General features: G+C 46.7%; 1 long non-coding RNA gene across 2 annotated transcripts; it reads left to right on the top strand.

The window, feature by feature from the left end:
• The first annotated feature begins 19673 nt into the window (after positions 1–19673).
• LOC125942269 (uncharacterized) lies at positions 19674–31400 on the top strand. 2 transcript variants are annotated; one of them, XR_007464947.1, is made up of 4 exons: positions 19674–20032; positions 21170–21279; positions 24741–24863; positions 31295–31400. It is a non-coding gene; the product is annotated as an uncharacterized LOC125942269 (long non-coding RNA). The 2 variants fall into 2 exon arrangements; XR_007464948.1 differs by having other exon boundaries at positions 24741–24876.
• The last annotated feature ends 40689 nt before the right edge of the window (positions 31401–72089 follow it).

Raw genomic sequence — 72089 nt, 5'->3', positions numbered from 1 at the left:
GAAACTAAGTCGACCACGCCAGCACTGAAACAACCACCAGACCATCAGCAACTACAGTCGAACGTACATCTGGCATATTACACAACGCATTTGCCCAAGCTAGTATGGCGGTGGAACAAACCTACTCGTAGATGCAGCCACTGCCTGCGATTAATGGTGGCCCATATGTAAAAGAACCATCAATCGCTGTCGCGCTTTGTTGCCGACTCGTTAACCTCTTCTTTAGGTATGAAACGTGCGGGCTCCATGATAGGTCGCGGTCGATAATTACCCCTAAAAAGCGGTGTTTCCGCGCGTTTGCAATTGTTTGCCCATTGACACTTACAGAGTAAGGCCTCATTGCTTTCCGAGTGAATGTAACAAGGCAGCATTTCTCTGAAGGCAGCTTTAAGTTCTGTTTTCGTAAATACAGTGATGTTAAAGTAGCTGCCTTTTGTAGCCTTGCTCGTACCTGCAGTCGTGTTACAGCAGACGCCCAGATGCAGATATCGTCAGCATAGATTGATACTCCAATTGTGTTGGGCAAGCATCTGACAAGGCCAACGAGCACTAAGTTTAATAGTGTCGGGCTCAACACCCCACCTTGTGGTACTCCACGGAATGTTTGGTGGTGGGTCGTGGCGCAATCCTCGGTCATCACGAAGAAATGTCTGTCGGTCAGATAGCTGCATAGCCACTGAAAAGGACGGCCACCAATTACGGCTTCAATCAGAGCCTCTATAACGGCATAATGTGCTACGTTATCATAGGCGCCTTTTATGTCACGGAACAATGCCGCAGTGAGTCGTTTCAGACGTTTTTGATGTTGAAAAAATGTGGCCAAATCGATGACATTATCTATGGATGAGCGCCCACGTCGGAAGCCAGCCATAGCATCTGGGTACACATTGCAATTCTCCAGGTACCATTCCAGGCGCGTCAAAACCATTCTTTCCATTATTTTTCCGATGCAGCTGGCCAGAGCAATGGGGCGGCACGATGACAAATCTAACAGTGATTTACCTGGTTTGAGAAGTGGTACCAAGCGGCTGCATTTCCATTCAAGTGGAACCACACCGTTGCTCCAAGACTCGTTGTAATGGTTTAGCAGCATGAGTTGCGGCTTCTGGCCAAGATTGCCGAGCGCCGTATAGGTAACGCCGTCTGGCCCAGGTGACGAAGAGCACCTGCAAGTCGCCAGGGCCGCTTCAAGCTCCTCAATCCAAAACATGACATCCATCCGGGAGTGCCGAGGCGCAGGAGTAACGCATGGTGTAAGTGCACATTGGGGCTGCAAGCCAGCCAGTCTTGAACAAAATTCTTCAGCAATCTCAATCTCTCTGCAACCTTGGTGTAAAGCGAGAGATTTGAAAGGAACAGGCTGCTGCGGTGATACGCGAAGTCCACGCACGGTCCTTCATATCTGAGATAAGCGCTGACGTGGATCCAATGACTCACAGAATCGTTTCTATTTTTGAGAAAGGAGCGCATCGATGCGCCGCTGAATCTTCTTTTCCATTCGCCTTGCCTCTCTGAGATCGTGGATGGATTTAGTTTTTCTGTATCTTCTTTCAGCCCGCCGGGGAATCGCTCGTAATCGCTGCAATTCGGCTTCAAATTCTTCATATTTCGGGAAAGGCTGAAACCCGCGCGTAGTCTCTTTCATGGCTTTTGGAATTTCGTGTTCCAGACAAGAATGTTTTTCTTCCGGACATACTTCCTCCATGTGTGACCGAAACGCTGACCAGTCAATTTGTTGGAGGGTCGTGGAGGAGTATTTAAATAGTCCCTTGATCTTCAGATACGTGGGAATATGGTCGCCACCCCGCAGGGGCGTCTGCGTAAGCAGGCGTTTGGTGTGTTGCGACACCACGTACCCGAGCACATGAGGGTCGGACCCTCCCGCGTCTAACCGTGCGCGGCTTAGCCGTGTCCGGGGAAAAGGGGATCCTGGGAGTTGAGCCGAAGCCGGGTGTTTGGACCTTTATGGCCCCTCGGCAGAGGCAACACACTCCTTTGGCCTCTGCTTCACGTAGACGGCACCCCCGGACTGACCCACCCGGGGGAAATCGGTGGTCGCCTTTTCCTATCCCCCTCTCTGCCCTTTTTCTTTCCTATCTCCTTTCTTTACTGTCCTGTCTCCTATTCTCTTCTGTTACTTCCACGTTTTCATAGGCGGCTCGGGTTAACCTTGTGTATGTGCCCTCTCTTGGGTATCTTATATTGGGTTATAGCAGCAATGCACGGCTGGCGTCTGCAGCCTTACACCTTAAGTGCTGCAGCGTCCCCTAGTTGGGCTCCGTGGTGGGTGGCCGCCATTGCCGCCGAAATAAACCGAACTAATATGGGAACACCTGCATTTCCCCGTCTACTTGATCGTAACCCTCACAAGAGGGGGCGCACCGATGAAATATTAAACCTATTCAGACCGAAAGAAATTTTTCCCCGATACCAAGTTGTGCACAGTGAGAAAACTGAAAAACCAGCTCGAACCGTATCCCCTTTTCTTGTTGCGAAAGGCTTGACTGACGCCCTTGGCCCAGGTTACAAGGTCACCAAAATGGCGAGCGGGGACCTCCTGCTTGAGATCCGTGACAAAGCGCAGCACAATAAATTGAACAACCTTGTGGCATTTGGAGACATACCTGTTACCGTCTCACCTCATCGGTCTATGAACACAGCACGTGGAGTAGTGTCTGATGCAGATCTAATCGACTTGTCCGAAACCGAACTATTGGAAGGCTGGAAAGAACAAAACGTAACAAACGTACAGCGCATCATTATCAGAAGAGAAAATAAGGAAATTCCCACTAAACACCTGATCCTGACTTTTGCCACTTGCGATCTGCCAGAAACCATAGAAACCGGATACACAAAGTTAGCTGTCAGGCCATACATCCCCAATCCCAGAAGATGCTTCCAATGTCAAAGATTTGGCCACGGCTCGCAGAGCTGCCGTGGTAGACTAACATGTGCGAAATGTGGAACGCAAGGTCATTCCTCAGACAACTGTGAAGCGGCACCTCACTGTGTAAACTGTGATGGTGAGCATCCAGCTTACTCCCGGTCTTGTCCGAATTGGAAAAAAGAAAAAGAAATTATCACTCTCAAAGTTCGTGAGAACATCTCCTTCAAGGAAGCACGTAAAAGGTGCTTGCCATTCCACAGCACAACATATGCCGAGGCGACGCGTCAGGGGGCAACGTCGCACCGGCTTCCGCCACCTGCCCGGCCCGCGCGCAGCGAGCCGCCGGCTGTGGCAGCCGCCCCTATGGTGGGAGCAGCCAAGGCTGCCTTGCCATCACCGAACTTGGCCACACCAGTGGCCCCTGCTAGCTCTGGCAGCAGCCAGGATAGCACGGAGGCTAAGGAGGTACCGTCAACCTCCGCACTGGTGGGGACAAAGGCTTCGTCTTCCGAGGCGAAGCCAAACCGACGCACACATCGCTCGTTAGAGCGAGTGTCCAACGCCTCGCAAGAGGCAATGGACACAACTTCTCAGACGGCACATGGAGTGCCTAGGGAGCGGCGACTCTCCCAAGAACGCTCCAAAAAAGACAAGACACCAGTTACAGCGCCTGTAAAAGGCTCTGTAAAATAGGCTGTACACACCCCTTGAAACACACAGCACCTTTTATTTTCCTCCAACATGAATAAAATAATGCAGTGGAATGTTAGGGGATTAATCCACAACCTAGACGATATCCAAGAATTTCTCAGTAAATTTAATCCAAAGGTGCTGTGTGTTCAAGAAACACATCTAAACTCCAGAAACACCAACTTCCTACGTCAGAATATTGTTTTCCGAAAAGATCGCGAGGATTATGCCGCATCATCTGGTGGTGTGGCCATCATACTCGACAGAAGTGTAGCCTGTCAGCAACTTCCACTTAATACGGCACTTGAGGCGGTAGCCGTTCGTGCTGTACTTCTGGGTAAACTCGTTACTATTTGCTCGCTCTACATACCCCCACATTAACCTTTACACAAACATGAATTTCAGTCACTAATAGATGAATTACCAGAACCTTACCTAGTTCTTGGCGATTTCAATGCACACAGCAGCTTGTGGGGCGACACGCGTATCGATGCGCGAGGACGCCTAATCGAACAATTTCTTTTCTCCTCTGGTGCGTGTCTCCTGAATAAGAAGGAACCCACCTACTACAATCTCGCAAACAAAACGTTTTCTTCCATTGATCTCAGTGTAGCTTCCCCGTCTATATTTGCTGAACTTAAATGGGAAGTTATAAAAAATCCTTACGGGAGTGACCACTTCCCGATACTGCTGAGATCACCACTACAAAACGAACCTCCACCACAGGCACCCCGCTGGAAGTTGGATATGGCAGATTGGGAGAAATTCCAAAGTCTTACAAGTAGTATCTCGTGGTCTGAAATATCTTCGCTGGGAATTGATGCTGCTGTCGAGTATTTTACATGTTTTATCATTGATGCCGCTTCTGAATGTATACCTGAAATAAGTGGTGAGACATGCAAACGCCGTCTCCCATGGTGGAACGAGGAATGTCGGAACGCTCGTAGGAAACAGAACAAAGCGTGGGGGTTGCTACGCGACTCCCCAACTGCGGAGAATCTTGTCAATTTTAAGAAGATAAAATCGCAGGGGAGAAGAACACGTCGACAGGCCAGGAGAGAGAGTTGGGAGAAGTTTTTATCAGGCATCAACTCGTATACAGACGAGGGCAGAGTCTGGAAGAAAGTTAATAAGATAAAAGGGCTACAAACTTATTCACTCCCGTTGGTAAACACACAAGGCGACAGTCTGGAAGACCAAGCTAACTGCCTGGGAGCACATTTTGAACATGTGGCAAGCTCATCCCATTATTCGCCAACATTTAAAAGACACAAGGCTACCATAGAAAAACAGAAAATAGAAAGAAAATGCACCGGAGACGAGGCATACAACCAGCCATTCTGCATCGCTGAGCTCTATGCGTCGCTTAGTTGTTGCAACAAGTCTGCCCCAGGCACTGATCGCATAGTTTATGAAATGCTAAAACACCTTCCCCATGAAACAAAGAAAACTCTCCTCTGCCTTTACAATGCTATATGGTCCTCCGGCAAGATCCCCGCCGCCTGGAAAGAGGCCATTGTCGTCCCTATACTGAAGCAGGGCAAGGACCCATCGTCTGTTTCGAGTTACCGGCCTATAGCACTAACAAGCTGTCTCTGCAAACTGTTCGAAAAATTGATAAACCGCCGACTAATACATTTCCTCGAATCAAACAAACTGCTTGACCCGTACCAATGCGGGTTTCGAGAGGGTCGATCCACCGCCGACCACTTGATACGTATTGAAACGCAAATTCGTGAAGCTTTTGTCCATAAGCAGTTCTTTCTGTCTGTATTCCTTGATATGGAAAAAGCCTACGACACCACGTGGCGGTTTGGAATACTAAGAGACCTCTCACACGTTGGTATACGTGGTAACATGTTAAATGTCATAGAAAGTTATTTATCTAATCGCACATTCCGTGTTCGTGTGGGAAATGCTGTATCAAGACCATTTGTGCAGGAAACTGGAGTGCCACAGGGCGGGGTGTTGAGTTGCACTCTCTTTATCGTAAAAATGAGTTCTTTGCGTCTGTATATCCCAAGAAACATGTTTTACTCTGCATACGTGGATGATGTACAGTTAGGTTTCGCCTCGTGCAATCTTGCAGTCTGTGAGCGGCAGATTCAGCTTGGTCTGAACAAAGTGTCTAAGTGGGCAGACGAGAATGGATTTAGCCTTAACCCACAAAAGACCACCTGCGTCCTGTTCTCCAGGAAGAGGGGTCTGCACCCCGATCCTGACATTGAGTTGCAGGGACAACGTGTGGCCGTAAAAACAGAACACAAATTTTTAGGTGTGATTCTAGATACGAAACTTACATTTGTGGCACACATACAGTATATAAGGAACAAGTGCATGAAAACAATGAATATTCTAAAAGTGTTGTCACGCACCGTTTGGGGTAGTGACACAAAGTGCCTTTTAAATCTGTATAAGAGCCTCATACTCACACGACTAGATTATGGCGCCATAGTGTACCATTCCGCTACGCCAAGCGCCCTAAAGATGCTGGATCCTGTACACCATCTAGGCATCCGCCTAGCCACTGGTGCCTTCAGGACAAGTCCTGTGTCAAGCTTGTACGTAGAAGCGGACGTGTGGTCGCTTGACATGCAACGTTCATACTTAAGCCTTACCTATTTCCTGGAAGTAAATTCGAACTCGGAACATCCGTCCTTCTCAATCATAAATGATATGACCAGTGCCACACTCTTTAATAACCGGCCGACAGTAAGAGAACCCTTCTCACTACGTATAAGAAAAATTAGCGCAGAAATGGATATCCCACTACTTGAAAATAATTTGATGGCCCCAGCAAATCCAGTGCCACCGTGGCAGTGGCAACTCATAGAGTGTGATACTTCGTTTGTAGAGGTCACAAAAGACGCTCCAGAGGTACATATCCAGATGCATTTTCTAGAAATCCAGTTCAAGTACTCGTCCTGCACTCAGTTTTACACTGACGCTTCCAAGTCACATGCAGGAGTTTCTTATGCAGTAGTCGGCCCATCGTTCTCCGAGTCCGATGTACTGCACCCGGAAACAAGCATTTTTACGGCTGAAGCCTATGCACTTTTATCAGCCGTGAAGAATATAGGCAAGTCAAAACTCAAACGATCAATAATATTTACAGACTCCCTAAGCGTTGTGAAAGCTATCATGACTCTACATAGACACAAAAACCCTGTACTCATTGAACTGTATTCTGCTCTGTGCAAAGCATACATGTCTAACCAGCATATTATTTTGTGCTGGGTGCCTGGCCATAGAGGCATCGAGGGCAATGTTCTGGCTGATCAAATGGCCTCATCAACTACATCGCGAGCCCTTAACCCTACCGCTTCTATCCCTTCCGCAGACCTCAAGCCCTACTTGAGAAAGAAACTTCGAAGCCATTGGCAGCGCTTGTGGGATGCCGAAACCAACAATAAGCTCCACTTAGTTAAGCCACAGATAGGTCCCTGGCATCCCGTTACGAAAATACGAAGAACTAATGTCCTATTCTCTCGTTTGAGAATAGGACATACATACGGCACCCACAATTTTCTTTTAACTGGAAATGACCCACCAACCTGTGGTAGATGTGGAGAGAGGCTTACCGTGCTTCACGCCCTCGTGGAGTGCAGAGAAGCCGAAATAGAGAGAAAAAGGCACTTTCCTCTAGCGTACCGGTACTGTCTCCCTCTCCATCCCGCTATGTTTCTGGGTGACAAACCCCTCTTTAACACCAAAGCTGTCCTGGGCTTTCTTAGCGATGTTATATTGCATGTTATTTGCCCAATAGTTTCATAGCGCATCCTCTCTCCAGAGGATGCCGCTGCGATAGTAGTTTTGTATAGCACGAGTCTCCAGGCCCTTGCATTTCAAAGGGCCTGTCAAGGCAGTAGTGCTGTTTGAAAAGACTTATCAGTGATAAATTCTCATTTATCATGATTATCTTGCAAATTGTTCTTTCGTCTCATAGTGCACCTCATTAGCCATTGCCATAATTTTATTACATATATATTTTACGCATTTTACAGCGATTGTTTTTAGGCCCTTTTACAGCCACGACACATCTATCTTTCGCAATTCATTGCTCCATTGTCAACCTATTAACACTGGCCTGGCGCTCTTTGGCCATACCTGGCCCTTGCGCCATTAAACACCATTCATCATCATCATCATATGGTCGCTGCCATGTGATTCGATGTCTGAGAACCATTGCACTTTTCTTTCAAGACGCCGAGAGATCAGGGTCAAGTCTAGCCAGCTGCTGTATGTAATCCCTCTTAAATATGTTGGACTACCATCGTTGAGGCAATAGAGGTCGTGCTGTGTTGCAATAGATACAAGCCTCTTTCCCCTAGAGTCTATCTTCAAACTCCCCCAAAGCGGATGGTGAGCATTAAAATCTCCGGTGAGGATCGTAGGGCCGGGTGTCGTGGATAACACGTCGTGCAGTCGTTTAGAGTCGAAGCGACTTGAAGGAGCAATGCAGGATGCAGGCAGCGACGAGATTGAACGTAAGCTCCTTTTTCTTTATGATTAAACGAACGTACTGGTATCGTGAGGTGGGATTGGGTGCAACACTTATGTCAGTTCACATCTAATATATACAATGACCTTGCCCACACCACCACAGGTAGAGGACATGAATGCTTCATATCCAGAAATGTAGATGACATTTTGTACGTTCGGTTCACAAATTACGAAGATGGGAAAACGGTTTTCGAAAACAAAGTGTCTAAAATCTGAAATTCTTGATTTCAGGCCCCGGGCATTCCACTGCAATAGAGAGGCTTTCTTGACTTCCTTGTGGAATGGCAGCGAGGAGCAGGCCATAGTGCTATACGAAGCTTTCAAGCACTGGAGTCAACGTGTCCAGTACTTGCAGAGTGCTGCGAGCAGCCGGAGTATCCATGCTTGTCAGTGGTAGACGCATGACATTCGTGAGCGACTTCAGCATAGCAATCACTTGCGAATCCTTGTCTCGCATGTGGTCAACTGCCGCGACGTTGGATTGCAAGTGGCGAGTCATGTGCTGTGGCTCTGGTGTTTGGCATGTATTCGGCAGCGCTAGCCACTCCTCACTGGAAGAGGTATCAACAGCATGGCTGCTTTTTCCGCTGACATTCGTGCTCTTATTGGAGACAGATGGAGCAGGAAGCGGCCCTGCAGGACGAGTCATCTCCCTCGAACCTGAAGAGGATTTCGTGGACTTTCCTTTTCGGGAGCGATGTCGCCTTATTGCAGCAGAAGCATCTCTGTGAGATGATCCGTCTGTGGCCATTTTCCTCAAAATTTTCTGCTCTTTCTTTAGGCGTGGGCAGTCTTTTGAGGATGCAGCGTGCGATCCTTGACAATTTGTGTACTTGAGCTCCGTTGCACGGCAGGTGTCAGCGTCGTGTTGTTCGGAACATCGTGGGCATACCGTTGAATTTCGGCAGACAGCAGTCACGTGTCCAAGTCTTTGACATCTTCTGCATTGAAGTGGTTTTGGTACGAAAGTGCCCGACCTTTACGTGTGATGGTAGGCAGTCACCTTTAAAGTCGAGCTTTACAGAGCTCGAGTTGCCAAGGCGCCGAGCTTGCAGTAAGGTAATACCATCTGTCGCAGGTTTCATTAAAATTGGCAGGTCGCTGTCGCTAATCGATGTATCAATATCGTAAACCACACCAGCCGTGGTTTCGTAGTCCTGCGGAACGACGTAGTGGACATTAATGTTGCCCAGGAGCTTTACGGCCATCAAAGCATTGATTGCGCTTCGGTTGCGAACATCAAGAGCCAGGACATTATTTCGATTATTAATACTGATATCTTTAATCTCTCCTGGGACAAGAGCCTCCAGAGAAACGGAAACCACTTGTCGATTAAGGCGGTTGAGGTTGTCCACTGGCCTGTCAGACATAAAGAGAAGTGTGTGCGCCGATGGCCTTCGCTGTGGAAGGACAGTTGACTTACTTGAAGATTGTTCGCCGATGTTTCTTCTCTTGGCCTTCCGGTGTACCACTCTCTCGAAGCCTTCATCATCTGAGGCTTCATCGCTTGAGCAGGAGTACAACACAGTGTCCTCACTGCCAGCTTGACTTGGAGGGCAGTTTCTCTTCCTCGGGCCAGTTCCTGCCGTGGCAGTCACGTCCCGTCGGCGTTCTGTTGACTCCACTTCCATTGCCGTAGCAATGGGAGCGGCGTCTCCCGTTAAACCGCGGGTAATAACCGAAAATACTGCGGCGCGAAGGAACATTGATCTGTACAAGAATCACTTCCAGAGTGAATTGAAAAACTCTGACACTACCTGATGGCGCGGCGCGAAAAGCTAACCATAAAAGTTTTCGTGTATATGGCCCATCAAATGCAAGCCCGAAGCATCTGAGCAGCAATCGTTGGAGCATTTGAGTCTGTCAGTGGTATGGTTATCGCGTATTTCAAATCGGCGAAGCGGTGCCTGTTTACGTTGAGCTGCCTGTATAGGGCCGATGACGAAGTTAAACACAGCGATCACTGCGGCTGGTAAGCCGCCATGACGATACCAGGAATCTGGGACATCGCCGAACAGCGCCTCTAGGGGCCGCCTCTGAAAACAGGCGCATTTTCTATGGGAGAGCGTCGTTTTTCCCAAATAACTAATCATAGAAGACCTATTTCAAAATATTACCGTGGAAATAGGCTGTAGGAGCTTAGCCCGACATCTCATGGAAGCGGTACCATTAGTTACGACGGAAAACCCGTTCCAAATTGCGGGCGAAGTTCGAAGTATGGGAGTCTATGGAAAAGGCCAAATTTTGGAGGGTTTTTTGGCCAGTAAAAAGCAATTTGCGATGAGCCTATTGCATCGATCGACATATTACCGGGGGTTTATCAACTTCAATGACTCAGCTTGCAGGTAGTTGCAGCAGCAGCTCTTGAAATGGCAAAAAAGTCGTTCCAAAATCGCAGTTCTCATAACAAGATCGCAGAATTTATTTTGGTACGTATATAAACCTAGTTTTTGCCTCCGGTAGCACGTCGAACCGATAGCCGAGCGTTCTGCGTGACCACAGATTAGGATCGCTGATACCACGATTGTGAGTTCGCAGGTTCGAAGCCAGCGGCGCCGCTATTATTTTATCACTTTGTCGCTGCTTAGTTTGACGGTTTCCCGCCAGATGACATATTCCCAAATGCAGGTCATTTAGTTACTGTTCTTGTTTCGTTTCTTTCTACTGTACCAACATCTTCCTAAAAAAATTGCTGGCTGGTTTCTTGAACATGCGAACGTGCTTCCAAATTTCTTTTGCACTTTAGGTGTAATGTATTTGAGACAATAAACCCAGGTTACGTGTTTTGAAAGTTCATTTCTTTCTTAAGGCAAACATTTATGAAGACATTACTAAGAAATATTTTTGCGTCTTCAGTTATGTCATGGAAACAGCGTGTTTGTGCGATTCTTGTGCAGCTTGAAACGTACCACAAACATAAACAGTGTCCAGTGTGTGCAATTAAAAGACACAGAAGTAGAAAACTTGGCTGCAGCCCCAGACGTAGTATTCTTACAAATGAATACAGAAGCTATTTGACTCAGTATATTTGCGTTATATCAAAGCAGAATTTTTGCGTGCCGGATCTTCAGTACAAATGAAGGCTGTCCGAATTATTTCACAAGCTTTTTTGCTTAGTACAAACCGACACCTCGAAACATAAACAATCTATCCTCAATGTGCAGCGCACGTGTCTTTTCATTTGAGCCATTCCCATATGCCTCTACGAAATTCCAGAAATACTAAAGGTCATTTTACCACGACGTACGCAGAGGAGTATTGGAAATTATGCGAAAAGACACCGGGACGTGTTAATGTAGTTTGTCGTGTAAAAATAGAGAACGATTCCAATCACAGACCACACCCTTTTTGAGTTATGCCCACAAAGTGTTGCAAGAAGACATTGTTTTCGGCTAGAATCACCAAAGTTGCTATGGCATTCTGCTGTTCTGTTCTTAACTAACGCTATTGCTGCATCAGATCGCAGCACCATGATATAATTACTGGTACAATTCTTCAGTAATTCTGTAAGAATATTCTCCTACCCTAAATTTCACGTGTTTGAACAATTGAAGAAACATGAGAAAGGACCGTGAGGGTTTGCAGAAATGTTCCCTTATTAGAATCGTTTACGAGCCATATCGGTTCGGTGGTATTGTCCTGATCACGCCAGCATCCACTGACACTGTTTATCACTTTACTGCCTGTAAATAAAATACCAAAGTGTCGTTTCTTGTTCGTGAGTAGCACAATCGCAGCTGATCCTTTCATATGGGCCCACTAAGCCACACATTCCCCTTTCTGCCATGGTGCCACAAGAGATGTCAATTTCACCCTTGAATTTCTCCCTTTCAGTTTCATAGAAAGTATAGGGACGTACACAAGAAGAACATGCGAAGTTTTGAAGTAGTCTTGAGATTTTCGTAAAATTTCATAGGCAATGTTATTATCCTTTGTATGTTTACATATTTATTACACCTCATTGGTGATAATAATGACGTACTACATAATAGTTCAGCTCTTCTACTTAATAAGTCATGTCTGTGATGGCTGTCCTGAAAATTAACCAGGTGTAAGCACTGCATGACGTTGGCTGGAAGGCCATTCATTAAAAAAATTGTGTGCAGAATAAATAAAATGCAGGTGTTGAATCGCACAGTCGCCGCCAAAAGTTTACGCGGCCGAGGTTCTGCGAATAAGTTCATTGTCAACGCAGCTACGCCCGCAGCAAGTAAAACTATGCAAAACTTTTGTTTTGTTTACTCTAGACCAGTATACGCTGTAAATCCGAATACTACGATGCGTGACTAAGGCGTAGAAATAAAAATATTTTTTCACCTTCCGGGGTACGAAAGCTTTTGACGCTGACTACACGTTCTGAAGGCGCGGTTGCTTTTTAGTTTATTCGTGATGACAAGCGCGAACTCTTGATGATGGAATATTGGAGCGTAGAATTGTAGAACTTGTGCAAGCTCAGGCGACTTCACGATGCCAACATAGCGATGAGGGGACGTCGCGACTTGCCTCGCCGCCGCCTCACGGGCGTGCTGGGTCGCCCAGGTTTGGTCGTCGAGGGCGGAGCTCCGCAGAGCCTCACGCAACCTCGACGAGAGGGTCGTGGTGTGAATGTGAGTGTACTGTGCTGGGCACTCCCACAGCATACGCGGAAGCGTAGCCGGGTGAGTGCCACAGCACCGGCAGTTGGGGGTGTAAACTTCAGGGAATATAAGGTAAAGGCGGACGGGTGAAGCGTACGTATTTCTTTGTAGCAGACGCAGTGTGGTAGCCTGCGCCCAACTGAATTTGGGATGAGGTGGAGGGAAAGAGCGGCACAGCATGCGTTTTGTTTATTAACACTGATGTTAAATGAATAGTCAAAGTAAATGAATGTTACTGTCCGATTCTGGACAGACTCGAGTGTAACGTATACGTTCTATATCCCAGTAGGCTCCATACTAATTCCATACTACGTATTCCTATTCGAATTTTGGCCAGATTTAAGCTCACCGAGTTTCAAGTAATCAAAATAGGTAAGCAATTGCTTCTTGGGAGGTAGCCGAGGCCATGGTAGATGTGATTAGTAGTGCGGTATATGTTAGTAGGCTGACTGGGATTATTACATGAAGTGCGCCAACGTACCTAGATAAAGTCACGGTGGAAATTACAGAGCCCTTTATTGTTTATATATTGAAGTCATTAGAGAGTGTCTGCTAAAAAGTAATAAGTTTAATAATATCAGGACTGATTAGCCTTCTGTTAAGCTGTTAGGAAAAATACCATGTACGAAGTTCTATTGTGGTTTAAATTGCAACGTTATCAGCGCTTCCAAAAGAAAGTGACTGTACAAGTCCATCTTTCTCGGGCGTTCATGTCACCTAGGTACAAGGGTAATCTCTCCCTTCGCATGATGCTTGCGACCTTTCTGGTTCCGGACAAGCGCGTTGTTTGTGTATATTTCAGGCGCGCTTGTCATGGAAAGGCTTAAAGCTGTAAACAGCGAAAGGCTGTACAGTACCTTCGGTAGCTATACGGAAAGCGCGGACAACCAGTTCACTTTCAGCAAACGCGCTCTCAACCAAGACATAATTGTGAGAAAGGGGCTCCTATATTACCCATAGCGAGAAATGTATCCAGAAATTACACCTCATTATCCCGATGTGTTTATGAGCCGCACTCTGCGGCCTCTATTCCGTATTATGACAAAAAATATAGTTTCTGCAGTGTCAGTATAGCCTAAACATAAAACAGTAAATTGAAGTCATCACATCAACTATTATATATCATAAACTGAAAGAAATAAAACTGAAACTGTACTTCATAATACTCGCACTGCAAAATTTGATGCATGTGATTCATTTCAATTTCCTATCTGTTCCAGGGTAGAATTATGCTGTTCAGTTGGTAAACACAGATTATTTTGCAAAATTTGATAAGAATTTTTGCCTCCAACATAAGTTCCTATTGGTCATGCACAATTCTCTCTATCGAATATATGGTCGAAACATCACAAAGTCGAATTGTGAATCATTTAAAAGTTTAACTGGCTTCTCTACATAGGGGAAATGCCGTAGGAATTTGAAAATGTAGTAATACACAATCATTTGGTTGCATAAACTTCCTGGCTATAGGCATGTAATTAAAAGCTCAAATGTATTACACGGCTTTGTCTTTTCGCGGCAATTTCATCCACTGCATTCATAAAGCAATGTACGTTTTTTTTTTATTTTAGCGCGAGTCCAAAAACACATAGCGACTTATATACCAAAGCGATATGAGTTTCAAGAGCTCGTTAATTAGGTTGTCATTTGAGCAAATAAAACGAGATACTTTCATGCACAGACAAAATAAGCGGCTAGGAGGAAAATCTGACTAGTCATTTCAGAAGAATAACTGAGTTTGGCTATGTAGTGCTAAACTATGGAGCTTTACATAATGCACATATTTTATACATCGCTGGATAGGGGTCAATGGAGATCGCTGGGCGAGGCCTTCGTCCTGCCATGGACATAAGTATAGTCTGATGATGATGATGAAACATTGCCGGAGGTGACCACCCCTCATCCAATAAATATTTTTTACAGTTTAATAATATATTTATTTGCGCCGTCAGCACTCGAAGGCATTACGGAAAGAAGTGGGTTGAGCAGGCTAAACAAATAATGCAATGATTAAAAAGTAACTTTCTAATCCTATAATTTTAGCTGGTGGTACGTGGAAAAACTTCAGTGCGCACGACGAAGGCAGCTTTACAATTATACCATATTACCTGACCTTACAAAGAATTTAAAAGGAACATAGTAAGTAATTAACAAATTCAGATTACACAACGTACGCTAGTTGATGTTGCATGAAACTTGCGTTTATTAGTACTCTTTAGGATTTCTTTGGGGAGGCGATACTATTCAAGGGCTGTTCGAGGCCAGAAAGAGCTGAAGGAAGTTAATGTGACTACATCTGATACGTATTTTGTACAGCTGATCAATACAATGCCTTATATGTGGTGACGGAGATACAGTCGTCCGCGGATATATCAAGCCAACTTATAACGAATTATTCTGTACATCGAACAGCTGTAAAATACCCTTGAAAATTTCATGCAAATGCATCGGGCTGGTGCACGCGTATAAAGAACGCTCGTTCACCAACACATTCGATATATCGAACGCGGTGCGACGCAGAAGACCTCATAGTGCATTTATTTGTACACTTTGAGGTATTCTGGCACTTGGAGGTGGAGAAGAGATAGTGCAGTCAGTTGAGCCCTGCCAGCCTGTTCGGCTAGCCCTCGTGCAACCTCGGACGTCAACATTCCTTCTATACGATTTTCGAGGCGTCGTCGTGTGGGTTGAGTGCCTATTCACGAGTTTATTTTCGGCAAGCGATGGCCCCTACAAGTGTAAAGAAACGAATCAGCTTGAACTTTTCAATGAAGTTGAAAGTGAACCAGCTATTTTTTTTGCGGGTAAATAAAGTGTGCTTGCGTTTTTCCCCGAGTTGCGTGCAGTAAGTTAGCGGCTCTCGGATGCACTAAGCGGTAAGCCGCCGTTTACCTGAGGGCCTATTATTTTATATATATAACGAACTTTTTGTGATCCCCTTCAGATTCGATATATCCGGGTTCGAGTGTATCAGTTTACGGGTTACAAATTCAAGTTTAGTTTTATTTGGGGTTAGCTAGTACCTTTTCGATCATAAGTTTATGGAAGTTGATGGCATATACAATGGAATTTCACACATTGGATGTATACTCAAATTTTGTCTTATTAGTGTTTTCTATAGTAGTAACATGAGAGAAGATGGTGGCATTATAAGTGTACAGGAGCCAATAACCCAACGTTCGATCCGCATTGTTACTAATCTGTAACATCTGTAACATGTAAGATTAGCCGTACTATGAACACGTGAATACTTTTATAAATATACAGGCTGCTGTAACTGCGTGTAAGCACGTCGAAGAGCTGTTTTGAATGGGAGTTGCTCAGATGATGTTGCTGCTACGTCTGGTGTGCTGCAAGGTGACGTGTGGGGGCCGATTCCTTTTCATTTTTTTTAATGCGAAAGCATTATATGCCCCATTACGCGAAAACCCGTAGTTGTAGTCGGCGACGCTACCAAAAATGGCCGACGGCAAAGAGTAAAAACGCGTAAAAAATGCTCGAATTGATGACAAATTTAGCAGGCAGGTTCATGTAAACAAAGTAAACTAATCCCTTTGAAATAAAAAATAGATAAATTTTGATCTGGGCGGGAATCGAAACCGGGCCTCCGGGACACGGAGGAGACCCGACTTTGTCCCCTACGACCGGATAAACTCATCCTAGCTCGACTCGCAACTCCCGCCCCACCACCGCTCCGAATTTCGCAGCTGCCGAGAAATGTATGCAGCCATCTACGCCTCAAGCTCTGGCGAGGCACCAGCACTGGCCGCCCCAACTCTCTGCCCTACGCCACCCCAAGCTACCCATCGACGATCATAAAATTATCCTCCGTCCCCGTGGCGGCCTCAACCTTCGGACCGTGTACAGCGTTGCGCTTCGCGATGCCATTCTGCAAGCAGCCCGCCTCGGACACCAAGAGGCCAAACCAAACACCGTAATCATCAACACCCTCCAACACGTCGTCCTCATCAACACTCCCGACCCGCAACGCCGACACCACTACCTCGCCATCAAGTCCGTACTCATCAAAGACACTGCCTACGACTACTCCTACCAAGCGGCCCCGTAAGACTTCGCCCGTGGTGGGGTTCACGGGGTCCCTCTCGCCCACTCTTACGAAGACATTCAGGATCGTCTCAATCGCGAGCAGAACCCTCCCATCCTCGACTTTATACGCATAGGCTCCACGGAGTCCATCATCATCCTTTTCGAACAAGACTGGGTGCCCAAGCACATCTACCTCTCCTCCGTACGCTATAGGTGCTCTCTCCTCAAAAAGAATATCGAGCACTGCCCTCACTGCGGCGCACTCGGCCACCACGCGGATGTGTGCCCGGCTTCCAAGCAACGCCGCTGCTCCGGCTGTGAACAAGTAGACCCCCTACCTCACATTAGTAGTAGACCCCTACCTCACACGTAGTAGACCCCCTACTTCACACAGTAGACGCCCTACCTGACATTTACCCACCGCCTACCTCAAGCAGGTGGTGTAACACCCGGGAGAATCTGGGTAGTGATCACTACATTATTGAGATTCTCCTACAAGCAGGCCCAGCACGCAGACCCGCTCGTGGTGCTGCCATCACGAAGTGGGACTCGTTACGTACTTTCCGAGCAGCCCGCACTCTACACACTATCTCAGACATAGCTACTTGGTCCGACCAGCTCTAGTGCGACGTCCGCGCCGTGACTCGCCTCCTCCCAGAGGACTGCCCTGCGGACGCGATGGATTCCCATCTCCTGCAGTCCTGGAAAGCTAAGGCGGGACTCGAGCGGAGGTGGCAGCGCCAGCGCTAGAATACAACATTCAGACGCCGGCTGACCCAGCTCAACAAGGAGACTGAGACGCATGCTGCGACTCTCTCTCGCCAAAAGTGGGGATCCCTCTGTAACAGACTGGAGCACAACATGAGCCTGCCCCAGACATGGAACCTATTCCGCCATCTCATTGATTCGACTCAGTCCAAGACACACCAGAAACAGATCATGACGAAGCTCATAGACTCATCCGAAGCCTCCCCACAGGAACTCCTCCAGACGCTTCGTGGTCTACACTTCCCCGCATATCCCCCCGGAGACCACCCACTATACAGGCTCCCCCAACGACCTCCTCGACAAAACCATCAGAGAGGCAAAAGTTAGGGCAGAACTTCAGCGTCTGAATACGTCCTCAGCTCCCGGTCCCGACGGAGTGCACAACAAGGCACTACGCAACCTCGATTCCCCCTCCATCACAGCCCTAACCGACTACTTCAATGAATGCTGGGCGCGCCGCCCTCCCAACCCCAAGTAAAGGACACTAAGGTAGTTTTCATTGCCAAATCAGGCAAACCACTTCGACTCGATAATCTCCGTCCCATATCCCTTACGTCCTGTGTGGGCAAGTTTATGGAGCACGTTCTCCAGACCCGGCTGAGCCGGTATCTGATAGATGCCAAAAGCTCCGTCTCCATGTACGTGAAAAAAATGACTATCTCTATCATCTCCTCATGTTAGCTGCGGTAAAAACTGCATTTCATTGTTTAAACGCTGAGATGAAGATGTAACTACGGGTGCAGTACATTGCCATATTGCTGCCGCGTCCGGTATTTTCATGAAATCTCGGTGACTTCGAAATACGCCTCGACGTGTTTCGGCCGTGTGGGACGACACAGAGATCTAGACCAATTTATTGTCAAATTTCTCGAAAGCGGATGACAAGAATATGAGTAAACCACTTCTTCACAGTAGTTACACATGCATCGTACTTCAAACCCAGAGTGAATATTTTGCGTAATCACTTCCGAGTGAATTTCGAAAAAAAGTGGAAGGCAATGTGCAATGTATTGTACAAGGGGTCTCAGGGGGATATACTTAAATGTTTGCACAAGAAACCGCATCGAAAGGCACAACACTTAGGCATTTAATTAATGCTGATTCAATATTGCAGTATGAGTAGAAAAAGAAATGTCCAGAATACATATTCTCAATTTAGTAAAGACCCTTGTTTGAGCTCGGCAAGACTTACATATCGATGTTACCCTACTAAAAAATCCTATTTAAATTCAAACAGGGTTATACAGGTTTAAACAGGTTTTAACGGGGTCCTGTTTGGCAACATACAGGTGTAAACAGGACCCGTTTACACACAAACGGGTCTGAACGGGGTCCTGTTTGGCTTGCAAATAGGTTTAAACGGGACCCTCCCACACAGAAATAGGTCTAAACAGGGGCCCGGTTTAGCGAACAAACTGGATCATACTGGGCACTGGCACCAAACAGGGGCCTATTTGGCCCGCAGGCAGGTTTTAACAGGAATCTCCGATACAGAAATGGGTCTAATCAGGGGACCCGTTTGGTAGTTAAACCAGTTAAACTGGCTCATACTGGTCCCACTGGCACCAAAAAGGTCTACATGTAGCTGTCATGCTCGATGAAGTCATACCATGCAATTTAATACTTGAACAGATTTACGGTAAAATTCGATTTGAAATTGGTACACACGAGCGAGCGCTCCGCAACACCCCAACGACAGCCGCTTCGCGTCGGCGCCGGGGCACAATCGACGGCGCTGCCAAACACAGACGAAAAAAAAAGAAACAAAGATATATAAATAAAAAGAGAGAGAAAAAAAAAGAAATCGCCAAAGCGGTATTTGAACCCGCGTACTGCAGATCCCAAAGCAAGCGTCGTAACCACTCGGCCACACAGCCACTCGGTCGCGCGGCCCCGCAGTTTTATAAATTGCTGTCCTTACTGTTGAAAGGAACGTGGCTGCAACCCGCCGTATAGGACGCATAATATCGAAATACTACCACAGAACACCCATACCAACTACCACATACTACGCCGTCACGATACATGCGGTCACCAAAGGGCCGAAAGTGGGCAAAAGCACGAAAGCATGGTCGCTTTCGGTGCCCCCAGGAGGCGCTGCCACTGCCCCATGGGCATGACCGTGCTGTCGCTCTCTGTTGCTGTGCGTGCGCGCTGCATTAAATGTGGATGTTTAATCGTCTGTACGCTGTGCCGAGAGAAAATGTCGTGCCCCTTGTGTGCTTTGATGATCACCTAACCCCTGGGACCGCGTAACGTAGCTCGCAGTACCTTTCGCGTGGTTCGCCGATGTCGATTATCGTAGTTATGGCCCGCTTGCGCTTTCTTTGTTCCCGGCCTCTGATAATATCGCATCGGATCACAGTGCACGGAAGAATTTGTTGAGCTATTACGTGCTGTAGTTCATCCGCAATTCAACAGTGTTTACGTCGGAAGGATCGTCGTGCAGTCGACGCCGCGACCTGACATGAAGGAGCGTTTGCCGACTACGCCTAGAAAGGTAAGTCCGGCGCTTGCGCGCAGTTTTGTAGTCAATGGTTCGTGAAGTGTGAATTGTTATACGGATCACGAGATGATTAGTAAAGCGACCACAATGATAAATGTGTTTTTCGAATGTTCGTTCATGTCGCAGTGCACATTTAGCGAACAGTCTCACAAAAAATGTCCTGAAACGTATTGGACGTTGCCAGGAGCTTTATCATGTATTTGCTTTCTGCTATAACGTATGCTAACGGTGATTGTTTGACCTGAATGGTAAAGAAAAAAAATCAAGCAGGGAAAGTTACTGCTTGTGTACGTAATTTCTGTATAGGTATTTCTAGAAGTACAGCCTTCCGCATTTGTAACTATATTGCGCGAGCGTCGATCATGGGCCATTTTAGCGCCTTCAACGGCGATACTTAGCGAGACCGACAAAACTAAGCAGAGGCGCATAAAGCACTCTCCTGCGCAAGCGTCATCTGCTAAGCTGCTATTTTCAGGACAACGCACACCCATTTCATAGTATGCTGGTGCGATATAGTTAAAAATGCGGGAGGCTGTATGTCAGCTAACGGCTGCGCGAGATGGTACTAGATTGTTGGGTCTGACGCATGGCCAGATTTTAGCTTGTATGCGAATTCTACTACATATAGTGTCGCCAGACAGGCTGTATTTCTTGTGTTGGGTGTCCTGTGTGTTTTCGTGTGCTTTTAAATGTTTATTTCAGAGAAGCCGAGATTACAACAGCCGTGTTTCTTTTTCATCGAATTTTTTTTTCTGCTGAAAAATAGGGCATTTGTTCTTGTAATTTCCAGTGCATCGTCCTTCGAGACAATGCTTTGTTCCACCGCATAAAGAAATTCGATTTGGAACACTTTTCATGTGCTAAGGAATTTTCTTCGTAGTACAATTCACATTTCACTTCCTACAGATGTGCGTTTGTGTGAAGCTTTTGATAGTAGATTTATGTTTGCTGCAGTTTCATTTCATGTTAAATAACCGCTTGTGATGTAACAATGAGATGTTTGCACAACCAGATGCAGCTTCGGGTAGTTTGGTTGTATGAGACTTTTCAGAATGTAACATGATCTTGTTAACTTGCAAGCTTGCAGTTTCAGCAGGGATTACAGTAAATTGAACATTTCTTATTGTTTAGGGATGTCAAGATTTCATGAACCAGAGGCATCTCTACACCGCATAGGAACCTAAGACATTTCTGCAGCCGGAACAGCACGGCAAAGCATCTGATCTGCATGCTGCGACAAGGTGTGTACAAAATGGTCCCTGCCACTTACACAAGCTGTAGGTTTTGTTGGTATAATTCATACCTGTCAACTCTCCTGAATTTTTCGTATTTTTCGTGAAGATCTCTAACGAGCATACCAGAGGGGGCACTTGCTTTAGGCCAGTTTGTTCAGATATATTTCTTAAACAGGCTAAATCAGCAGCAGCAAGAACACTGCAAATGTGCTCTGGTGATATAAAACAGTGTTGTCAGTTCTGGTGTTTCAGTTTGCTGCTGCTTTGTGTGCTGTTAAATAGTGGTTAATTATGTGTGTATCAATGCAACAGTGTGGGTGCTGAGAGAAAGCTTTAAAAAATGTGTGCTATCTCGCCAATAAAAATTTTTGTCTGCAGAATTTTTACAAAATATAAAGTTCACAGGTTGGCATGTATGACATAATGTACTATCAGCGTCAAATGAAAGCCGAACAGCGGAGCGCGTGCCACAAGCATCAGAAACAGGATAGTGCGCGCCGTCCAGTCATCAGCGCAGACAGGCCCACACATCCGGTTTGCTAGCACAGCGCCACCCCACTGAAGTGCAATTTCTTTTTTGTCTGTGTTCCCACTCGGATTTTTGAAAGGAAGAAAAAAAAAGAAAACAGAAGCGAAAATTCTGCAACATTCAGAAGCGCAGGTTTCGCTTCTGTTTTCTTTTCTTTATGTTGCAGAATTTTCGCTTCTGCTTTCTTTTTTTTTCTTCCTTTCAAAAATCAGAGTGGGAACACAGGCAAAAAAAATCGCACTTCAGTGGGGTGGCGCTGTGCTACCAAACCGGATGTGTGGGCCTGTCTGCGCAGATGACTGGACGGTGCGCACTATGCTGCTTCTAATGCTTGTGGCACGCGCTCCGCAGTTCGGCTTTCATTTGACGCTGATAGTACAGCACTGTTGCTATGAATATGCTATATTCATAACTTGCAGTTTCGGTCTACTTGAATTGCATATTTTGAATCTGGCCTACCTTCAGTTTAATCAATTGATTTAAGTAGCCTCCTCTGAGTTAAATGTAATTGGAGGCTATTGTAGAAATGCATGATGTGCTCCCTACTGACTGCATTGTGGCAAATTTTTTAGGGACCATCTTGTGAGGCATGCATATCCTTTCATGTCTTGCTATGATTTGCCCAACAAAAGCAGCAGGGGTTTGGTTACCTTTGTTATTACGCATTCTTGTAGACTTCCGTTTCTCTCTCTTCTAACATATGTGCATGCGCAAATTCTGTGTTCTTAATTATATTTCTGTAAGTTGACCTAATTGTGTATTACATTTTTAAAAAATTTGGGGGGGAGCGGGGTTATTGAGTCCCATAATACTAGAGAGAACGGGACCTCAGACCTTAAAGGCCACAAAAGGTGGCTTAAAGTGTTCCAAGCTCAGAATTTAACATTCTGTCTCCTAAAGCACTACCAGTATGAAACTGTTTCTAATTGCTTTGTTTTTATAAGCTAGCTGCCCGATTTGCAGCCACATTGTGAGAGAGTATGTTTTTTTCTTCTTTTGTTTGAGTTCTTTTGTTGAATGTTCTCCTTTTTAGTTCAGAAATTTTTTCCTACCACCTCACGCAATACTCCAACTGGAGCCTATGAGGTATGTTTATAAATAAATAAGCAAATTCCTGAGGCATGCAACAAACCATGCAAATCAGTCCCTAAAAAGCCATAAAGAGGATCTATTATTTTCAGCAGCTGCCTCAGTCGTACTGTGCTCACTGGCGCACTGACAAAAACCATTGCAGCAGCAAAGCACTACTCTAAACATTTCCCTTTCAACATTTTTAACTCTCATATGCTGTCTTCTCCAAATCGTGTTGAGTGCATCTGGAATGTTTCGGCAATTGTTTTTACCTCAACCATTATGCAAAGCAATCATGCAAAGGTTCAGCTTGTTGACTGTTGCTTATTTATACCTAGCCTGATCTGTGGAGTTGACTGTATGCTTTCTTTTTTTTTTGCATACCTGCCATGGTTGCTTAGTGGCTATGGTGTTGAGCTTCTAAGCACGAGGTCTCGAGATGAAATCGTGACCATGGCGGTTGCCTTTCCAAGGGGGTGAAATGCGAAAACACCTGTGTACTTGGATTTAGGCGCACGTTAAAGAACCCCAGGTGGTCCAAATTATTCCGGAGTCCCTCACTACGGCGTGCTTCATGATCAGACTGTGGTTCTGGCATGTAAAACCCCATAATGTAATTTAATTTTTTTACACAAGAACTAAGGTGGCTTTTAATGATGCCACCTTTTCACATTACTGCATAACCACAAGTTTGTCAAAATAATTGAACAAATGTCATCAGTCTTCTGTAAAAGCAAACTTGTCTCATACAGCAGCTCGAATAAGCCATTTTCAGTGCAATAGCAGGCTTAGGATGTTGCCAGAAAATTGTGTTGCATAAGGATGTGCTGCATCAGAAGGCACGTTTCTTGTTCATTGTATTCATTCTAGCATTATCTCATCTCTATGTTCCTTTCAATGGTATTCACTGTGCACACATACTTAAGAGATAAGGAACATCCACAGTGCACGCATACCAAGGAAGTCACAGTCATACAGAGAGCGATAGAGCACAGCACGCTTTCACTCTCTGTCTGTCGCTTATTTCCCTCACATGTGTTCATTGTGAGCACCACCAAAATGAAGTTACCGACTTGCCCAAGCTTCAACTCTTGTGCTTGGTGTTTTTTGTCTACAAAATGCCCATAAGCAAGTCATAGTGGTGGTGATTTTCGCATGTATGGAAAAGGCTTATTCAATTCCAGAACAGCTTCATTTGTTCTAGGCATAGTAAAGAACTTGCCAGTGTTTATTTTAAAGGCTGAATTGGTAGAAAACTATTGTGGTATTCCTAATGGCACCCTTTTGCATTAAGTTTGTGCAGATGCGTGAAGCTTATTATATGTTGATGAAAATAGAGTTGAAGCTATAGAAGCATATTTGTCAAAATGTAGTGAATGCTTCCCAGTAGAAATCCGGAGTTATGCTTCTTGGGACACCTATTGGTTAGCCTTATCGGGTAATGCGATTAGCCTTATCGATGCTGTAATGTTGCAGGGTCTGCAGGATGGCCAGCGTTACAAAAAAATTAACATCATTGTAAGAATACATGTTCTGCAATAATATTAGGATTGCCCCCCCCCCAAGTGACAACGCTTGCTTACACTATATCTGGGATAAACCAGGTTTACTCAGCCAGACAGCCATCCGTGCATGAGGGGAAGGGGGGGCGACAAAAAGGGGCTTTCGGGTGATCTTCAAGTAGATGGCTCATACATCAGATCTTTCTTACTGTGCATGCTATGTTGCTCAAAGTCAAGTTAGTTATGGGTACAATGTCTGCATTTTATTACTGTTTATGCCTAATGAAGGTTGCTTTGTTCACAGTGTCACTTTCTATATTGTTTCTCTTATGGCACTCAGCTCACTTGTTTTAATGCTGCTATAGGTATGGCTGGGCCTGGTGATGAAGTGTAAGCAGAACATGCTATGCTGCGAATTGGTGCGAATCTTCACATCCGAGTTGTTCCCACGACAGTCAAGCACCAGTGTGATTTGCTTCATTGGCAAGGTAATATACTATGGTGAGCTTGCACCTCAATATTGGTATTGAAAAATATGTCAAGTAAAAGACACAAGAGTTGGCCTTTATGACATATACACTCATGTTTTTTTTAAAGAGCTCTTTTAGCACTGTTCTTTATGGGCATGTTTTCAGAGGATGCTTATACTCCTTTATTACAAACTGCCATAGAGCTAGTTTGTGTGTTAAACTAACACTCTTTCACTAAGAAAAAGTCCAGTTTTTACTCGCACAGCGATATGGTGCCAAGGACGAAAGGGGTGGAATGGATCAATCTGAATGCATGTTGCTCACACAAATACAAAAAGGGCGCATGGCATGGCTAGCACGATTTGTTTTACAGTGATGATAAGCAGTCTCAATGTCTAATAATTCTATTGATAGGGAGCTAACACACTGGTTCCCCGTCATTCGAATAAGGAAAGATTCACATATCTCTGAAGCACTCTGGTCCTTATATTTTGCCACAATCAAGTGGTTTGTAAATATGGGTGCACATTGCACTGAGAGCAGTGCAATACTAATGCCAACTGACCCACACATCAAGTTTGCGTGGTCACGCAGCCTGTCATTTATACATTTGGCTTGTTTAGCCAATGTAGCATCTACTGCACAATAATGGTATGTGATAGACACTGCACCTGTGTACTCTATGCTTTTTTTTGCATTCTATTTTTTTCACCGGTAGTGATGCATGCCTTTTCATTATTTATGTGCCTACACAACAAGCCAAGCTTGTTCTTGTCCGAGAAAGAATTCTAGGAAAAGCCTACGTGCTGCAACTTTTCTCGGAACGAAACTAGCTTGGCTCGTTGGGTTGGGTTAAATGGTTCGATGGGTTTTGGAGCCCATACGGGTTCCTTGCTCACACTAAGACACATAAGCTTGTAGGCTGTGCTTCTGTAATTTGTACAGCTCACTGACAGTGCAGGTGCGGGCCTCATCTTCTCAAAGAAGCTGACTGACTGCACCTTCCACAGAGCAGGTGACTCGGGTTGAGTGAGGCACCAGTGTTGGTGTTTGTTCCCTTGTGCAAAACAGCAGCTTTAGGTTCATTGTAGTTGTAGGAAGACAAGTTACACATAACTTCCATGGTTTGAGTGGCCGCATTTCTCGTGGGGCATCAAGCTTTTTTTTTCCGACTGTCTGCATGGGTGCTTCAGTAGCATTGGTGTGAAGTTGGCATAGAGTTGTGCATTCAAGAACTTCTGAACAATGACCTGCTGTAGTTAGCGCTGTGAAGATTGCATCGTCTACCAAGCCTTTGGTTTTCTGTTGGTGTACTTGTAATCGTGCTGTCAGTAATTTCTCGGCTTGCCGAATTATCTTGAGGCCCCACACTGACGCTATCTATGTGTTCAAGTGCAGACTTTTTAGGATAAGGTTCTTCGCTTTGCAAATGTGGTTGTAGGAAAGGTGGCACTTACAGGTGCCTATTCTAGACATTATTGAAACAAGCCAGCGAATCTTGGTTACGTCTTGTCCATAGTGTATAGCAGTTAGTCAAGGGTTGAGAAAATTGCTCTCAGTGGTAGCATGCTGGCAGTAACTTGGTCATTGACCACATCCTCATCATCATGTTACCTGATTAGATGAATTTTCGTTGAAGCTTTGACAAAATTTCCTACAGAAGTTATGGATAACACATTTTAGCCAAGGCACATTGGTTTGTCTTACTCGTGTCCAGATTAGAAATCTTTAAGTGCCACCTTTCCTTCAACCAGACTTACAAAGCTAAGAACCTTGTCCTGAAAAGTCGGCACTTTAAGACATCAGTAGCGTCAGTGTGGAGCCTCCGGATAATTCGGCCAGCCGGGCAGAAATTACTAATAGCAAGAGTTCAAGAATGCTGACAGAAAATCAAGGGCTTGAAAACTGACACATTTGCAAGATGCCAACTAGAGCAGCTCTATGTCCACTTCATAGCGACGCTAAGGGACCACCTGTGCAAACTGTCGCAAGAAAGCTTGACATATTAAAACAAAAAAAGCCTGTTTAAACCAAGAAGTTACCTTCAGCTTGTCTTCCTGCAAGCCCACTAAACCTGAAACTGCCATTTTATGCAAAGGACTGAACTTCAACACTGCAGGATACTTCACGATATCCTGGCGAGAGTAACCTGCACCGTGGAACATGCCTGCAGTCAGCTCCTTCTGAAGTAAAAGAAAAGGTCTACGTGGCGTAGCTGCCATGGTGTAACCCTGGAATCTGTTTCTGCTCCGCAACTTGAGCTTCTTTTTTTCAGTGACCACAATTGCATTATTATGAAACGGAATGCATTAACAGGTTCAAACTCAGGGTAATATTTTTATCTGCATGACTTTGTGGCCAAAAACTGATGAAAGGAGGCGCAATGCGACTATTGAACCTGTCCAGGGGACAGGGACGCAAGAAGTTTTAAATCCATTTGCATAGGCTAACAATCGCAAGGCAAACAGCTGCTATTGCGTGAAAAAGTACCATGCACTTCTTACTTCAAGGAATAGTGCCAATCTTTTTCAGCTGTAGTTAGCACCATGTGCGTACACTGCACATGTATTGAGTTAAATGTAAGGAAGGTATTGCAGAATAGGCCATTTATAACTAATGGCCATAATTTTGGCATTAGTAGATCTTTGCCTCAGACCATCGACAATTTCTTGAAAGTATGAAATTTTTGTTTATGTAGCTGCTGTCAGCATATTCTATATTATCATTTCATCTTATGCATATACTGTTTGCTCTAAAAAATTTAAATTCTTGAGTTTCAGCATGCTAAAACCACGATATGATTATGAGGCATGCTGTAGTAGGGGACTCCGGATTATCCCTTGAACCCTTGTTAACTCAAACTCTGATATCTGAACATATCAGTTAAGTCGAAAATTTTTTCGTGGCTCGGTATCGACTTTATCTATATTTGACCTCTTATCTAGCAATGCTTCTGTGCTGTGCTCCGGGTATCTCGAAATCTTGACTGCAACACTGTAGGGAAAATGTTATCACCCAAAGGTTTCCATACATTGTACCAGCTGCGATATCTCCAAAAGTTGCAAGATCGCAAGTTTGTAGCAAATTCTGCTTCATTCCTTTCTGCTTGTCATCCACTTTCACGACCGGCAGAGATCTCATTGGTAATCCGGGCAGAGTGTTTCTCTGACCCCTGACAAATTGCAATGAGCATGATAAGGCCTCCCGCTTTTTAACTATATTACATGAGAACACTATAATATGGTTGTGCATCATCCTGAACGGGACATCGCATTAGACGACTTTTGCACAGGATAGTGCTTGGTGCACCTGAGAGTACTTCTACATGTCTCACTGATTATTGTGCCTTAGAGGTGCTAAAATGATGCGGGATGGACGCTCGCACAATATGGATAAAAATGCGGGAGGCTGTACACCTGAGCACCACAACATACATGCTCATGTGTACGCATAGAGTTGTCAGCTTGCTTATTTCCTGTGCTCTGTGTTTCTGTGTGGATCTGCTCGCTAGGCCATACCGTGTGCTGCGCCGAATGTTTGGCACGTTATTGGTATTTTTTTCATTAACAAGTTCAGGGCCATGATCTTGTAGCAATGCGTTGTCTGATGCGATTTCTAATCGTGCTTCGTCAGTTGTCATAGTGACACTGTGCCCACGTTATCAGTACGGGTTTGATGGAACATCGTATAACGGCGCTGTGTGAGAACGGATCACAGAAAGAATGCACAGAGGACAATCGCCGAACTTCAGCTGAGGTTTACAGCAGAAAAATTACACAAGCAGCAGTTTCTGCGCAGAAACATTGGACAAAATACTGCCATGGCGCACATTGTGTCGGCGCGATCACAACAGATGGTCATGTCATACAACTCTACGGAACATCCTGATCTGCGCAAGATCAAAGACACATTTGTACTACACGTTATACAATCAAGTTACGCTCTTCAAGCCCGCCAACTTGGAAACCTTTTGCAAATATATCTCTTCTCTTTTTGACAAAAGTGATGCGGTGCTAATGCAACCTTCTCCTTCCTTTTTTCATGTGAAATGCCTCAAGCAATTCTCTCTCTTTTTGATCCTTAAAACTTCCTAGTATACAAGTGTCGTCGTACACTGGAGTGCAAGGACACCTTTTGCAATGGTCAGCCGAGTGACCCCCTGCTACGAAAGCCTGCACGGATGCTCGATGCTCCCTCAAATGGTCATTAAAACATCTACCAGTTTGGCTGACATAACACCTGCCACAAGAGAGCGGGTTGTGGTAAACCACCTCCGTCTGGCGGCGTACGAAGCCCTTAGCATGTTGTTTCGCACACTTATGTGAAGTGCGTGCACTGTTCACTGCACGGCAAATTCACCCCAGTTTTTCTGAGCGGAGAACACTATGGGAAGGCCGCACTTTCCGGCCACTTTCTTCAAGTGGTGGGAGAGGTTGTGCAAATAAGGCACCATTAACGGCTTCCTTGACCATTCTTTATCGGCTCCCCTGCTCCCCACACCAGACCTTATTTCACCAAATAGGCTTTCAACAACAGAAGCGATTGTTTCACCAGGGAAACCCGCCTGCTTGAGCCTCTTGGTTGTTTGCACTCCGAGCTTTCTGATGCTCGCATCACCATTCGTGCGCGGATCTGATACTGTTCAATGCGATGTCTCTCTTAACAAGTTTTGAGTTCCAATAGTCCCATAGTCTCCTCCGCTCGGAAAAACTGGCACGAATGTGCTATGCTGTGAACAGTACATGCACTTCACAAAAGAGTGCAAAACAGCATGTTAAGGGCTTCGTACGCTGCGAGACGGAGGTAGTTTACCACATCCCGCTCTCCTGTGGCAGTTATGTCAGCCAAACTGGTAGATGCGTTAATGACCATTTGAGGGAGCATCGAGCATCCGTGCAGGCTTTTGTAGCGGGGGGGTCGCTTGGCTGACCATTGCAAAGGTGTATTTGCACTCCAGTGTACGACGACACTTGTATACTTGGAAGTTTTAAGGATCAAAGAGAGAGAGAATTGTTTGGGGCATTTCATATAAAAAAGAATGGAGAAAGTTGCATTAACATCGCGTCATTTAATTTATCAAAAAGAAAAGACATATATTTGCAAGAAAAGGTTTTCAATTTCGCGGGTTTGAAGAGCGTAAATTGATGATGGGGTATAACGTGTAGTACAAATGTGTCTTTAATCTTGTGCAGATGAGAACGTTTGTAGTGCTGTATGACATGATGACTTTCTGTTATGATCGCGCTGACAATGTGCGCCATGGCGGTGTTTTGTCCAATGTTTCTGTGCAGGAACTGCTGCAGTAAACCTCAGTTGAAGCTCGGCAATTGTCCTCACATGCACCGTTATAACATGTTCCATCAAATCCATACTGACAACATGGGCACAGTGTCACTATGACAACTGACGAAGCACTATTAGAAACGGCATCAGAAAATGCATTGCTACAAGATCGTGGCCCTGAACTTGTTAATGAAGAAAGTACCAATAACATACCAAACATTCGGCACAGCCCGTGGCATGGCCTAGCACGCAGGTCCACACAGAACACAGAGCACAGGAAATAAGCAAGCTGACAACTCTATGCATACACATGAACATGCATGTTTTGGAGGCCAGGTGTACAGCCTCCCCCATTTCTAGCTATATCGTGCGAGCGTCCATCACGCAGTCATTTTAGTGCCTTTAAGGGACAATAATCAGTGAGACCAGCAGAAGTACTCAGGTGCACCAAGCACCCTCCTGTGCAAGAGTCGTCTAAGGTGATGTTCCCTTCAGGACGACGCACGACCATATTATAGTGTTCTCGTGCAATATAGTTAAAAAGCAGGAGGCGGTACCTTCTCATGCTCATTGCACTTTGTCAGGGGTCAGAGGAACACTCTGTCTGGATTACCAATGAGATCGTGGCGTAGAAAGAAGCAGAATTTACTACAAACACCATCATAACATGTTCCATCAAGCCAGCAACCAACTAGCCCATCTAAGTCTCATAATTATCAGTATGGGATAAACCAGCCAAACAGGGATGCTAAAGCCACTATTCCACAACGGTATTAACTTTGCTGGCAGAAAGGTAGCTTCCAAGTAATTTATTAGCGTGGCGTGTCCATGCTGCTTTTTAAATGTGTATTTTATGCTTGTACTACTTAATTCTGTTGCTTCAATACTATTGTTAATCGAATAAGTGATGTCTTTTTGATTATAACACTTGTTTCAGTGGCCCGCTAATTGTGACAGTTTATTCTACCACAGTAATGCATGTTCCCTTAGAATCATAGCCAAATTGCCTGAAACCAGTTACCTTTGAATGAGATTTGTTAGTATCTCCTATATTCTGAATGCTTACCCATTCTTATCTGTGTGAACATACGCAAAACTGCTTTTGCCTTTGTGTGAACCTGTTGCATAAGTGAAAAGAAATTGTTGGCTTTTCTTTACTTTTTCAGGTGCCCTGCAAGCTCTCACCAAAGCAACACATTCCACTGGTTTTCTGTCAGAGTACCATTATAGAATTTTGAATAAACTATGCTTGTCAGATGTGCGACATGCCCCGTCTTAAAATCAGAGCGCTTCAGTAATAATGTTTGAATGGGTGTACATAAAAACACACGTATACTTATGTCTTTCTTTTACAAGTCCTCTTCACCCGACGTTTTTCCAACTTAAAATTACGCTTTGCTGTACATTTGTTTTATGCACAAACCATTACAGCAACACAACACTGCAGTAAAATGAGTACAAATGATAAAGCATGCAGTACACCTGCAAGAATTACATTTGCATACTTGTAGTACATATGAAAATGAGCTACCGATCTTTTTCAGGTTGCATACTCTTATAGGTCATACATGTCAAGCGCACTCATAGGTCACACAAAACTCGTTCAAGGCTGATCTCAAATCCATAAGTGCACCAAATAGATTTAAAGAGTGACTTATGTTAAGTGACATCGGACCAGTCTAAAGAAACCTGGCTCAAATAGGGAAATAAATAGGTTCGAACAGGGTCAAACGGGAGTGGACTAAACGGGGACAAACAGGTCTGGGCTAAATGGGTTCAAACGGGGGCAAACAGGTCTGGGCTAAATGGGTTCAAACGGGGACAAACAGGTCTGGGCTAAATGGGTTCAAACGGGGACAAACAGGTCTGGGCTAAATGGGTTCAAACGGGGTCCCGTTCCATAATCCTATTTGATGAAACCCGTTTGAAATCAAATAGGATTTTTTAGTAGGGTAGTGTCCGACAGGCCGCCATGGCGGAAAGAAACTACAGAAGGGAGCGTCACGTGACAATCTTGAAGCCTAGTCATAAAAAATTACAATGCAGAATTCGCGAAAGAAAATGCACAGTAGTCACGTGGCAGACAAGCGGTAGTTCTTTGCGCCCTGCATGATGTGCTGCATACGTGCGTGCATCGGTGCACCTGTTTAGTGCCGTGGAACGTTTACAGAAGGAACGCCGTTCCCTCTGCCATTCCTTCGTAAAAGTAACAAATTACCGTTACAGTTCCACCGACCCTTAAAGCAATGGTGGCATTCCTCCGTTCCTCCCAAAAGCAACTAGTTCCTGAAACGCCGTTCCGTACAACACTGCACCAAAGGGAATATATCGCTTTCGCATACCCACACGTAAACAGTTTGAAATGTGTCTGCCGAATTTCTTCGTTTTTTTTAACAGCGAAGCTGCTTAAGCCAGCCGTAATTTGTGGTGCGTATCAAGAAACTGCCAAGAAATAAAATAAACTTTCTTGCCGAGGTGGGTTTCGAGCCCGCGTACCTCCGGTCCCAAAGCGAGCGTGGTAACCACTAGGCTATAGAGCCACGCTGCCAGAACATGCATTTATGCGAATCATATTGTTACGGAAGAATGGGAGGAAAGAAAAGAAGAAGATCGAGAGACACTGGCTGTTTCTTGTTGTTGCTGGTCAGCTATCTTGACCACACTAACCCTACTTGTGCATATATTGTAAATACATCCAGTCTATACTCCCAACATCCCCGTAACACATTGGTGAGAGGTGCGGCGTACCAAGGCTGGAAACGGAGCTCCGCAGTGGGCGTCGCATCACCATCCCCACCATGACTGACGGTGAGCACGCGGCATCAACGTTGTTGCCGCCCCCAACGTCAATGGCACCGTCTCCAGCTACGTCGTCGTCCCAATCGGCTGTGGTTGTACAAGCCAAAGATCCCGGAACTTTCTGTGGGACCGATGACGCCGACGTTGAAGAGTGCCTGGCCATGTACGAACGCGTGAGTGGAGTCAACAGATGGGACCCTACGCTTATGCTAGCTAACGTGTTGTTGTACCTAAGAGGCATGACAAAGGTCTGGTACGAAAACCACGAAGAGGAGCTGACCAGCTGGCACCAATGGAAAGAGAAGCTAAAAGAGTTGTTTGACCAACCAGCCGGCCGTTAGATTGCCGCAAAGCAGGAGCTCGCCTCCCTTGCCCAATCCCCCGCAGAATCCTATGTTTCGTATATCCAGGACGTGCTGGCGCTTTGTCGTAAAGCCGATCACGCCATGACTGAAGCTGAGAAGGTCGGGCACGTGCTGAAGGGAATCGCTGACGACGCCTTTAATCTGCTCATGTGAAAAGGCTGTTGTTCAGTTGATGCTATCATTAAAGAGTGCCGACAATTCGAGCAGGCCAAAAGCAGCCGCGTCCTACAACCATTCGCCAGACTCGCCAATACTGCCGCAACGTCGACATGCGAAGATCAGCCCACACAGCAGCATGCGTCGCCGTCAGAAGACGTGGTGCGAATCGCTCGGCGTGAACTGGAAGCAATGGCGCCCGCAGCTTTCTGTTCGCCTCGCCCTGAGGCTACCCCTCTTTCAGTTCCTCTCGTTCAAGCCATCGTTCGCCAGGAACTTGAAAGCATTGGTTTACATTCTGTCTGTGCTGTCGCCAACCCCAGAGCCAACGAACTCCCTTCTACTCTGTTTGATCCACCGCGACGCTTCTCACCGCGTTATCGCAACCCGACTGAGTGGAGAACTGCGGACCACCAGTCGATATGTTTCACCTGTAGTCGTATTGGTCATGTCGCCCGATACTGTCGCAACTCGTGGCCCTCAACATCTCGCATGCCGACCAACCTGAACCGTTTTCATGGAAATTCCCGCCGTGTTTTGCCGTCCGCCGAGTCTAACAGTGCCGACAACTCTGCCAGGAACACGTGGTACAGTCGCTCACCATGGCCTCGCGGACACCAGTCTCGTTCATCACAAACACGTCGCCCATCTTCCCATTCGCCGCAGCCACGTCGCCTTTCTACACCTGTGGCGTTCGACCGCGTTCCTTCGGAAAACTAAGAACTGCAGCCCTCGGAGGTGGTGCTGCATTGACAACTACTGCAGCAAATCCTCTTTCTGTGCCCACAAAGAGAAGTATAACTGACGTTAAAGTAGATGGCGTACCTGTCCAAGCACTCGTCGACAGTGGAGCCCACATATCTGTGATGAGTGCTTGCCAACGTAGACGTTTAAAGAAGGTCCTCACCCCAGCAGCTGCACAAGTGCTTCGTGTGGCCGACGGTGGCGTGCTGGTTGTTCTCGGAATGTGTACTGTACGTTTAAGTATAGCCGGCCGCCCTACTTCTGTTCTCTTAGCTGTGATCGACAACTGCGCTCACGACGTTATCCTTGGGTTGGACTTTTATCCAACCATTATACTCTCATCGACTGCGCAACCGGCGTCCTTCAGTTGGAACTGCCTCAACTCGCTGATGCTCCAAGCACCGCGCCGCCACCGCGCCTGTGCTCGCTTCAAGATGTGCGTCTGTCACCCGAGGCAGTCACTTACGTCTCTTTGACCGCACAGCCACAGGTTCCTGACGGTGAATATGTGCTTCGCCCCATCGTCGACGTGCTTTTGAACCGAAACGTTGCTGTTCCGCATACGCTGATCACGGTTACGAATAATGACGTCGTTCTCCCGCTTCTGAACTTCAGCCTGTGCCCTCAAGTGCTTCCGGCCGGCATGTTCTTGGCCAGCGTTTCTATTACGTCTGAATTTGACATTGAGAGCATGGATGTCGAGAGTGGATTATTAGCACCAATTGCAGCTCACAGCTCTGATTCTTTCATGGATGACTTCGACAAAATGATTGCAACTGACCTCACCTCTGCTCAGGCCAAGGACCTCCGTCTCCTGCTCGAATCGTACAGCGACATCTTTGATTTTGGCGACCGCCCTTTCGGCCAAACATCTGTTGTTCACCACCGTATAAACACTGGAGACATGAATCCTATTCGTCGGCGTCCCTATCGTGTATCACATGCTGAACGTAGAATAATCCAATCAGAAGTGGACAAAATGCTCTGCAAAGGGATCATCGAACCATCAGCTAGTCCTTGGGCTTTGCCAGTCGTCTTCGTGAAGAAAAAAGATGGTACCTGGCGTTTTTGCGTCGACTATCGCCATTTAAACAAGATCACGCGAAAGGACGTCTACCCATTACCACGCATCGATGACGCCTTGGACTGCTTGCACGGAGCTACACACTTCTCGTCCATTGATCTTCGATCCGGCTACTGGCAGATTTCTGTTGATGAAATGGACCGCGAGAAGACTGCCTTCATAACACCTGATGGTTTATATCAGTTCAAAGTAATGCTCTTTGGCCTATGCAATGCTCCTGCGACATTTGAACGAATGATGGACTCTCTTTTGAGAGGCTACAAATGGACCACCTGTCTTTGTTATCTTGACGACGTTATTGTTTTTTCTCCCACGTTCAGCAGCCACCTTACGTGACTCGCTGCAATTCTTGCGGTCTTCCGAAAAGCCGGCCTTCATCTGAACTCTACGAAATGTCAATTCGGGCGCCGTCAGATTACCGTGTTGGGACATCTCGTTAACGCAACCGGTGTACAACCAGATCCGGATAAAGTTCGCGCCGTTCGCAGTTTCCCTGTGCCACGTTCTGCTTCTGACGCGCGCTGCTTCCTCGGCCTGTGTTCTTATTTTCGCCGTTTCGTCAAAAACTTCGCCGACGTTGCTCGCCCTTTCACAGATCTTCTAAAGAAGAACACGCCTTTCTCATGGGGCCTGGAGCAGGCTGACGCGCTCGCCGCTCTCATCGGCTTTCTGACCACCCCTCCCATACTTGCCCACATTGGTCCATCTGCACCAACCGAAGTCCACACTGACGCCAGTGGCCACGGCATCGGTGCTGTTCTCGCCCAGCAGCAGAATGGAACCGAGTGCGTAATAGCTTACGCCAGCCGCCTGCTCTCACCTTCTGAGAGGAATTACTCCATCACCGAGCGTGAGTGCTTGGCTTTAGTGTGGGCTGTCGCCAAGTTCCGGCCATTTTTGTACGGCCGCACGTTTTCGGTCATTACAGACCACCATGCCCTCTGCTGGCTGTCTTCCCTCCGGGACCCGACAGGATGGCTGGGTCGCTGGGCTTTGTGGCTACAGGAATTTTCTTTATTGTCATCTACAAGTCTGGACGTCTGCACAAGGACGCTGACTGCCTCTCTCGTCATCCCGTGGATCCTCCTGATCCTGTTGCACATGATCCGGAGACCTGCGTGTTGGCTTTCACTGACATGTGCGACATGCGCGCTGAACAACATCGCGACGAGTCCTTGCAGGCATGCAGGCCATCATCGCCGCGGAGTGCAATCTGGCAGCACCGACGGCCCGTGCCGCGTGTTCGTGCTGCACGACGGCTGCATTGCGTTCGAGCGTCGTCGTATTCGTCCACAGCTGGCGCGTTTGTACGCTCCTGCTCTGCGAGGTGAAGAGGTTTTGCGTGCTATGAGAGCGAGAGAGACAGAGAGAGCGACGCATTCACGGAGCGGGTCTCCTGGAACGCGATGTCGGCATTGGAATGCGGTGTCGGTGTTGCAAGCTGCGCTGTGCAACGCGCAGTGTCGGCCGTAAATCCGAGACGCACGAAAAGAAATTATCATCTACATGAGTGATAAGATGAAAAGTTTGCGCGCACTTCCGGGAAAAGCTGGGCTACGATCACACAGCTTCGCTGTTTCATGCGTTGCGCGGCCGAGTGCAAGGTTTTTTATTAGCAATATGTGTGATATTATCGAACCGGGATAAAATTTTTGTGGATGATTGTGTACTTTGTGCAAGGGGATCTAATGAGTCATTGTTTTTATCGGCGGTCGACTTGAAGCGAGTATTAAAATGGCGTGTCACTAATAGCATGTTCCTAAACATAAATAATTATGTAGACATTAGCTTCGCTACAAAAATGTAACAAAATCAGATATAAGTATTTGTTAAATAGCCAGTTGAAATAAACAAATAATTCACCAGTGAAATATTTAGGTCTTATGCTGTCAGATCGGGGATGGCTAAAAAATTTAAATTTAAAAAATGTCACAGTTTCGCCCTAAGGGCGAAGCAATGAATGCGATAGCAACACAGCAATGTCATACGAAGTAAGGTGAGCGGCTTTGGTAACAATATGAATTGTAGTAAACATGAGCTGATTAAGTAAGCAGGTGTGCTGCGGCGTAAGTAGACCGACATGAAGAGAGACTCGATGACCACGAGAAGGCGCGTGTGAAACGGTGGTGTTGATGAGAAGCGCTTCCCGTGGGCCGCGCGCGTGCGAAGGGACACACCTGTAGCGCTGCACTGCCGATCCGGGCAGCATTACATGTGTAGCGTGCGTTGGAAAATGTGACCCGACTATTACTAACTGAATGAACAAGCGTGGTGTGAGCGCGCACAAACAAACATGAAGAGATCACACTGAATGACTGCAGACGACTGTCAAAACGCTGGCAGCAAGCATACGCCGCTGCGGGCGAAGGTACGTGCGGTCTATCGCTTCAACAGGAACTGAGCCGCGAATGCACGGCTCATAAAGGTCAGAGCCGTGTGGAGATAAGAGACGGTGCGGCGAGCGACGAGCGCGGTTGTTGGCAGAAGAAAAGTGCGCCCCCCCCCCCCCCCCCCCGCTTCCTCCGGCGCTGGCTTCCCGCTTCCTTGCTTGCGCGCGGGAGAGATAAGAGACCGTGCGGCCGAGCGACGAGCGCGGTTGTTGGCACAGTAGAACTGCACCCCCCCCCCCCCCCGCTCCCTCCGGCGCTGGCTTCCCGCTTCGTTGTTTGCGCGTGGGGGATTGAGTGCGTTCGCTCTCAGTGATAGCGTGCGTCCCAGCACGCTTGCGCTCGGGCATACGGCGCGCGGTGAAGATTTTATCTATACGGAACCTCACGGCGACGCCGACGGCAGAAATCCGGTTGAAGTGTCCATCTAATTGCTATCGCAATAAATAATGGGGTTTTATGTGCCAAAACCAGTTCTGATTATGATCGAGGATGGCTCTTGGTCATAACATGTTAATACCGTAGTTAGAAATGCAGGGAATGCCCTTCACTTCTTGCAACAAAGTTTAAAACACAGAAGTATTAACGTAAAAGAGTAGCGTAAAAAACAAGTTTTACCAATGTTGGTGTAGGCATGCCCTGTGTTGAATGTGGTTTCTGATGTGCATATCAATGCAGCATTGGGTGAAACTTAAAGAAACCCACGTGGACTAAATTAATTCGGAGTTCCCCACCCAGGCGTGCCTCATAATCAGATCGTGGTTTTGGCACGTAAAGCCCAACAATAAATTTTTTGCATAATAATGCTCTAGAAAAAGTCTAATCCGTCGCGACACTGTTCGACCTGGGGATATACAACCGCTTTCTAAGTGTAAGAGGAAAAAATAACGACTCGATCCTTTTGCATAAACAGGGAAGCAGGTTACGTCTTAAGCTGCTTTACTCAATCTTTCATAATCATATTGACACGTATACATGTTTATCTTTCACCGGTTACCGCTTTTCACCGGCTAACAAACGTTAAACGTATTCGCTAGGCACAGCACGCGCCTGCATGTATCGGAAGTCTCTCGAACCTTATCGATGCTTCTATCCGTTGTCTCTTGTCACCGACGCTCATGTAATCTGATTGTATGAGCGATGCGAATAATCTAGAACTTTTGGGAAGACACGCGGGTACCAAGGAATATTCTGGCACCTTCGATGACTCATGTATAAAACCCGACGCGTTTCGCCGCTGATCAGATTTCGCCGTTCGCCGTCTGTGTTCGCCGCTTTCGTTGTGCTTCGAGCGTAGCTTGCTTTTGTGGGCCTGCAAGGGTTCGCCGTCAATGCGCCACGTCCACAGCTTGGCGAGTGGCCACGTGACATCGCCGACTGCCTCGCCATGCAGAGCCCAGTGGCAACCACGACGACCATCAGGCTCGCCGTCACCTGGCCGTTACATCTCGCCGCATCGCCGGCTGTATGCCGGCCCAACTTGGGGCCGATCTCCCAGCCCTTACCCGGGAAACTAAAGGCAGCAACCGATGGAGGTGCGGTAGCTGTACGACGCAATGCTGAAGATACTCCACCGCTGACGAACTAGATTCACGAATCATCATGACGAGGTATCAGCATAACGCCTGGCAAGAGCCTTGACGACAACACTTCGCCGCCGAAAGTAGACCTACCAACACGACGTAGCCGCAGTGGAGCAAGCCGACGGAGCCGTGATCCGACGCCACGACTTAACCATAACGCCAGAAGATGGTCTACCGATCTAGACGTGCGATTCGATGGTCATAATGTCACCGCTCTGGTCGACACTGGACCAGACTATTCCGTCTGTAGTGGCGAGTTCGCCGCGAAGTTGAAGAAGGTGAAAACGGCCTGGCAAGGACCCGATATCCGGACAGCGGGAGTACACCTAATAACGCCGGCTGGAATCTGCACAGCGCGAGTCACGGTAAACAACCGCACTTATCCGGTGAGCTTCTTAATCCCGCAGCACGGCTACAGGGATGTTCTCCTAGGCATGGACTTTCTAAACCAACATGGTGCAGTCATCGACTTATGGTCCAAGTCGATAACGCTTTCAACGCACAATGCGATACCACCGGATACAAACATCAGTTACCATGCCTTGAATGTGCTAGAAGAACAAGTCACCGTTCCGCCTCGCTCCAGCGTAAGGATTTCCGTCCGTGCCGAAGTGCCTGCAGACATGGAGGGCGTCATCGAGGACGATCATCACTTACTGCACGACCGTGAAATTTGCGTTGCTAGAGGCATAGCTGAGCTACGTGAAGGGAAAGCAAGAGTGATGCTCACGAACTTCGGCCACGAATACAAGCACATTAACAAAGGCACCATGGTCGCCTACATCGACGAAATAGTACAAGCCAGTAGTGCTTTCGCCTTCACTGATTCTAGTACACCTGCAACGACGACTGTAGTACCTGAACCAACTTTTGACGTCAATCAGAACCTTCCGAATCATAAGAAAGAACAGCTAAAAGCTCTGCTCCTGCAATACAAGGACTGCTTCTCGTCGTCGTCAAAAGTTCGAAAAACCCCTTGTCACTAAGCAGCGCATCATAACCAACGAATATATCCGCCCACACCGTCAGAGCCTGTACCAAGTTTCGGCGCGCGAACGCGAGGCCATAAGGCAACAAGTCGACGAAATGCTACGGGACGACATCATCTAGCCGTCCAAGAGTCCGTGGGCGTCCCCCGTGGTGTTAATAAAGAAGGATTTAACGCTAAGTTTCTGCGTCGATTATCGTCACCTCAATAAAATCACGAAGAATGACGTATACCCTCTCCCACGTATTGACGACGCCTTGGATCGACTCAACAACGCAAAGTTTTTCGTCAATGCACCTCAAAACCGGCTACTGGAAAGTCGAAGTCGACGACAGGGACCGGGAGAAAACTGCCTTTTTAACACAAGACGGACTGTTCGAGTTCAAGGTCATGCCGTTTGGTCTTTGCTCGGCACCTGTGACTTTCCAACGCATCATGGATAATGTACTGGCAGGCTTGAAGTGGCAGACTTGCCTCGTCAATTTGGACGACGTCGTTGTGTTTTCCTCAAGCTTCGAGGAACACCTCCGGCGCCTTCAAACAGTTCTTCAAGTAATCAAGACCTCCGGACTCACGTTAAACCCATAAAAGTGCCGCTTTGCATACGAGGAGCTCTTATTTTTGGGCCACGTCATCAACAAGTCTGGAGTGTGCCCTGACCCACAGAAAACTGCGGCCATCGCTGACTTTCCTCCGCCCACCGACAAAAAGGCATTCCGTAGATTCCTTGGACTGCGTGCCTATTACAGGCGCTTCGTTAAGGATTTTTCACGGATTTCTGAGCCACTGACGTACCTCACGAAGGTCGACGTGGAGTTCAAGTGGGAGACGCCGCAAGTCAAAGCATTTGAAGAACTGAAGCGCCGCCTGCAATCGCCGCCGAAACTTGCACATTTCTACGAAAACGCCGATACCGAAGTGCACACCGATGCAACCAGCGTATAGGACTCAGCGCCGTGCTTGTGGTGAGGACTGATGGACTAGAAAGGGTTGTAAGTTACGCTAGCTTGTCGCTCTCGAAGGCGGAAACAAATTATTCCACAACCGAAAAGGAGTGCCTCGCCTTCATCTGGGCTACTTCAAAGTTTCGCCCCTACCTCTAAGGCAGGCCCTTCAAAGTTGTGAGCGACCACCATGCCTTGTGGTGGCTAGCTGACTTGAAGGATCCTTCAGGTCGCCTCGCACGATGGAGTCTGAGACTTCAAGCATTCGACATCACTGTCGTTTACAAGTCAGGGCGAAAGCACTCTAACGCCGACAGCTTGTCTCGTGCCCCCGTCGAACCACCGCCACAGGACGACCAGGATGACGACACTTTGTGGGGACCCATCGGTCCTTGTCTACTTGTCTCGCGCCCCCGTCGAACCGCCGACACAGGACGACCAGGATGACGACACTTTCTTGGGACCTAACAACAGTGAGCTGAACCGGAACTAAGGAGCCTTGTAGACTACCTCGAAGGCAAGACCGTCATTGTGCCCAAGGTGATCAGGCGAGGATTGGCGTCGTTTTTCTAGCAAAACGACATTCTCTTAAAGACGAACTTCTCGCCTCTTCGAACCAACTACCTCCTCGTGGTACACTCAGCATTGCGTCCAGAGGTTCTGCAAGCTCTCTATGACGACCCAACGGCTGGACACCTCGGTTTTTTCCGCAGGCTCGCGAGGATACAAGAAAAATACTACTGGCCTCGCCTCTCTGCCGACGTCGCCCATTACGTAAGTACATGCCAAGACTGTCAGCGAGGCAAAACACCGCCGTCAAGGCCAGCCGGACTTCTACAGCCGATCGAGCTACCTCGCCAACCGTTCCAGCTGATCGGGATGGACTTACTGGGGCCTTTTCCGACGTCGACGTCCGGGAATAAATGGATCGTCGTAGCTACGGACTACCTCACCCGCTACGCCAACACAAAAACCTTGCCCAAAGGCAGCGCCGCCGAGATAGCCCGATTCTTCGTTGAGAACACCCTCCTGCGTCACGGAGCCGCAGAAGTCCTCATCACCGACAGAGGTACGGCCTTTACGGCAGAACTATCTCAAGCCATCCTGCGATACAGCCACACAAGTCATCGCCGGACCACCGCCTACCACCCGCAGACGAATGGCCTCACCGAGCGCCTAAATAAGACTATCGCCGACATGCTGGCAATGTGCGTCGACGTCGAGCACAAGACGTGGGATGCCATCCTTCCGCACGTGACCTTCGCATACAACACGGCCGTGCAAGAAACGAAGCACGTGGTGCCGTTCAACCTGGTCTACGGAAGGAACCCGGCAACGACGCTTGATGCCATGTGACCGGACGTCACCGACGAAGAAAATCTCGACGTTGCCAGCTATTTGCAGCATGCCGAAGAAGGTCGACAGCTCGCCCGCCTGTGCATCAAGAACCAGCAGACGACCGACAGCCGACACTACAATCTTCGACGACGCTACGTCGCGTACCAGCCCGGCGACCTTGTTTGAGTCTGGACTCCAATACGCCGACGAGGACTTAACGAGAAACTGTTACGTCACTATTTCGGACTATACAAGATAATCCGACGTATTGGCGCACTGGACTGAGGTCGTGCCAAACGCCATTTCGCAATCACAGCGGCGCCGGGCACGACCTGAAGTCATCCACGGGGTGCGTCTTAAGCCTTTCTACGCCCGCTAAAGAACTTTGGTACTTTGTTACTTTGTTATTGTTTGTTGTTTTTTTCTCTCTCTCTGTACACACGGTTTTGTTTTCGCTTTCTTGTTTGTAACATCGGGACGATGCTTTTTAAGGGGAGGGTATTGACACGTATACATGTTTATCTTTCACCGGTGACCGCTTTTCACCGGCTAACAAATGTTAAACGTTATCGCTAGGCACAGGACGCGCCTGCATGTATCGGAAGTTTCTCGAACGTTATCGATGCTTCTATCCTTTGTTTCTTGTCACCGACGCTCATGTAATCTGATTGTATGAGCGACGCGAAGTATCTAGAACTTTCTGGAAGACGTGCGGGTACCAGGGATTATTCTGGGGCCTTCAATGACTCATGTATAAAAGCCGACGCGTTTCGCCGCTGATCAGATTTCAACGATCGCCGACGGTATTCGCCGCTTTCATTCGGCTTCAAGTGTAGCTTGCTTTTGTGGGCACATGTTCGCCCGATAAAGAATCAGTTTCGTCATGCACAGTTTTACGACTGTTCACTTCAGCGTCACTACTACGTGACGGTATGGGCATCTGCTGATCAGACTATCTGAAGTAGAGCACTTCACGGGCCGGTTTTTCAAGTCCGGGCGTTACCCGAGCCCGAAGTAGCATACTTTGGCCGGCCCGGTTCTGTTCGACCCATTAGGCTTTTTGCCTATACGAAGCGACCTCGAGTTCTCGATTATTGTGAAGATACTGCCATGTGATCAATGGCCGCCGGGCGGTCTTCAAGCTGCATCAAAGCAGGTTTTTGCCCTGCATCCCTTCTTGCTGGTTACTTGATAATTTAACTGCGAGAGAAATAAACATTTCATTACTATCTGAACACGCACAGATGATTATGTGAATATTTGGTATGAAAACAAACCATACAATCGACAGTTAAGGAAATAGGGAGGGATCAGACTAACAACAACCGGGAGTGGCAGAACCCCGGCTTACATTTAGGGATTAAGTTGTAGAAAAGCACATCGGTTGATCACCATGCTCATGCTTTAAAGAGTGTGGCAACATAATATTGCGAAGGCATAGGTGAACACTACGGTACACGCCGCGGCCCGCCATTTAATCTCACTTTTGAATCTCATATAGTCATTCAGATACAGTGATGGAACTCGAGCCAATAATTTTGGCGCGAATGTAACTTTAGATACGCTGGTTACTGGCTTTCAGGAATACGATAATACACGGCCCACTAGAAGCTTTTTTTTTCATTAAACAGAAATTGTTGAGCCACAAGGCTAACGCTCATCATATTTTCACACGGAACATGCCATTTTTATTGCTTTATTCGGCTTCATTAAAATTATGTCAAGTGTTTAATCGCCAATTTAGGCATCCTTGTTTAGAAATATATGCAAATTTAGACTCTGTCTAATTGTGTTTCAGTACAGTGCATCTACAACGTAGGCTTTCCTTGTTTTTGTTCTCCGCCCAGATTAAAGTATGATCTGCTTGCTTATTCACGTAAATTCGCAGACAACGCACCTAGTGCTACAAAAACATATACAAGGCTGCAAACACGAGGGTCGAGCCACTTAACGAGTGCAAATAGCATTCAAAATAAAAATTTAATGAGGCAATAAAATGCTCTGCATTTCTATTTTGTTTTTCATATTCCCCTCCCCAATGTTGAGAAATTTTGCAGCATCTGCGTAGACTTAAAGCATTTGTCTAAGAACAATATACACTTGAAAGTCTCAGTTTAATTAGTTCGGCTAATTGTGAATTAACCTACGGCAGAATATTCAACTCGCTTGAAAATATAACGAAGAAAATTAATAGAAACGAGTAGGAAGTTACCCTGTGCCTTAAGATACAAAAAAGTTGCAAATGAACTTTTCAGAATTTATTTGCTACAATTTTCTCGAGGTACTCTGAGTAATTCTTGAAAACTTATTTAATTTTTGTTTTTCCTTTAAAATGATCGCGCCGAAAACCTAGATATTTTGTGCAGCAACAAAATATTGCAGCCGACTCTTCCTCTATGCACGTCTTCCGCTTTTGAAAAATGTAACGAGCTCTATCGAAACTCACTCATTGATTCCCGTTAAGGATAGCTCGAATACCTGAAACAGTCTAATGAATGTTTTTGCAGCGAATCACACACCAATCCAATAGTTTTCCATTTCTTTAGCGCGACTGCAATGCTTATATATTTCTAACTCTTTGTCAGGTTGATTCGAATCTGTGATGCCTAGCAACTCTTGAAGTGTGCCTTTCGCCGCTATTCCCACCCATCCAAATGTGTTTCCCCTTGCCGATAGGCGGCGCCGCTATCGAAATCATACCGCTACCTCCATCAAACTTCGGGTCATCCGTGACTTGCCTGAGCACGATCACCTCTAGGAATTTGAGGTGTTAATAGGCTGGGAACAATGTGGACAAGAGTTCGTTAGTGTCGCGAAGACGAAAGAATTCCTGCAGAACCCATGTTAAGATGACTATCGAAGTTAATGCGATCATTCACACAATCTAGCGAGCTAGAAGCGACACACCGTGTTAGCTAAGACACCTTTATTTAGAATCCGTAGTGTTTCCCCTGATGTTTCAAGTGATTCGGCTATATGCGGCCATGCACTGTCCCCCTGATTGATCCGCTTTGTTATGATCATCACTCGCCAATCTTACCTCACGATGGTAGAACAAGAACCGCAGGCCGACGGTGCATGCAGTGACGACGATGGAATTACGAAGAAGGAATGATGTCGAAAGAACGACGAAGGCATATGAGGACGACGGCATGACCACGATGAGATGATTCTGAAGTGATGGCGATAAATAATTGCGACGGAATACAATGCCATGACGCCGGTGTTCTAATCTCCATTTATTGACAATAATTGCACAATACTAGCGGAATGAAATAGAAATTATGCTGATGGAACCTGAAGTGGTATGACGACCAAATCATTTAGTAATTTTTAGCCAACCAGACACGTTTCTGAATAACCTACCAGCCTTCTCCCTTTGTTTTCTCCTATTCCTTCCCAAGACGCTTTACAAACATACCCTCGGCCGTTGAGCTCAGTACGCCGGTGCTCTAGCTCATTAGGCCACGATCACACGTTTACAAACGTATCTTGCCAACAAGTATATTATTCAAGATCGAACTTAGGGGGAACATTGACCTTGGGGGTTCCTATCGAAATACATGGGAAATCGGCAATAGTTTCTCAGAGCAACCGATGCACCAAATCTGATGAGTTATGTTGAATTTAGGAAAAACTGTTAAAATGTAGTGATTGCAGAAAGGGATATTTATTATAGGCTGTCTACTTTTTTTTACGCAAAATTTTAAAGAATGCCAAATTTCGAAAAAGAAAACTTGACTTATAGAGCTATGTACCTCAGCAGCTAAAATTATATCGGAATTCTGTAAACTGCACCTAATAATACATCCAAAGCTGATAGCAATCATATATCATACACGATCCTGAAATATACCACTATGTTGTGAATGTTGCATTTGCAAAACCCTTCCATACATTACAACAAATTCATGTAAGTTTTAAGGTATAGCAAAAAAAATTGTTCCTTTTGATGCTCCAAAGGGTGCAGTTTATAGAAATGCCATATTTGTTTTAATGGCTGAGTTGCGGATTTGGAAACTTCATGTTTCTATTTTTTTCAAATTTACGAACATCCTGCGATTCTTTGAAAACATTACACTATATAAACGAAAGTTCTATTTGCTGCAGTCTCTGCACTTTAACTTTCCCTCTTAATGCAACACATTTCATTCACATCGGTTCAGCGGTTTTCTCATAAAAGCATTCCTGCATTTTACGTGTATTTGAGAATCCGGCATCGAAGATAGGCCCGAGCTAAAGCTTCCTCTTAAACAATGGATCACGCCAGTTTTATAGGAAACCCATGAAACAGAACCCTGACGTATATGCAAGACCGTGGCCACAGTGGTGCACAAAAAGTCTGCTCAAGGAAAAAAATATATATTAAACGGAAGCTTAGCGGGAGCCTTTATCTCGGCCAGACATCTCTCCAGAATGTGGACGAGCTTTCTTGCCAGGTGTCTAGCAAAACCGTCGATTCATTGTCACTATAGAGCAAGTAGCTGGCCGTCTTCGAGATAACGCTGATACACAAGTGAGCTCATTTCCAAGCACCGAGGTGAAGCGACAGCTTCTGGGTGTGTTTCTTTTTATTGCGCTTTCTTTAGTTGTGCGTCATAGCATACGTCATAGCGGGAATTTCGAATTCTTTAAGGCCGATGCGCCACGTGGTGGCGCAAAAAGGAAACTGTACGAAATGTCCCTAATTCCTGGTATTGTGCATCAGCTTGTGCCTCAGTGGGGACTTTTTACCCTCTACAGCCTAGACGGATGCGGGGTCTTACCCCAGACGCGCAGGCACAACAGCCACTGTAATCGTCAACAAAGAACATCAGAGCCGCATTTCGCTCACCCGATACAATCCCCTCCAAGCCGAGGAAGCGTCCATAGCCCTCGCGCTCTCCAAAACACAGGTTGAAGTCATAGTGACGGACTCCCTACAGGCGAGCCGCAACTTCGCTAGTGGCAGAATTCATGCCACTATGCTCAAGATTATCAATCAAAAGCCGCCAACCATATCGGTCATGATCATCTGGGTGCCAGCTCATCACGGCATTCCTGGTAACGAGGTCGCCAACCACGTGGCTCGAGATTTGACCAACCGAGCCGACGCCGAGGAATCTGAACCCGAGCGCATGCACCCGGTAGTCTCATACCAAGACATCACACAACACTACAAGCTAATCCGCAGAACATATGCACCCCCACACAAGTCACTACCTAGAGAGCAGGAGCGATTCCTCCGAGCTCTACAGGTTAATACATTCCCCCACCCAACCAGAAACCACCTCGTAGCCCCTACACAATTCTCTCCGCAATGCTCCCAGCCTTTCCTGTCTTCTATTTCTCTCTCTCTTTCTCCGCATTGCCCTTTCTGCGTAGAGCCCGGGTCCCTCAGGCACATAGTAGGGGGCTGCAGAGAGGCACCACTCAATCCTCCGAACCCTTACCACACCAACGAGCTTTGGGAGAGAGCCTTGGCCAGCTCCGACCTCGAAGATCAGCAACGGCTGATTGCGAGGGCCCAGGATGCAGCCCGAGCTCAAGGCATTCTAGACTGAGGACGCCTCTCCAAAGCTGCATTTACATATTAAAGATGTTTATTCTCTCTGTCTGACTTTTTGTACTGCAACACAGTAATGTCCAACACAAATCGCATAAAAAGATTGCGATGGCTATTTATGAGGACCCAACCTCCGGAAACCAAGGGAGTGTGTCGTAAAGGACCAAGGCAAAAGAAAAAAGAAAAAGAAAAAAAGTTTTCAGCGCGTCGCGGTTTGTACGGTAAGCCGTTATGTCAAACCATAACTGTTTCAGTTCTTCGCGAATGCCGCGCCTAAGTAACGAGCTAGTCGCGCAATGTGTATAAGATTGAGTTTGAACAATCATCAAAGTTAACATCAAAATTTATTGCTTATAGCAGAACCGCACCCACGCTTTTGCAATCGTCGCGTTTGTTTCTTTAGTTCTTATCGCCGCTAAACCACAGCCTAAATGAAGCATATGGTGATTGTTGCAGTAAGTACATATCTGTGAAACGAATATTTACTACGCAACTGAACCAAGGTCGATCCAAATAAGTCGCGAAGCTTCGGGCGAAAAGCGGTTCAGAACGATTTGTCACCTACATCAGCAAGGGTGGTTATGGGAGCAGCGGTTGAAGCGCGACTATGTTTGGAGGGAACAAACATTGGGAATCAGAAGGGTTTGCGTGCGAGCTAGTTGGTACTGATCATACATATTTGAAACAGCCCCAAAAACACGCACGGCGAGAAAAGAAGGGACAAATCTATTTTACTTGATAAGTATCAATAAGTACCTTTTTCCAGCGCCCACCGTAAGAGCGTCCATCGATAGCGGCGGTCGTTGACGCCGCTATCACTTGCAATGCAATGCAGCTGTTGAATTGTCCAGAAATGCGCGCTCGTAAAGTTCACCAGTTACAGTACGCCCCCCTCGCATGTTGTGTTGTTTTGCTTGTCGACGTTTGTCTAAATTTGGTGACGCAGGCAGTTTCATTGTTTCTTAACCTGTTCAGTCAAAAGCAATGAGTCGCGACCACCCGATAATTATTTAATTTATGTTGAATTCCAATGGCGTAGCCGCAGCAGCCAACGGGCTCCGCGAGCGAGCACTCGACTCTAGCGTGGAGCAACGCCTCCAAATCCGCAAGTGGAACACAACCTGCGCCGCCGGAGCCAGACGGGAGCGGAAGTTCTATCCTTCGGGCGCCGATTTACCCAGGATACCTTGCGTGTTGTCAGTCGATCCCTTCAGCTGTTTGCTCCCAGCGCCGCCGCACCCGTCACTTGTCTGTTCAGCGACGTTCCCCTGCTGCTTAAAAGTGCGGAATGGATATCTCGCCAAGCTTGCAGCAGCTTTTGTTTGCTGTGGTGAGCACACTGGATGCGGACAAACATGGTAGGTGTCTAGCTAGCAGACAAGTTTGGACCTCTTCGGGAGAATGCGAAAGATCCTGTCGAATTCCGCGGCAGTTTCAGCGTCGCTGTCACTATCCGAGAAATCGCTCGTGTCGGAACTTGAGCTTTCCAACTCGGAGCTGTCGCTAGCGAGCAGCAGAAGCATTGCCGCACGCTCTGCCGAACTAGACGAGCCGTTCATGTCGCACGCCACTACCACCACAACTCACGAGTCACGACCGGCGGCGCCTCCCAGCAGACAAACGTGGCAAAGGAAATGCGTCACGCAGAGTTCCGGTCCACTCCGCTGATTTTGGCGGAGGATCTTTTCTTGCTCCACGGAGTGACTCCCGCTCTGAATCCACTCCGACTGTCTCATTAGAACACTTCACTCCCATATTAGAAAGATTTTAACTGCGCTATGAACAGGGACAGAGGAGGACGAAAAAGACAACACGTGCGCACGTGTTGTCTTTTTCGTCCTCCTCTACTGCGCACGTGTTGTCTTTTCGTCCTCCTCTGTCCCTGTTCATAGCGCAGTTAAAATCTTCTAATATGAACTTCAACCAACTAGCCCAACTTGGTGCACTTCACTCCCGCCCTCACTCTGTCATTGGAACAAACTTGCTGCGAAACGAGCAGAAAAACTTGCTCCGACTCCGCCATTGGAATTCAACATTAGTTGTTATTGTGCGACAGCGCTCACCGACGGGCGTGGCGTCCGACTAAAGGACGAGCACTCTGCGCCCAAAGCGTTCGTCGGCCTCCAAAGAAAGTATGTTCTGTGCAGGGATGTGATTGCGACACCAGTACGGCTGACTTTTTCCTGCATCGCTTTCCGCGCTGAAAGCTCGGAACGCCCATCGAGTCGAATGGCGGGGCATTTGAATATACAGCTGTAATGGCAGGCCTCCGAAAATAAATTTCGCGCCTTTGAGAATAAAATGACGTGACTTCTGTTTTAACGATATGACGTCACATTATTTTTTCATCCACCGGAATTGTTCCCTCCTCACACAGATGGCGCTAAGCTCCATGAAGCGCCGGTGAACCGCCATGTTTTGAATGTATGGGCTTCTATGGAACCTTCGCTACCAGGTATATTTACCTTGACTGAACTCCGAGGCTGAATGTAGGCTCAAAACGAACTTGCATGCATTGCACGGGTGCTCCATCCGCCTCACTGGAGGCAGAAACACCGGCCACGTCGCATTGAATGACTTCAGTCCGTCTCAAAGAGGCGTTTGCAACGTACTAAACGTCACGTGAAACTAAATCGACCGCGCCAGCACTGAAACAACCACCAGACCACCAGCAACTACTGCCGAACGTATATCTGGCATATAACACAACGCATTTGCCCAAGCTAGTAAGGCGGTGGAACAAACCTACTCGTAGATGCAGCCACTGCCTGCGATTAATGGTGGCCCAGATGTAAAAGAAACCATCAATCGCTGTCGCGCTTTGTTGCAGACTCCGCCTGGATCATCCTGCCCAGCCTTGGGCGCGGGGGTGGGGGGGATTAGAACAACCTTTACCATGGCACGTTGCGCAACTTTTTTCAAGTAATGAGAAATCTAGTGCAGGTACGGGATGACGCGTCCCTCGATTTCCGGCAAGTGGCTTGTGTAATCCTTGTGTTTTCTTATGAAGAATCATTTTAACCAGCTTTTAGCAACTGACACTTGCCCATGCATTGTGTAGCCTGCCTTCCGTTTAATGCCATGAATATTGCCAGTATTTTTGTCACTTTCTGCTAGCAGGATTTCTCGTATTGAGTATGAAAACACAAGTTACTAATGCTACCGCTCACAAGTTTGGACAACACGGAGTCGAAGGACCCAAGCAGCTTACCGCTATGCGATTGATCCATCCAGCACATACTGGTCGCCATACTAGAATTAACTTCACATCATAGGATTTTTTTCCCCCAAAGGTTAGTGAAGTCAGGTGGCAACCTTCATGATGGCAGACTGGCCGATGTCTCAGTGAATGGCTCAGAGAACAGAATTTCACTATAATACGCATCGTCTAAGCGTGGCTTTCAGTGAACTGTTCAAACACGCAGTTGTTCCCCACCGTTTGATGGAATTGTTTTTGTTTTGTTCAAGTTTCACGATAGCTTTACGTGCTAGGTGAAGGCGGGAAATATAGCCCGAGAAGGGAGAGCATGCATCAATACCCCTTTCTTTCCCTCTCTGAGAAAGCTTTGGAATCAATTCATGGTATGCCATCAAAAAATTGAGAAACCTTTGTGCGTACAACGCTAAGGCTTTTGCAGGATATACGTATATGTGTTTGACGAAACGTGCTTCCCGCAACTGTAAATGCATATTGCGCTTAGTGTGATGATATTTATAGTTTAAATGAAATTAAATTCGGAGGTGTTACGCGCCAAATCTACGATATGATTATATAAAGCAATCGGTAGTGTGGGATTCCTGAATATAATTTTGTCCACGTGGAGTTATTTAACGTGCACCCAGTGGACGGTATATAGCATTTTTGAACTTAGCCCTCTTGAAAATATGGCCGCCAAAGCCGGGATTTAATGCTGTGACCTCGGGCTTTAGCAGAGAAACGCCAACGTTACTACAGTACTACGCCTGGTATCTTGTGACGTTAGTGAATGTGCATGCACAGATTTCGAGTTCGTGACAGTTCACAATGTCCCTTAGAAAGTTTAAACTGAAATTGTCATATGGTAATTGATAAAGGGAATACATTATCGTGTCTGGTAAATGAATTATAAGAATTATTCTGTGCTGCTGGGAACGCAAATAACGCCCGCACTTACGTTGCACTCTTTTTTTACAAGCCGTGAGTTTATAGCCATCAGCTGTAGACCTGAACAATTCGTTTTTCTCGCAGGGGATATGGCGTCTAACGTGCATACCCGCTCCACCACCACGTATTCCATTTTCGTTGACGAGATAGTGGTGAACCACCGAATGCACTGTGTTGCTTTGAAGGCCGCCCTTTGAGCATGCGTGTTACATATCAAGTATGTTTCCTAAGCCTATCGTTGGCACACTGGCCAGTCTGCTAAACAAACTTCAGAGCATGACAGTACAATATAGTAGACAACATTTTCCGAACATCCCATATACTTGCTCCGTTTCAATGGGCGAGGGCGAAGTCGGGCAACAAGCGCGTGGCGAGCCTTCCCTTCTTTCATACGTATGAGAGGAGGTGCGGTGCTGCTTGAATATGTTGTCATCGCGTGGTTTAAAATGTGAGGCTTGGGCTGGGCGCAGGAAGACTCGCATGGTAGGGAAACGGTTTAATGCGGGTAATTGTTACATACACACACACCGACTGAGCACTCCAGCGCCTTTGGCTTGACTAACTCGCCAATCGCGGGCACACAACAAAAAGTCAAGGCTCCCGGAAACGGAAGCAGGCAAGGTAGGTGACGATGTAGGCGCGGCTACTTGCTGTGCAGGACACGTTGCACCATCTGTAGCAGCCCAGACCAACTGGGCGAAGCACATCACATCACTCACATTCCACCCCCGTCCGGGTAACCAAGTCCTTTGGTCTAACTTGGCGTCCACAGTCACTCTTGTACGAAGTCTCGCAAGTGACGGGGAAGGTGACGCACACGTTGTTGGCGCTGAGGCTGGGTCTGGTCGATGTAAGTTTCATCATCAGGGACTGTAGTGGAGGATGTCTCCCCTTCAAGGCTGAACGAAATGTGCCACAGGAGATGACGGAGGCACATACAACTTAATTTGCGAAACATGCAGAGTTATTGGCTGATTAAGCCGCGAGCTGTCACTCCTGACACACTCAAAGCCTTAAATGTGGATGCAGTCAACTTCTCAGTGAGACGGTATATCCCTCTGAAGCGTGGTACCATTTTTTCGTGGGGCGCTGGCACTTGACGTTTGATCCATACTAGGTCACCTACTGTGAAGCTATGCGAGCGATGGGTACTATCATAGTGGCGTTTGCGGGAGGCTTGAGCTGCTTCTAAATTGGCAGATGCCTATGAACGTTGCGCTGTTACGTGGAGGACGCGCTCACCAAGGCCGATTTGTGTTGTTGGTGGTGGTGGTGAAAACATTTATTTCGCTATGGAGGAATAGTAAGTATGCTTGGACCAGCCCGTAAGGGACTGGTCCTTACATATACTGGGTGCAGGTCCCTAGTTCGGGACCCCTGTGGGGTATAGGCGCCGCCCGGGCGCGCCCAACTAAGGCTTGTTGGGCCTGTAAGTCGTGGCAGCCGAGCAGGGTCGCCTCCCAGTCTTCCCGGGTTGTGTTGGGGATGGGGGGGATGGCCGGGTTGGAAGGGCAGGCCCACACCATATGATAGGTGTCTGAATACATCGCACTACAGTGTGGGCAGTTGCTACTAAAGGAGGGGTCAAAATGTTTTAGAACTGCCGGGCACAGCAAAGTATTGGTTAGAAGGCGGAGAAAGAGCCGCTCATATCCTTCCTAAGGCCTTTACATGGGCTGGAGTAAAGGCGATGACTATCTTGATAGTATATTGTAATATCTTTAAAGGTATACACTGGATTAAAATCGGTTTCATGATCGGGTGGGGAGGAGAAAACAGCCCGGTGAAAGAGCGCGCGGGCGGCTGCGTCTGCTGCCTCGTTTCCTGCTAACCCCGATGAGCATGTTGGATCGACCGTCGTTCCTGGAAAGGAACCTTAGGCACGTAGCTGAAGAGCAAGGGGAATGGCGAAAAGCTTGTGCTAGAGTTCACCGAAGGGTTGACCGCAAAGGCTGCTTCATGGAGCTTTGCAGACTGTGATAAGGTTCTAAAGCACATTTTTCGTAACACTGTAAGTAATGTCCCATTGCTACGTTCAACGAGGCCGTTCCCTTCAGGTCGGTAGGCTGTTGAAAAGTGCAGCTCAACGTTATGTAGATGCATGAACCGATTAAACTCTGCCGACTCAAAGGTCGACCCTTGGTCAGAGAGGCAGTGGTCAGGTGCACCATAGCAGTAAAGTACTTAATGCAAAATAATATCTTCGCGTGCCGAGGTTGAGGAAACGGCTGCTGGAGCAAAAGCGAGTCGCAAAATAAATCACGTTCAGTATCTACCGTGATGAGTGGCTCGGAGGCATAGTTATGTGGCCGATAGCAATGCTTGAGAATGGAACATCTGAAGTGGGCATTTTGCCAAGAAAACGAACACTTTTGACATTGGGCGGTTATACTGCTGGCAGCACTGGCAGGATGACATGTAGCTCTTGACTGCTTTTTTCGTATCTGGCCACCAGTAGCGGTCTTGCGCTTTGTGTAAAGTCCGCTTAACGTCGAAGTGACCTGCACCATCATGTAGTGCCTGGATAATGGCGGGGCGCAATGACGATGACGCTACAAGAGCATAGGTTCCTGACGGTGTCCAATGATATAAAATGCTGTCGACTAGATTGAACTCGGCCGGGGCATCTCCATTAGCAAGACTTTGAAGAATTGCACTGCATTCAGGGTCTTTTTCTTGAGCGGTAGCCAGCGTTTGGGCGGAGTATGTGACTGCACACGAAAGTGGAGACAAATGGCCATCTACAACATTCTGCCGTCCAGGCAAATATCTGAGAGAAGTCAAATCCAACCAAGTCCATGAGCATGGACGCAAATCTGCGAGATGGTTTCACACACTTGTCCAAGCAAGCAACAGTCCAGTTATGTGTAACTAGGACGAACTTCATTCCGATTAGATACTGACGAAATTTCACTGTTATCGCCCAATTTTGCGATGTCTTCCCACACGTTACTGTGAAGCTTGCGTTCGTCTAGTGTCAGGGATCGGCTAGCATAGGCAATAACACGTCCTTACCACCCTGAAATTGTGAAACACTGCTCCAATAGCTTCAGAAGCGTCAGTGGTTACTATGTTGTGAAGATTGATTGAAATGAGCAAGTAGTGTGGCTCTGGAGGGCTGAGCGAATAGTCTGGAAGGCACTTTCGCATTCTGAGGACCACAGAAATGTAGACGACTTGACGAGGGCTTGAAGAGGGGCGACCAATTTAGCGAATCTCTTGATGAATCGACGGTCAAAGCTGGCTGTCTGTATCCAGGAAAGGACTTCCTTTTGGTTTCGTGGAGTTGCGATACGGCACCTGGCAGGAGCTCTTCTGAATCCGGGCAATGGGCTTAGCTCGATATGATGAACCCAAGAAATTTATTGCAAGCGAGACCCAAGGAACATTTGTAAAGTGAGGCCTTAAGTCCACTGGTATGCAGCAACTGGAGGGCCTCTTGCATAAGGTCTGCGAATGTGGCGAATGACTCTGCGTAGATAAGGATGTCAGCAAGACATACTCGTATGCCGCATTTGTCCGGGCGAGGCTGAAGGTCTTGGGATACCAATTGCATGGCTCGCTGAAATGTGGACGATGCATTCTTTAATCCGAATGGCATTCGGGTTGGGATACCAATTCTCCATGCTGCATGTGGGTTCCGTGGTGAGTGATGAATGCTGTTTTCTCATAGTCGTGGACTCTCAGGCCCTCTTGCCAGTAGGCACACTTAATGCCCATTGTGGCGAAGTAGACACAGCCAGCGATGTCCTGAATGATGTCATCCACCAGTGGTAGGGGGTGCACAACCTTGATCGTACGTTCATTAAGTGGAATGTAATTCACACAAAAGCGGTTCTTTCCACTGCGAGACGCCACAACGACTGGGAATGCCCACGGGCCCGAAGCAGGGAGGATTATATTTGAGCAAGGAGCTTTTTGATTTGCCTTTCGAGGAATTGCCTGTCTTCTAGCGTATATCTGTATTGGCTGCGGCTGTACGGCACAGTATTGGGCAGCAAAATCAATGCGATGTTGAATGTCTGTAAAATGATCAATGTCATCTTTATGGCGAAAATACGGCATTGTTCTTGGCCAGTAAGTCAGCAATGACAGACTGCTGTTCAGGGGAGAGCTGGCTGCCTAGGGCTGGTGGAAGTTCCGGCTGGATGGTTACAGGCACCGTAGTGCAGACTTGTAGTGCGGCAGTGCTGCTATCCAACGACACTGTCTTCGCCACCAAAGCTTGCCAGCGAGGCTCTTCTGATGAAGTAAGGGTTATCGTTGTAGACAGTCTTGTGATGTTGCTTCTGCCGGCGCAAAAAGCTTTGAGCGGTCTAAAATGAAGGCATTGGCCATTCGCGGGACAAGACGCTGAGTGGGCAGAAGCGTTACACCCGTGGCTGGATGTTGTAGCTGAGTGGGCTCTGGTGGCTAGAAGATCAAACGAGCTGGCGCTGCCAAAAACCAGTCTTCCCCCAGAATAAGGGTAGGAGTTCTTCTCCAAAACTGCTGCCTCAAGGTATGTCACCACCTTTGAAAAGGCACTTTTTAAGAAAAATATACATTTTTCCTTTATTAGATTTTGAGAATTCCCAAACATTCAAAAATGTTCTGCAGAAAGAATTATGTTCTTATCTTATTTAGTTCAAAAGTTATAGCCAACTTACTAACAGCTGGCGAACGGTTCTGAAACCGAAACGAATGTGGTGTGGTAACAGAAACTGATAACTCAGCGAAAATCAACGGCGAATATTGAGATTTTTCTGTTATGTTTTAGATTGATACGTAAAATATTATTCAAAGACAATTTGTAAGGCTTCCTTTTTTTAAACATTGCCCAAATTTCCGTGAGGGGGATGCCTGACGCTACAAGCGTTAAAAGTGCGTCTCTGTTGTTCACGTTGCGCGCGCTTTATGCTGCCGCTGTGAATGCTACCGGGTTCGTCGTTTTTATTGCTTATATTTTAGTAGCAACAGTAATAACATAGGCTCAACGTTTTTATAGGAGGGAATGGCCAAGTTCAAGGTAAAAAGGCGATTGAAACAAAAGCTTCAATCAAAACTTTCGAAAAATAGAAAACATTCAAACAAAGATTCAAACGAAAGTGAAGCCGGTTTATGCTAACCTTTGTACGGATTTAAAGAAGTGCCTGCACGGAAAATCCCAAAATGTAACGAGAGTTTCAACGGTATGATATGGCAACGGGTGCCAAAGACGTCCGCGTGAGCCTGCCCTTTTATTATGTGGCCTGCCCATCCTCCTTTTCGTTTATATGATGCTGTGTGCCACTTCAATGATAGCAACAGAAGTACAACAGATATTTTGAGGCAAGAAGGCATTGAACCTGGCCATCACACGCTCGTAGCATGTTGCACCAGTGACCAGTACCGTGTAAAGAAGGCCCAGCGTCAATCAACGGGTGAGGCAAAACATCTCCGCAAGAAAATGTGGGCTGCAACAAAAGCCAAAACAGAGCTCGTGGCAGCTAATAAGGGCCCTAGCTATGAACCTAGTGGATTTTAACTTATTAGGGCGTGATGATCTTGTTTGTGCAAGGATTGGAAAACTTTAATCTTGTTTTCTCAAAACTTGATTTCTTGCACTTTCCTGTTGCGCAAACAGTTGTAACTTCAAAATCAATGAATAGATTTCAACGAAACTTTGCATGCTTGTTTCTTTATTACTAGGCTGTGCAATGAACTAGGATTAATGAAAACGACTGATAAGTTTTGATGTTCTCAAGTTTTATTCCAAGCAATGCAGACAAAATGACACATTTTTGTTTTTTGGTATTTTTACTATATCTTGATTCCCAATCATCGGATGGCAAATATCCTAGTTTGTTGCACATTCTGGTTAGTTGGCTACCTCTGTGCCAAAAAGTTTACGATTCCTGCACTCCATTCGCTAGTTATGAATGTTCACGTAACAGCCAAGTTTGGGCAATGATTTGTCAATAACAAATGCCAGTATAATTTTTTCACTCTTTCTTGCTTTTGAATATCATTTAAAAGGGTCCTTTATAAGGTCAATGTGAAATAAAAATTTAATGGCCAAAACTAAAACTTTTAAGGTGGTGACACCCACCAAATGCAAGCCCGAAGCATCTGAGCAGCAGTTGGGGTTTGAGTGTGTCAGTGGTATGGTTATCCCGTACTTCAAATCTGCGACGCGGTGTCTATTTACGTAGAGCTTCCTTTATGAGGCCGATGACGAGGATAAACACAGAGATCACTGCCGCTGGTAAGCCGCCATGATGCATCAATTTGTGCCTCAGTACGGACTTTTTGTACTGCAACACAGTAATATCTAACACAAGTCGCAAAAGGCTGCGATGGCTTTATGAAGACACAATCTCCAGAAAACGGGGATTGTGTCGTAAAGACGGCTCGAACACGACAAGAAAAAAAATGTCGCAGTTTAGCCCGAAAGGCGAAGCATCAATGCGATAGCAAATTAGTAGAGCTATACGGAGTAGGGATAGTAGTTTTATGTATTGCATAAACTTGGACACATTCGCTTACTAACTGAATTAAAGACCGTGGTGTCAGCGCACAAAAAACATGAATAGATCCCACTCGATGACCGCACGCAAGCATGTCAAAACGCTGGCGCAAACGAGCGCGGCCGCTACAAAGCGCATACAAAGGTCAGAACCGTCTGGAGATCGCTTCAAGATAAGGTGCGTGCGACAGCCCGCCGCCATACGGCGCGCGGCGACGATTTTATCGCCCTTGGACTTTATACGGAAGCTCACGGCGGCGATGGCGACGGCAGAAATCCGCTTGAAGTGTCCATGTAATTGTTAGTGCAAAAAAAAAAGACTGTTTCATCGCCTCGCGGTTTGTACGGTAAGCCGGCAAACGATAATTGTTTCATTTGTTGGCGAATGCCGCGCCTAAGTGGCGAGATAGTATGGCAATGTGTATAAGAAGAATAAGTTTGAACGATCTTCAAAGTTAACAGTAGAATTTTTTGCTTATAGCAGAGCGGCAGCCAAGCTTTTGCAATCGTCACGTTTGTTTCTTAAGTTCTCATCGCAGCTACACCACAGCCTAAATGAAGCATATGGTGTGTTTGCAATAAGGACAGATCTGCGAAACGAATATTTACTACGCAGCTGAACTCCGAGGCTGAATGCAGGCCCAAAAAGACCATGCAGGCATTGCACGGGGCACTCCATCCGCCTCACAGGGGCAGAAACACGGCCACGTCGCGTTGAATCACTTCAGTACGTCTCAAAGAGCCGTTTACAACGTAGAAGACGTCACGTCAAACTAAGACGACCGCGCCAGCACGAAAACAACCACCAGCAATAAGCCCGCTCTTAGATGGCGCCACTGCCGGCGATTCATGGTGGCTCCTATGAAAAAGCAGCATCTATCGATGTTGCGCGTGGTTGCAGACTCTGCCTGGATCATCCTGCACAGCCCTGGGGGGGGGGGGGGGGGTGGAGATAGAACAACCTTTACCATGGCTTTTTCAAGTAATGAGAAATGTAGTGCAGGTACGGGATGACGGCTACCCTTACATTTTCGTCAAGTGGTCCCAAGCGGCTTTTTGCTGTGTGAACGATATACGGCACATACCTATCGCCATACTAGAAGAACTTCACATCAAAGGATGTTTTTTTTTTGTTTTCCAAATCAGGAACTTAGGCGGCAGCTTTATGTGGCAGACTAGCCGATTCTCAACGAAGGCTTAGAGAAAGAATTTCACTATAACAGCGTTGTCGAAGCGCGGCTTTCAGGAACTGTCAAAACGCCCAGTTTCCCCACTGTTTGATGGATGTGTTTGTTCAAGTTTCACGATGGTTTTACGTCCAAGTGTGGAGGCGGGAAGTATAGCCCGAGAAGGGAGACGCATGCGTCAATACCCTTTCCTTTCCTTCTCTGAGAAAGCTGTATAATCAATTCATGGTAGGCTATCAAAAATTGAGAAACCTTTGTGCGTACAATGCTAAGGCTCTGCAGGATATACGTATATGTGTTTGACGAAACGTGTTTGCGCAGCAACTGTAAATGCGCATTTAGTTTGCGCTTAGTGTGATGATATTTATCGTTAACATAAAAATAAATTTGGGTGTTTTACGCGTTACTCACCATAATTAAGGGGCACGCAGTAGTGTGGTACTCCGGACAAATTTTTACAACCTGGGGCTGTATAACTTGCACCCAATGCACGGTACACGGGAGTTTTGCATTTGGCCACATCGATATGCTGCGGCTGCGGCCAGGATTTGTTACTGCGACCTTGTGATTAGGAGCGTAACGCCAAAGCCCCTACACCACCGCGCCTGGTTTCGCAATGTTTGTTTTGAACCATAACGAAATCAATATGAGCCTCTTTCTTGCCACAGAATTCGCATGATCCTGCGTGCGATTTACGTACAAAATTTTCACCGTTGCTTCTCCACGCGTACTTCCGCTCATACCCAGTCGTGTTGCAATCGATGGCAAACACTCGATTGCAACACGAAGTTGGATTCATTGCAGGGGCCAGATTGTTGTTTCGCAATAAAATGACCACACATTCAAAACTTCTACATTATGAAACTTGCCACGAACCTTTTAATAAAGGATATCCCCTTTCCGCCCGTTGCTGAACAGAAGATTTGACTTATTGACTCATGAGCCGCACAACGGCAAGCGTCAATATATTTTTCAGATGAGCCGATGAAGAACACTGCCTAGGATGCTGACGAGATCAAAAATATTGCTGTCCATTTGGCTCTAGACTTTCTTCCGCCGACTGCATTTCCGTGAATGTATTGTGCGCACTGAGGCACTCTTTTTAAGATCTTCTTTTACTGGGCACAGCAGGCCAACGACACCATGCTGATGAAAGAACCAGACGACGATAGTGGGTTTTCTGAGATGTTCGCTCGTCCATCAGTTTGACTGCCATTTTATGGAGTACCCGCCGGGGTGGCTCAGTCAGCTGAGGCGTTGCGCTGCTGAGCACGAGATCGCGGAATCGAGTCCCGACCGCGCCGGCCGCATTTCGGTGGAGGCGAAATGCAAAAATGCCCGTGTACTTGCGTTGTAATGCACGTTAAAGACCCTCAGGTGGTGAAAATTAATCCGGAGCCCTCCACTACCGCATGCCTCATAATCAAACTGGTTTTGGCACGTAAAACCACAGAAAGAAGAAGACGAGGAACATTTTATGAAGTGTGGCGAGATGGGTTGAAAGCGGTAGCAGGCAAACAATTCTGATGATGATTATAATAATGATGATGATGTGCCTTTGTGGTGATGATGAACACGCAGTACCCACAAATGGAGATGCTCAACGAATCGGGTGGTTTTATTCGCAGTTATTATCTTCGTAAACTTAACTTGAAAATGTACAACTGCGACTAAAAGTATTGTGTAAATGAGAAGTGAGACCAGATGATGATCATAAAGCTTTCACATGGCTCGTACACACTAAGGGGGATAGGCCAAGAATCGGGAGGTAGGTGGTGGCTCAAGAAAATGCTTATTTGAAAACGAGATAAATGGACGGGTAAATGTGCAAGAAAGAGAAAGAAGATTCATCGCAGAATATATATAGGGGAAGGCGTTTATAATAGGACCAGCGAGAAAAAATATATTAAAAGGTAGGAGGGGGGTGGTACACGCCTTTATTGAAGTCTTCCACCGCGTCGAACACGTTCCTGTGACTAACACCCAATACCGAAGAACCAAAAAAGAGAAATATTCTATCAGCCAAATTTAAACCAAGTTTACAAAGAAGCGCTTTAAGAAATCCTTTTTTTATTTTAAACCAGTGACAAAATAAAAATATAACCATTTAGATTCTATTTTCTCGCAGAATTTAAATATGGGCGACGTCACCAGACCACACCTTTGTAATGTATGTTTACCGGGGGAAGACGGCAATGTAACGTCATAATCATAACCTCTATTTCACGTGATGGGAACCATTTATTTATCCGGGAAAAGCGCAGATGTTGGACTACTTTCTATGATATTATCGATAATTCTATAGAATCTCTGCGTATTTAAAGTTTCAAGTACCTAATTGATTTGATGTACGGGTATACTGGGAGAATACAAATTATTATTGCATTCACCAATGCTGAACAAGCCAGGCATTTGCTTTAAATCGATGACACAGACGCTTTTTTGCGGCCAGTTTGGGTTTCAAGGTGCCTGCCAAGGGGAACTGATTGTTCGCGTAGCTCCCACATGAACTCCGCTATTCAAAATTTGTTGGTTAGGATAGGTAGTGTCGAGGACGGGCCCCAAAGTACTCATTTTTTGATCATTGAGTACTTTGGAGCCCGTCCTTGATTTGTTGGTCACCCATTGTTGATCATTAGAAAGTTAATTACCGTAAATTCGGTATTTACGCACGTAAGTGCGAAAATTGCTCTGTATCTGGAGGCCGCCAATCCGTACCCTCGAATGTTAAACATAACGTGACAAAGATATATATTTTTGTAATGTTAAAAATTTGGTGCAGCTAAAAAACACCCTGCATATCTGGGACATGTACATTTAATAGTTCTATTAGCCTCTGTACAATAACGATCTGTGGATCGTGATATCATGGACAATAAGCAAGTATAAATGAGCTTGGTTCAGTAATAAAAGCATATTCAGGTCATCTGCGCGAGAAGTCATGAAGTTTTAAAATGTTTACAGTGTTATTTTCCGAATCTACATGGTTATGTCGGGTTGACGGGATCATATATCTTTACTTACTCGGCTCTAACCTCCTTTACATTGCCTATCGCGTGCGTCCTAATATGCAGGGCGATGATAGGAAGCCTTGGCGCCAGCCTTTCTAAATGTCAACCGTCACGCCGCTAGTGGGCTCTTGAGGTGCTTTGTAAACTGTATTATTTTTGCATATTTCATATAGTAGCGTTGTCTTTCCCCTCAGAAGCATATGCTAAGCGAGACGGGCCAGCTGGCGTATACAAGAGAAAGAACGTATGGCGTCGCAGCAAAGTATCAGCTCTCAACACAAGCGGCTGCAGCATGGTGGCAGCCCGACAACTCATTACCGACGACTATGCAAAATACCTAAATAGGCCGCCGAGGAATACTTCAAATTAAAATGTATTTACGACCACCATAGCAAACTAGTGCCACTCTTAACACTGAATGTGTTGTTGACAGCTATGCAAGATTTACTATATCAACAAGGTAATCACTACGACAACTCTTAGCTTAAAAGATATGCTCGTAGACAAAAATTCATTGTAATTTTGCTATACTGTACAATTGCAACCGTTATTATTGGTGGCCCCAACGTTCTGCATTGGCGACGTTTTTTATTTTCTGCATATTTATTTATTTTATTTATTCATTCAGATATTGCTGACCCATCAAGGCAGGAGAAGCACAATACAAGTACAAAAGAAACAAGCAGCACAGTAAACTTAAACATGGGAAGCAAAATTATTATGGGGTACACAAAATCACTCCGGTGCCTCTAAAAACGTGAGAAATCTCACAGTGGCTGTTCACAGACATAGCCAGGCCTCTCGCTGCTACAATAGACAACTTCGGAGAAAAAAAATTTCGTCGGCCATTCCACTCCGTGAGGTTGGATGATAAGCGAAGTTTGTCCCTTTGTAAACCTAACCGTCCCTTTTGCCATCAATTTCATGTTTATTGGAATGTACCCTTGTTCTTCATCCTGCCTTAGATTTTCTTCATTCATTCATACTTGTGTCGCTGTTAGTCGGAGCGGATCACACTGATGAGGGGAGTTGTTTTCGAACGACGAACGCTTGCATTCGATGTCTCGAGTTTGCTCGGCGGCGTGGTTAGCAGCATCTGCCAGCCATTGCCACCTGCGATTCTTCGAAATTAAACCTCTCCATCACGTACGACAATGAATGGGGCATACCCAAGTAAACGTGGCTTCCCCGTTACGAAGACACAGAGAATTGAAATTTTACGCTGCAATGATGAGCGGCCACGGAGTCAGCTGTGGAAGAAGACGAACTTGGGAGCAATGTCACGACCGCGATCGCGCGGTCGCGACGAGGGGCGCCAACGTGCCAGCTGTGGAAGAAAACGACGACGCTTGAGCCATTGCTGATAATAGTTTTTTGCGTGCATGGACGACACCGCAATCGAATCCCGGCTGCGGCTGTCGCATTTCGATGGAGGAGAAATGCAAGAACGTCCGTGTGCTTGCGTTGCAGTGCACGTTAAAGAACCCCAGGTGGTCCAAATTAATTTGGAGCCCCCCACTACGGCGTGCCTCATAATCAGAATTGGTTTTGGTACTTTAAACTCCAAAAAGAAGAAGAAGAAAGTGTTATTTTAGAAGTAAAAAGCCTCACTAATGCTAGTTAAGCTTCAACATATCGAGAGAAAGATGAGGGATTAATGTTGTGTAGTATTTTTATCAATTCAACGTGTCCCATAGCGTGTAGTAGGCGCAATTTCAAGGAAGTTCGGGCGGACGAGGGTGAGAAATCCCGATTGTAGCGATTGCAAATAAAATGAGCCATTTTCTTTGGTGCAAGTTTAAATTTATGGCTGTCACACTGCTTATACAACGTGTCCCAGCTAACGTGTGCCAAACTTTTTAAAAACAAGGACTACGAGATACGACAAACAGAATTTTGTGCGCAGTCGAGTTGCGCATAGTGGTGGATTTTTTACTATCATTGATAACCTAATTAGTCAAAATTTTGTACCAAAATTATTTATTTCTGTGGGAAAGCTGAAAAGGAGAAGCCGAGGACGAAGAAGTGAGCGTAAAACAGGCCAATTTAGTATTAACAGCAATTTGCTAATATTATCCAAATCTTCGATCGCCAATCCACCTCAGTGGGAAACCAAACCAAACCAGACAGGCGTTCTCGCGTATGGCCTGCTGTCGATTTTCATTCCAACGGCGCAGTCGCAAATCGTTCATCAACGCCCACAGATACTCTCGGGTTCCCAACGCAAGTACCCGATGCACAGCCCGGGGATAGTGTCCAAGCCTCCTCCGTGGCTTCCGTCCCCGCACGTGCTCTTGAAACCGTCCAGCATATCTCTCCGCACTTGCAAAACAGCTGCATGACATGTTCAGCTCCATTGCTTGAGTCATCCAAAGCTCCGCGATTCTAAGCAAAGCTATGGCATTCTATACCGGAGTTTAACGGGTTCGAAGACGACCCCGTCGCGTGTGTATGTACCGTGGACTCCGTTGCCATTTCTCACGCATGGTGAGAACACGTGAGACGTTCCACCGCAGAAATACGTCTCCCCAGCGCATCTAGAGCATGGTATCTTAAAAAAACATAGCTATTCTTTTTTTGCGAGCTGAAGTGCGGCGCTGCTATCTGTGTTCAGGCTCTGTGTTTAGGCCTTAAGTTTAGCACAGAGAAATCACGAATTATGATCTTTAATGAACACACGAGTAACTTCGTGGTGTCAATTCAACAGCAAGTAATACCCATAGTGAAGCAATATAAGTACCTCGGCGTACACATAAACGAAGGAAAGAATTACTCAAACAACCACCAAGATAATCTGAAAATAAAGGGGAAGCGGAATGCAGCAATAATGAACAGAGCACTGTGGGGCCAAAAGTATGAGGTGGTGCGTGGAATCTTGAAAGGAGTAATGGTGCCAGCGCTAACATTCGCAAATGCCATTATATGCTTAAAATCGCATATATTGGCGGGTTTGGAAGTTAATCAAAGATTAGTAGGCCGGTTGGCTTTGGGAGCCCACGGTAATACCACAAATAAGGCAGTGCAGGGTGACATGGGTTGGGCCTCTTTTGAAGTCAGAGAAGCACAGAGCAAAATTAGTTTTGAAGAAAGGCTCAGGAATATCGATGAAAATAAATGGGCGGCAAAAGTGCACAAGTATCTCTACATGAAAAGCGTAGACACAGAATGGAGGAAGAGGTCAAGGAAGTTGGCAACCGAGTACAGGATAATCGAAACTGCAAATAGACAACCAGTTGTCATCATAAAGAAAGCGAGAGAAATAGAGACCGTGAATCGGATGCAAAGAATGGAAACAAAAAGGACAATGGAGATTTACAAGAAGGAGAAGAAAGAAATTAGAAGGGAAAATCTGTACGATAACACAAAGGGCAGTGCCTTGCTATTTGAGGCTCCAGCCGGTTGCCTAAGAACGAAACATATCGGAACAAACATTCGGAACTAGATGAGACATGTGCATGCTGCAGTAAAGATCCAGAAACCCTCAGCACATCCTGATGGAATGCGACGGGATCCACCCAGCGAGAACCGTAGGGAACGTGCAACTCCCAGAAGCGCTTGGTTTCAAAGTGGAAGGAAACATAAACAGATCAGCCGTAGAGATCAGCAAGAGACGATTGGAGTACTAGTGGAAAAAAGCAGGGAAAAGATGGATACGACCTGATCTCTTAAAATCATAGGCAGCGGCACAAGGTAAATTTTTGAAATAGAAAAATAATGATGAGAGGTATACAAAAATGCTAGATAAAGAACATGTATAGTATACCTGATTAAATCAAGCAGGCTAGGTGACTATTTGTCGCCGCCCCGTTTCAAAGGGGATGCCAATAAATCATCATCATCATCATCATCACTTCGTACACATGAGAGCACGCCGGGAAGGCCCGGATGAAGACGTGGCGGTGTATATTTATCAGGAATACGACTTTAGGATGCTTGTAGCTTGACCTGGCTCTCACCAATAGCCATGCAAAACGTCAGCGATGGCATTTATGACCCCATTTATGCCGCTATCTGGATAAAGCTGTCATCGGAAACTGCACCGCATACTTTCGTTCGCGCAGAAGCGCACTTGGTAAATATCAGAACTCGCCCTATGACAATTGCTGTGTTCGAGCCTGACATTTACGAGGCTTCTGGACGGCAACGTGCAAATTTCTTCCTTGAACCCTTTGTCACTGTTTCAATGACACTTCGAAAGCTTCACGACAACGCAGGCAGTAGGAGACACGCCCGCTTCCAATGCTGCTCTTCTGCGTCGATGGAATCGGGGACTTAAAGGGCCCCTAAACCACCTCCGATATTTTTTTATTATTTCAAGTAAACACGCGCATCGAGTTCAGAATGCCATCACGATCAACGATGCTAAATGCTGTAGCGCTACGCGCCGCGGGTGCGCTACGAAATAAAAAAAAAAACAATGCCATGCTCCTCTCCGAGCCTTTCTGGCATCCCCAGTGGTCGTCGTGATGTCACCAGAGTGCATCTGGTGATGTCAATGGGCACGACGATATCGATTGCTCGAGTAAGAACCTACCACTTCCGGTTAGTCTGCTAGAAGGTCCGCGCACTCCCTGCTCTTCCTCGTCGTGTATGCTCGCTTGTGAGAACTTGCGAATCGTAATTACAGTCCGCAACGCAAGAGCCAAATCGTTCGCGGTCCAACAAAGTCGGGCTAAGCGGTCTGATTAGCCTGCGTGACAGAGGTGCGACAGTGTTGGCATTTGTAGACGGCGCGCAACACAGGATCCATAGCGGCACGCTTCGCAGGGCACGGGCCGGCACGGCAGCAACAGCGGTATCGCCGAGAAGCGCTGAGTCGCGGCCACGGACTGGTCGCGGCTAAGGCCCGTCCACGTTACCGGCACGGTAACTCGCCGCACGCCGTTTCCCATTCGCGGGCCCCCGTCGACGGCGGTTTTGCTCGCGGGACGGCGAGATTTACTTGACGTATAGAGGATGAGACCGGGACCCATTTGTGCGGCAGCCTCACCGCTGCTATTCGCTACATGGCGCCGATATCGTCGCTAGGCCTTTTCCAGTTCAGTTTAAAGCTATTAAGGGGACGGCACTTAGGAATGAATTACCGACGGTCACAAGCAGCAATATTTTCTTATCGTTGTTGTCGCTCTTCGCAATAATTGTACACAAAGAAGAAAAATACGCTCATATTAGCGGCGCCGTTTGCTGCGATGTGAGCACAAGCCGAGCCGGTAGTCACCCGTTGGTAGCCGTGCATTGCAGCTGAGTTCGACAAGTATCGGAACTCTCGTTCATGTTAAAAGTTTGTCAGTAGATATCGTTTTCATAAAATGTAGAATTTATGCATCGCTTTATCTAGCAAAAATTATTTTGCTTGGAACAGAAGCTGCAGCCGATGTTTTCGTCGCTGGTGGCGGAGGCGCGCAGCTTCGCGGTCGTCGCAACCCACCACCCCGTTTCAAAGGGGACGCTCATAGCATCCTCACATCCATCCATCCGTAGATTGGCCCGTTGATCGTGCTGCCCACTACCGTCTACTTTGGACACCTCTCGCGCGGCAGACGTTCTACGGCACTGGGGCCGGTTCGCCGTCGGTATATTTGCCGCTAGCGTGGACGTGCCTTTACCGGAAGTGAAAAGTGTTTTCAGAAGCGCGTTGGGGATGGCGTATGTCACGTGACATTTGGAGGAGCCACCCGGCGACGAGGAGAGACCAGCCAACGAGGAAAGTAGCGAAATAAAGAGCGAAACGAGCGAGGGCCGTGTTTCACTCATCAAACGCGTGTAACTCCGCTATTACGGCACCATTTCGAAACATTCTCGCGGCTACACTCTAATCTTGGTAACCTATATGTATACCTAGAAACATCAGTAACTAATAAACAACGGTTACATCGTCAGTCCTTTTGATGTTTTCATTATATTGCTCATGCTAAGAGTTACAATAATGAAACTGAGTGCGACGGGAGCTGTTTATTAGTTACATTGATCTGCTGCCAGCATGTAACCTCTATATTGTAACCTATAGAATTTTAAGTAACCTTTAACCGAGACCCGACGGAGACATTATATAGGGAGTGGAAGTTCGCAATTTACACAGTATAACAAAGCGCAGGATAAGTAACCTGCATGCACACGTTGTTGATCCACTTGATAAGCACGTGTACGGGTGTTCAGTCACAAATTTCGCATGAGATAAAATTACTCATTGAGCCGGCAGAGCCACATTTCGGAAGTATACGCCGCGGGAAAAGAATGTTATGCAAGAATAATGACGATTCTTGCCGGAAGTACAATCACCGAATGAGCAAATATTATATACAATTAGCGCTTTTCACAGGCCCTACATGTGTCCTGCAGAAAGCAATCTCGTTGCCAACCGCATGCCGCTGCCGACACACGCCGCCGCAAGTGTTTTTCTTTGTTATGAGTCTCACATTCACGGATTGGGGAGCACTTTTGACGTATGTTTAGTTTATCTCGTGGCAAAATAATGCTCCTCTGGCACTTCTGCCTTCTTCATGAGGCGAGGAAAAAGAAGCATGATTATCATTATATGGTAGGAACCTGGAAGGCCCTTTTGCCGTGTTTACTCAGTGCGAATTTGCTTGGGCGCATTCATGGAGCAAGCTCAATCGCAGACTGATGTACCAACGTTTTCCTCATATTACAACCATCTAGAGCAATGCGTCGTTGCCTAGAAAGCGCCCAAAGAATTTAGTGAGTGTTGCCTCAACGGAATGTATCTCAATTGACCATATTTAGCAAACCATCTCTGCAGCCGAGGTGCGAAATTGGAGCAAACAAAATGCAATCATTAAAAGGCTTGACACGTTTCTCCTATTATTATTTGTGCACTCAGCACCGGTACGAGTAAATGTCTGCAACACGCCACATTTCGCTATATTGTACAGCAGCAACACGGTTGGTCCAACGGGCCAATGCATGTCAGCGCAGCAAACCCAGCACGGAAAAGCCGCATACATCCACTCCACTACCGCGGAGCCGTGTAGACTGATGAAAGATACAGTTGTCTGAAGTTCTACCACCATGATGGCAATAAAGAATGATTGTGTTCAATGCGGCAACATTGTTTCCAAGAGCGCACTATGTCCATAAGTTTGTGTTTTGTTTTACCCTCAACGAACCCGTTTTTGTTTGAATATGTGCAGCCGGATCTGAATGTCCGAATCGTGCTTCAGTTACTGTATTTCACTGCAGAAGCAGCGGCCATGTTCTTATGCCATCTATCCGCGTTTCCTTATATAGTTCCAGCATTGCATGACGGGACGTAGATGCAAACATGGCGTTGTGAGCTGTGCATGTGTGTTTTGTTGCTGTTTTCGCGCCAATTTTGTCGGGGACAATGGCAGTGACGAACCGGGACTTATTTGGGATTGCGCGCGGTCGCTGCAAGGAGTCATTTTGTGACTGTGAGCGATACAGTGTTCTGAGGTCGGCGAACATTCGCTGTGACTACTGTGATCACTGCCCCGGATCGCATGGAAAATTAGACGAACTTATTAAGTGTTCTTGCATTGTGCTGGTTTGTCTGTATTCAGTATATAACTAGGCTGCAGCTTTTCTTTCATTAGAGGGGAAGGACGTGAAAAAGAGAAAGCAAAGGGGTAAGCAGCGATTTGCGCGGAAACGCATCGGTGTTATGCTAAAAAAAAAGCTTTAAGGCTCGTTCACCTTACCGGCACGGCAGCCGCTGCGCGTTCGCGGGCCGCCGTTCGATGGCGGTTTTCCTCGCGAATGGCGAGATTTACTTGCCGTAGAGAGGATGTGACCATAGGATGTGACCGGGACCCATTTGTGCGGCAGCCGTACAGCGAAGTGATCAATCAGCGACCGAGGAGTGGTCGTTCTGGCAACGACGGCAGCCTATATACCGCTGCTCATCGCTCGGCGGCGCCGATATCGTCGCTAGGCCTTTTCCGGTTCACCTCAAAGCTAAGGCTGATGGCGCTTCGGAATGAATCACCGACGCTCACAAGCCGCAATATTTCATACCGTTGGTGTCGCTCTTCGCAATAATTATAGACAATGCAGAAAATACGCTAATATTAGCGGCGCCGTCGGCAGCGATGCGAGCACAGCCGCGCCCGTCGTCTCCCGTCGGTAGCCGTGCAGTGCAGCTAAGCTGGACAGGTATCGGAGCTCTCGTTCGTGTTTAACGTTTGACAGTGGATATCGTTTTTCGTAACGTGTACAATGTATGCATCACTTTACGTAGTGGAAATTATTTTGCGGCGATTTGCGTGGAACAGAAGCTACAGCCGATGTGTGCGTTGCCGGTGGCGGGGACGCGCAGCTTCGCGGTCGTCGATTGGCCCGTCGGTCGGGCGGCGGCAAAGTGGCTTTGGCGGCGTCCGGGGCCCTAGCCGAATTTCCGTCTACAATTGGACACCTCTCGCGCGGCAGACATTCTACGGCACTGGAGGCCGGTTTGCCGTTAAGGGATCTTTACCGCTAACATAAACGTGTCTTTACTTGATTTTACTCTCAAGTGGCTTGCACACGGTGTTGCCGATCGCTGCCTGTGGCGTTCGCTTTTAATGCGTGAGCATTGTTCGGCTACTTCCCCAACAAATATGTCCGTAACTTAACGCCTTTCCCATAGGAATACATAGAGCTTCATAGGAAATACATAGGATACATATATGTTGTTTTTTTTAGCTGCACCAAAGTTTTAAAATTAGAAAAATATAAATATTGGTCACGTTATGTTTACCATTCGAGTGTACGGATTGGCGGCCTCTAGATACAGAGCAATTTCCGCACTTACGTGCGTAATTAGCGAAGTTACGATAAGTAACTTTCTAATTATCAACAATAGGTGGCTACAGCAAATGAGTACTTTGGGGCCCGTCCTCGACACTACCTATCCCAACGATGAAATTTGGAATAGCGGAGTTCATGTGGGAGCTACGCGACCAATTAGTTCCCCTTGGCAGGCTCCTTGAAACCGAAACTGGCCGCGAAAAGAGCGTCTGTGTCGTCGATGTCGCCGCCCCCCAGCCTTTCGTCACGTCTTTGAAGTCAGCGCTGGTCCGGCCCCGCGAGCAGCTTGCGTTATCTCTTTGCTGTCTGCGGCGTTCGCAGTCGACGCTACAGACTGATATGACGTTGTGCCTGCAGTATCTAAAAGCCCAAGGAGCGGGGTTGGCGCTACAGCGCAACGTGGCGCCCGACGGAATGACGAAGTAAATTTGGC

Source organism: Dermacentor silvarum, chromosome 1, assembly GCF_013339745.2.
Source record: "Dermacentor silvarum isolate Dsil-2018 chromosome 1, BIME_Dsil_1.4, whole genome shotgun sequence".
Taxonomy (NCBI): Eukaryota; Metazoa; Arthropoda; class Arachnida; order Ixodida; family Ixodidae; genus Dermacentor; species Dermacentor silvarum.
This window is presented reverse-complemented; position numbering and strand designations above follow the sequence as displayed.